Source organism: Tachysurus vachellii, chromosome 2 (assembly GCF_030014155.1).
Source record: "Tachysurus vachellii isolate PV-2020 chromosome 2, HZAU_Pvac_v1, whole genome shotgun sequence".
Classification (NCBI taxonomy): domain Eukaryota; kingdom Metazoa; phylum Chordata; class Actinopteri; order Siluriformes; family Bagridae; genus Tachysurus; species Tachysurus vachellii.
Genome location: NC_083461.1, coordinates 32897012 through 32969100, shown reverse-complemented (window position 1 = coordinate 32969100; position 72089 = coordinate 32897012). Strand labels below are relative to the sequence as shown.

General features: G+C 37.3%; 4 protein-coding genes across 5 annotated transcripts in view; all 4 read left to right on the top strand.

Annotated features, from left to right (window-relative positions):
• cutc (cutC copper transporter homolog (E. coli)) overlaps positions 1 to 3132 on the top strand; it is a 13849-nt gene extending 10717 nt beyond the window's left edge. For both annotated transcript variants that reach the window (XM_060864353.1, XM_060864354.1), the window contains exons 8-9: positions 2314 to 2419; positions 2507 to 3132. In XM_060864353.1, the coding sequence (XP_060720336.1) occupies positions 2314 to 2419; positions 2507 to 2618 (218 nt within the window). In that variant the 3' untranslated portion in view covers positions 2619 to 3132. The remainder of the gene's footprint in view (positions 1 to 2313; positions 2420 to 2506) is intronic.
• Positions 3133 to 15998: 12866 nt separating this feature from the next.
• abcc2 (ATP-binding cassette, sub-family C (CFTR/MRP), member 2) lies at positions 15999 to 63456 on the top strand. Its single transcript, XM_060864346.1, has 32 exons — positions 15999 to 16466; positions 19739 to 19912; positions 20363 to 20506; positions 23086 to 23226; positions 23324 to 23446; positions 23574 to 23629; positions 25980 to 26214; positions 27227 to 27411; positions 27530 to 27707; positions 29901 to 30155; positions 33059 to 33124; positions 33473 to 33610; positions 35188 to 35334; positions 35654 to 35738; positions 36506 to 36572; positions 37632 to 37758; positions 39793 to 39969; positions 43783 to 43950; positions 45868 to 46048; positions 46368 to 46515; positions 46951 to 47053; positions 47250 to 47472; positions 49327 to 49481; positions 51855 to 52010; positions 52272 to 52471; positions 52562 to 52688; positions 53164 to 53265; positions 53787 to 53930; positions 58236 to 58394; positions 59250 to 59416; positions 61882 to 62076; positions 62734 to 63456. The coding sequence occupies exons 1-32, from the start codon at positions 16425 to 16427 to the stop codon at positions 62861 to 62863; spliced, it is 4698 nt and encodes a 1565-aa protein (XP_060720329.1). The 5' UTR covers positions 15999 to 16424; the 3' UTR covers positions 62864 to 63456.
• Positions 63457 to 67816: 4360 nt separating this feature from the next.
• LOC132860715 (pyrokinin-1 receptor-like) lies at positions 67817 to 70088 on the top strand. The gene is made up of 2 exons (XM_060892010.1): positions 67817 to 68740; positions 69745 to 70088. The coding sequence occupies exons 1-2, from the start codon at positions 67891 to 67893 to the stop codon at positions 70059 to 70061; spliced, it is 1167 nt and encodes a 388-aa protein (XP_060747993.1). The 5' UTR covers positions 67817 to 67890; the 3' UTR covers positions 70062 to 70088.
• A 1526-nt stretch (positions 70089 to 71614) lies between these two features.
• The window catches only part of arhgap19 (Rho GTPase activating protein 19), a 7487-nt gene continuing 7012 nt past the window's right edge, over positions 71615 to 72089 (top strand). Inside the window, exon 1 of the mRNA XM_060864345.1 lies at positions 71615 to 71717. Within this exon, the coding sequence (XP_060720328.1) occupies positions 71674 to 71717 (44 nt within the window). The 5' untranslated portion in view covers positions 71615 to 71673. The remainder of the gene's footprint in view (positions 71718 to 72089) is intronic.

The window sequence follows — 72089 nt, the reverse complement described above, 5'->3', positions numbered from 1 at the left end:
TTAAACTTGAATGCTTATTGGATTTAATGCATATCAGGTGATGTGTATTTGTGTAATGAGGGAGGGTGTGGCCTAAGGAGATCAACATCTTATATCACGGTGTTGTATAATCAATTATTAGGCAGATTCTTCTCCTCAGGAAAAATGGGCCAAAAAAGAGATTTAACTGACTCTGAAAAGTCAATGCAGCACTCTTGAAATATGTACGTCGCTATGTACGACGCTATGTAAATATGTACTTATGTACGTCGCTCTGGATAAGGGCGTCTGCCATTAGCTGTAAATGTAAATATCTAAGATATTGGGGCATGATCACAGAACCATCAAACGTTTTGTTGTAAATAGTCAACAGGGTCGCAAGAAAAGATGCAAATTAACCGCCAAAGATTTGAGAAGAATCAAACATGACGCTACCAGGAACCCATTATCCTCCAGTGCTGCCGTATTCCACAACTGCAACCTACCTGGAGTGTTAAGAAGTACGAGGTGTTCAGTTCTCAGAGACATGGCCAAGGTAAGAAAGGCTGAAACCCGACCACCTCTGAATAAGACACATAAGTTGAAACGTCAAGAATGGGCCAAGAAATATCTCAAGACAGATTTTTCAAAGGTTTTGTAGACTGATGAGATGAGCGTGACTCTTGATGGACCAGATGGATGGGCCTGTGGTTGGATCACTAAGGGACACAGAGCTCCACTTGGACTCAGACGGCAGCAAGGTGGAGGTGGGGTACTGGTATGGGCAGGTATTATTAAAGATGAACTAGTTGGACCTTTTCGGGTTGAAAATGGACTCAAAATCAACTCTCAGACCTACTGCCATTTTTTAGAAGACACTTTCTTCAAGCAGTGGTACAGGAAAAAGTCTGCATCTTTCCAGAAGACTTTGATTTTTATGCAAGACAACGCTCCATCACATGCATCAAAGTACTCCACTGCCTGGCTGGCCAGTAAAGGCCTTAAAGATGAAAAACTAATGACACGGGCCCCTTCTTCTCCTGTCTTAAACCCTATTGAGAACTTTTGAGCCCTTCTTAAGCAGAAAATTTACAATGCAGGTAAACAGTACACCTCTCTGAACAGTGTCTGGGAGGCTGTGGTTGCGGCTGCACAAAAAAGTTGATCCTGACCAGATGAAGAAACTGACTGACTCCGTGAATGGAAGGCTTGTGACTGTTATCGAAAAGAAGAGTGGCTATATTGGTCATTGAGGGTTTTTTTTTTTAAATTTCAGAAATGTTTATTAGTAAATTTTGAGTTTGCTTATTATTCTCACATTAACAGGTGAAAATAAACAAGTGAGATGGGAAAATCTTTGTTTCTCATTTATTTGCATAATAATTCTGCACACTAATAGTTGCCTAATACTGGTGTACATATAGATATTCTCTTAAGAAAGCCAAAACTTCACTTTTACTACTTAAATGTTCAGGTTTGAGGGTTTGTTAACATTTTGGATTGGCCAAGAGCACTTTAGTTGTACAATAACAAAAGTACTTTAGTTGTACAATAACAAAAGTAATCCTCAAAAATACAACTTGCCTAATAATTGTGCACACAGTGTACATGATGTGTAAATGGTTAACAGTAGACAGCTACATGTTTCAGTATTATTTATTGTCAAGTCCACACAGGTCAGAGGTTCTGGCCAGTATTTGAACTAAAATTGAGGGGGGAAAAAAAAGACCACATTATTTTGTCCAAGAATTTTCCTTTCTTTAACGATCCACATTCATGGAACCTTAATAACCTCAGCAGCCTTTATTTCTTGTTACTTTTTCTTTAGACTGGATCTTGAAACCACAGGAGTCATCGTATTATGCAGTTTTAGATGCTATTCTGGTTATCACGGCTGTAACTAGTTGTTGTTCGAGTTACTGTAGCCACCTTGTCAGTCAGTTTTTGTTTTTGTTCCATTGTTTGTGAACTCTAGAGACTGGTGTGCGTGTGCGTGCGGTGTGTGTGTGTGTGTGTGTGTATGTGAGAAAATCCCAGAAGATCAAAAACCAACAACAATGACAGAGTTAAAGTTACTGAGTTCGCATTTCTTCCCTTTTCTGGTGTTTTGATATGCAGCTCTTGCGCTGATTGGATAATTGCATGAGCAGGAAGGTCAGTTGTTTTGTTAAAGTGGCCAGTAAGTGTAACAGTCACTACACAATACTGACTATTGTCTGTCTATTTGACTACTATTTTCTATGGTCACACAAAGTGATGAAATATTATACCTTAAACACAAGGACGCTGCAGCAGTTTTCTGTAACAAAAGTGTGTACATTTTGATCAACAAAACAAACCCTTTCATTGGCACAGGTGGAGGCATCACTGAGCGTAACCTGCAGAGGATACTCGAATTCTCCGGCGCCCAAGAGTTCCACTGCTCGGCACGCTCCACTAAAGACTCGGCTATGAAATTTAGGTAAGGTTTTTTTATCAAACTGAAGAATTCTTATTCATGTCATGTCTCATCATGCCTTCTCATGCCTCCTTACTTCTTCTCGAACAGGAACTCCAGCGTGAGTATGGGAGCCTCCCTCACAGCACCGGAGTATTCGCTCAAGGTGGCCGACGTGGGCAAAGTACGCACTCTCAATGCCATCGCCAAGAACACTCTTTAGGGCCACTCTGAAGGGACTGGGCTCTATTTAGGGAGCAGGTTCTCCTCGGTATGGAGTCTGTGTCTATAGTATTGTTTGGATTTCTTAAATAGAGCTGTTTTATATTTCATTAATTCATCAGTGAGCTGAGTTTTTCGTCTCGGTATGAAACAGCAGGCTTGAGTACTCGCAGTGGCATTTGTTATTCTTGCATCACTGAGGCTCATTGATCAAATTTGCTTGTTCAGTCACACTAATCAGCATGTGGCTGCTTGCTGCTGTTTATTAGAAGCTGTTATAATCCAAAATGAAACGATTTTTTAAATTCAATGTAGCCATCTCTGTAAATGTCATCTCCTTTGTTGACTTCTCACTTTATTTCATCTCACTGGTTCCTTTCCCAGATTAAAGAACTCAATTAGTGGGACAATTATGCAATATGTTTTGTGCTTGAGAAGAATTAACTACAGATTTCTCACACAGAGAAGATACCAGAATTTAATTTGGTGAATAAATAATTGTTTTCTACAGCCAACTTTGGTGTGAAGGTTATTTAAATTGATTTTATTCCTGTTTAAATATTTCTGGTACATCAGAGGCACATGACCTTCATAAGAAGAGACATGACACTAACACCTACATACGTGTTTATAGTAATCTTAATAGTAAAGACATTGTACTTAAGTTAAAGGTGGGGTGCACGTTGTTTGAAAGCCAATGTTGACATTTGAAATCACCAAAACAAACACGCCCCTAAACCAAATGGGTGTCACCCCTGTTTTGATAGCCTTTGTTTTGAAACCCCTGTTTTGATAGCTCCGTCCCACACATATATACGTAACCCAGGCATGTGTTTTTGTAGTACTGTGTGTTGTACCGTGAAAGGTTTAGCTCCGTTTCACGCGGAAGACGTTCAGTTCTCTCCAGCGCTGGAAAGCTGATCCTATATTAACACGGGTCCTACTTCTTGCCTTATCGTAAGCCGTTTTTCACTTTTCGTTTTTATCCGCCATGTTAATGTTTCAATCGTTTTCTGCTAATGTCAGACATGCGCACTGAACACTCTCTCCGCCGCATATTGACAAGACAGGCCCCTTTCTGCTCATTGGCTACACATTTGTTTTGTTTGTCGGCCCGACTCAGTTTTCTGAAGCATTTCTCAAACAACGTGCACCCCACCTTTAAGATGAAATATGTGTATTTTTTCACCAGCAACCTGTAGTGACTAGTTGTGGGCGTGTCCAGCCATGGTCGTGCCCATTGTTAGTCATTGTACTGTCATTCCATATATGCATAAAGTTTGACTTAGTACAATGACTACCAATGGGAGTGAAGAGAGTAGAGTCTTCATTTCATATGATGGAGATATATGTGTATAGGTTTGTGTCAATTGTCATCAATAGCTATATTGAATAGCTATTTTTTCGATTTAAAAAAATCAAATTCCAGTTTTATTTGTCGAATACACAATCGTACACAGTACGACGTTTCATACTTTTAAAGATTACAATAACTACTTGATCAGTGATCAGTAATTTTTCTTTAAGATGGATCTCTGTTGTGGTCAGGAAAGTGCTTCCACTTTCTGAAGGCTAAGTGCAGAGCTTGGACTTTTCTGGACATTATTTCCACAACACTGAATACCTCAGTCAGATTTTTGCACAGAATATACTGCATCTTTAGCATAATTGCACACACACGACTGTTTCTATACATATCTTTCCCTTTGCTTGAACAAATAAATCAATCTCTATTTTTCATAACTATTCTAGTTTTTATTATTTTAAATATTTTTATCGTCATGACCGTCAAATAGCATTTCACTACATCGTACAGTACCATGTATGGTTGTGTATGGGACAAATAAAATAAACATGCAATTCCTAAAGGTTAACTTTCTTAAATAGTTAAAACATGCTATGTGGTGCAGGTAAAGGGTTAATACACCCTATGTGGTACGGCTCTGCCTCTGTAGATGAGCTGCCAATGTCTATTATGGAATGTAACCTGTGAATATTTCTGTCCTGGTTATGTCAGTTCTGTCAATTATTTCCTATGTGACAAGCCAAGTAATTCAGTACTGTGTGAGAAGTCAAAATTCAGACAGCGGTAGGAGCTAACGTCCTCCTTTCTGAATGTTCCTAGGTCCGAGATCCTAAAGCTTATTAAGTGAAGGTATGAGGTTATTACTCATTTTATTTTATGTCAATATCATTTAATCAATAATCTATTCTTAGTGTCTGTTGAAATCTCGAGGTCCATTGTATTGTGTTTGGTTTCCACTGTGCTTTGCCTCCTCAGCTGGAAACTCATTATCTTCGTCACATGACTTAGCAGTAGCTTCCTGTGGCTTTGAACCTGGGTTTATTGATGTTATGTAAAAGTTCCTGTGATTCTTATGGAGGAAAAGAACGAGCAAAGAAATGTGCAAGAAACAGTTGCTTGTAAACTGCAAAGCTGTATAATCAATTCAATGAAAATCCAACATCCTTTAATGTTATAGAAGGAAGTTTTCTTCTGTAGACAAAGCATGAAAGTATTACAGGAGCAAAACCTGTCACATATCTGACAATGTTTTTCTTTCTTTCGATGTTTTTCATATAACCTATCCTAAAGTATCTATCAAAGAATTAAGATTCATGTGGACAGGCTTGATTCAGTTAATAATTATTTGTTTATTTTAATTATTAATAATACACAATACAATGACACAACAATCAGCCATAACATTTAACCCACTTGCTTACTATAAAGTATCCCATGTGCCACCCCTGACAAAAACCCCTGACCCTTCGAAACATGGACTCCACAAGACCTCTAAAGTCTGGCATCTGTGGCATCAAGATGAACAAGTCTTTGCTCCACATGCACAGCGATGAGCCTTGGGTGCCAATGATTGTCACCTTCTGTGGACCAGTCCAGCTGTTTTAGAGATGGATTGACCCACCTTTTTGGACCTTGTCAAATGTGCACAGATCCTTACGCTTGCCCAGATTATATTCCCACCCCTTAAAAGGTGCTACTGATCAAAGTTATTCACCTCACCGGTCAGTGATTTTTAACATTACAGCTGATCGGTGTATAATCCACAACAATAGAACACATCATGTTGCAAAACTAAACAGGTCAGATTTTTTTTTTATTTTATGTAATCGACAAACAAGCAATACAAAAAGCCCACATCAGAAAAAAATAGATGGATGGATGGATGAAAGAAAAAACCTATATGGTTGCTTTTACTCAGATGGCTATCCTGAAAAGCTCTTAAAATAATCAGTGAATTGCAGCCAATGCTGAAGCAAAAGATAAGCATACAGTCTGAAACTAAATTTTATTTTCTTACAAATAAGAAAAAAACAAAAGCTTTCAACAAAAGTGCATGAGATGGAGTGGACTTCCAGGAAATAAGAATCGATTGTGCCCTGTATCTGTATAAAAAATATAAAAAAATATCTAACAAGAACCATAACCAACTTTTTGTTCCAACTTGACCATAGAATGTGAAGACGAGTTGTGGTTTTGCACTACAGTGAGGAAATATAGGGCTGATGTTTAGATAAATATTCACTTTATTTAATTTAGCCCTGGATTGGTAAACTTTGATTGGATGAATTTAAAGTAAGCTTTTTTCAAAACATCCAGACGATCTTTATCCAGATGGTCTGTACTTGATTCAGGAGATATTAACGGTTTTTGTTTGAGTCTGACCTCTCAAAGTTTCTTCCTTATATCATCCTAAGGAGTTCTTCCTTGTCACTGTCACCTCTGGCTTACTTGTTAGGGATAAATTTAAATGTAAAATTTATAATTCATATACTGAATTTATTTATTCCTGTAAAGCAGCTTTGTGAATTAAAGGTCCTAAAAAATTAAAATGGAAATTAATTGATATGACTTGATTTTGTAAAAAAAATAAAAATGTCGGCGAGTCGCTGCAAGGTGGGACACAGAGACTAGGCACAGAGTCAGAAAGTGGTGGAAATATTGCATGCTCTTTTATTTAATAAGTGCAAAGCAAAGTTGAGGTAGTGCAGCTGGAGAGTGTTGAGTCGGTGTTGGAACAGCACATCAACCCAGAAGCGGCGGCGGCTGGCATGCTGGAGAGACGTAACGTCTTCTATCCTTCATGTCTGGGTAAACAGAAGGACGGAGAGAGAACCACCACTAGTTTGTCCCAACGCAACTCAAAGCTTACCTCTTACAGCACTGAGCCAGCTTTCTCTAGCTCGCCTACTTCCAGAGGGTGAAGTGTTAGACGTCGCTTCTGATTGGACTCACTGGCGCTGTCTGTGGAAAAGTTAGGAACAAATCAGCGGTAGTATCCTGCCAAGCCCAGAAATGTACGTACCTGTTTCTACATGGTGTGCTGGGGGCACTCCCTTACTGCCTTTATTTTCTTCTCCTGGGGATTGAGGAGGCCCCAGCCAATCTGATACCCCAGGTACTGTGCTTTGGTCAGCCCCATGTGGTACTTGCAAGGATTGGCAGTCAAACTGGCAGTGTTCCGGTGGGCTCCCAAGACGATGGGAGAGACGATGGACGATGTCCATCAGGTGTTGGAATGTGGCAGGTGCTCTATATAGGCCAAAAGGGAGAACTTGGGACTGTCAGTGTCCACTGGAGATAAAATTCATTTATCTCCACTAAATGAATTTTATCATTTTAGTAATTAATGTGGCAAAACTATCATTTGTATAAAAGATAAATAAAATAAATAATAAAATTGAAAAAATAAAATACATATATTTCCTATTCTGATCTAATATAATTTTAGCTTCTGATGTTAATCACTTTATCCATCATAATAAAAAAAAACTCTTGCTCTGGTATTATAATTGGATTGAACTTTTAACATTCCAAGAAATAGATTTTACCGAATGTCCCAGATAATGACCTTTCATCAATTTAGAAAATGAAAAAATAGAACAAAAATAACATGACAAAGGTCAGAGAACAAAAAGCTACTAAACCTCACTCATTTTCTACCGCTTATCCGAACTCGGGTCACGGGGAGCCTGCGTCTTTCTCAGGCGTCATTGGGCATCAAGGCAGGATACACCCTGGACAGAGTGCCAACCCATCGCAGGGCACACACACACTCTCATTCACTTATGCAATCACACACTACGGATAGTTTTTCCAGAGATGCCAATCAACCTACCATGCATGTCTTTGGACCAGGGGAGGAAACCGGAGTACCCGGAGGAAACCCCCAAAGCACAGGGAGAACATGCAAACTCCACACACACAAGGCGGAGGCGGGAATCGAACCCCCAACCCTGGAGGTGTGAGGCGAACGTGCTAACCACTAAGCCACCGTACCCCCTAGAAAAGGTAAGGAAAATAATGAAAAATGGTAAACTTTTTAAAAAAAAAAAAAAAAAAAGAGAGGCCTAAGTCATAAAACGTTAGCCATTAAAGTCAACGAGCCCACAAACAATTAAAGCCCACAAACAAGCAGAGAACAAAAAGAACAGAGAACAAATCTCTTCAGCACTGCAACTGAGAAATAAGACCATGACACCATGAGAGAGCAGATCCACGTATGTTTTCCCTAACACAAGTTCTTTATCTTGTTGATTATGAAAAACGATAAACGACAATAAAAGCATTTGGAATAATACTGGAACCCTCATTAGCAGTTGTTCAGGCTAGAACTTCTGTCATGAAGCCGGCTGAAAAAAGAGGGGCAGTCTGTGAGCACCATTTTTTCTAACAGTGACTTGCAAATTGGACCAACTGGAGCGATTTCTAGTCCATCCAACATCCTAAGTATTATACATTTTTCACACTCATTCTGCACAATATGAGTCAAAGGGACTTGTTCTTCATATTGACTTATTCCAAAAACAAAGACCATAGCAGATTGTCCAGAACCAATCGAAATTACAGCAGAGAAGTATCACTGCTGAGGGAAGAGCCAGACTCCTGTAGACTGGACGGATCAAGCGTCTTATGTGGCCTCCTGGAAAGGGCTGCTTAAATCAGCCATTCATTCCTCAGGGCTAGCATTGTACTGTGAAGTAACTTCAGTTGCTAAAGACCTTTCTGGGGCCACCTGAGAGCAAACACTAGAGTAAACAACCTCCAGTACAGTTTGCTGTCTCAAGCTGCATGACATTTTTGCTGTGAAAACAGAATCCAAACCAACCCGCAATTTACATTAACTAGCATTGGGGAAAGTTTCACTCTAGTTCAGTTTCACTCCAAGCAAAAATAAATAATGGTAAATTAATGGTAATTAGTCCATGCATAAACAACAGAAAAGTCTAAATATTTCTCAACATGTTCTGTTTTAATGATGGTATGTAATAATGGAATATGTTCTGCTTAATGACTTTTGATTGGTTATGTAATTTTACTCTGGTGTTAATGAACTATAAAGGACTGCTTCATGTTTTAATCCATGGCATATGCTAAATAGATTATTATGCACAAAGCTACAATAATTGCTATAAAAGTGTCAAGGTAGAAGCAGACTCTTCAGACTTTTCCCCAGCCTTAAATTTCATTCATTCATTCATTCATCTTCTACCGCTTATCCGAACTACCTCGGGTCACGGGGAGCCTGTGCCTATCTCAGGCGTCATCGGGCATCAAGGCAGGATACACCCTGGACGGAGTGCCAACCCATCGCAGGGCACACACACACACTCTCATTCACTCACGCACTCACACACTACGGACAATTTTCCAGAGCTGCCAATCAACCTACCATGCATGTCTTTGGACCGGGCAGGAAACCGGAGCACCCGGAGGAAATCCCAGAGGCACGGGGATAATCGAACCCCCAACCCTGGAGGTGTGAGGCGAACGTGCTAACCACTAAGCCACCGTGCCCCCTGCCTTAAATTTCAGTTTCTCCTAATAATGTTCCCTATGGAATTATAACATATAATATCTCCAGCAAGACCTGGATCTAACTTTGGGACTTACTGGGCTCCAACACAAACGGATCAGGAGCCATCCTTGTAAGGTGCGCAAACGATTTCAACAGATACCTCTTTTGAACTCTATACCAAAACGAAAGATCAGCTTCTGTGTTCCAAAGCTCTGTTGGATTGTCAAGCTTCTTACTTTGTCATGGTGAGTAAGCCCAGCCATCCTGTGGAGGAAAATCATTTCTTTTAGTAAATACAACCAACTAATGACCCTAGGTGAGAATGATGGATTGTAGATTAAGTACATGTTGGGTCTCTACTTTTTTCTAACATATTTTTACTGTTACACTGCTGCTGCTGATCTGATCCACTTGACATGCATCTCATGCTCCTTTTTCATCACTTGGGAATATCCTAAAGAGAGCATTTATCACCATCATCCTCAGTGCACCTTCTTATAGTCTTAAAGGCAGTTTGCTTGCACAGTTCCTGGAGGCCATTTTCCAAAGACATCAGGTTTCTCTGGAATCTGAGTGAACAATGTATATACACATCATGTATGTACAGATATGATTGTCTTGCTATTATTGCAACAAGACAAATGGTATTTTGGTGTAATTGTATTTCCCAGCATATCTTTTTTCCCAGTGATTAAATATTTGGCCATAAGTATGTGGACACATGACCGTCACACCCATATGAGGTTTATTCCCAAACTGTTGCCACAAAGCAGAAACTACACAATTGTCCCGAATGTCTTTGCATGCCATAGCTGATTTCCTTTCCGTGGAAATGAGTGTTTCAAACATGTTCCAGCATGACAAACTGAGGTCCATACAGACCTGAAAGCTTGGTGTGTCAAAGAACTTTCAGAGATCCCTGATCTCAACCCCACTAAACACCTTTGGGAGGTGTTGTTTTACTGTTTCCTTTTACTGTATACTGCACCAGCTGTATGTGTTTGATGTGAATGACAATAAAATATTCTTGACTTCTTCTTCTTCTTGAACCAGAATACTTTATGCCTCCTTACTAACAGCATGCAGCCTATGAGCTCCAGACTAAACTGTACGAAACTGCACTTCAGACACTAGATGCTTTGCAAAATCCCTTGAAGATATCTGCATTTAACAGTTACCGCATGGAAATGTACAGGTAAGCCATTAGCTAGCTGTTGATCAAACCACCAGATCTGCATGCTATTCTATCTCCCATAGCTAGCACTAAATTTAAGTCTTCTACACCATATAGGATAATGTCTAAGGAGTATCTTTGCTAGATATATAACTGTGAACTGTAGGTAGAACACAAATTAACATAGCTACAGTAGCTAGTTAGAAAGCTTCTGAAATTCGAGCAGGATTGGGCTAAGTTATGTAGCGAGCTATCTAACACTTCTTTTCTCTACATTCTGTTGATAATTGAAGTTTGTTTGCTTCAACAGTTAAAAAGTCTCAAAATCTTTATGATACTGTAACTTTGCTCAAGCAAGTGAGCGTTAATTATAGCCAATAATAAAATATCCTATAATTTAGCAATTTGGTGTAATGTTTTCAGGTACAGATAGACTATTTTAATATTTGAATAGTATTTCTTTATCCCAAAAACAACATAGCAGTGTTTTACACCTCTTCTTTTCATACATTATGCAAACTGAGTCATGCTGAGAAATACAATTACAGCCTACGAGATATAGTAAATGCAGTTGCCAAATCATTTTGCTATACAGGAAATGCATTGTCTTGAGTTATATCACAGCCCAATACTAAAGACAAAACTACAGAACTAAATACTAAATAATAATAAAGACTAAATAACAAATGAATTGCTATAGCAACAGGGAATTGAGAATACATAGAGCATGAAATAATATATTTTAAAATGTACATGACATTTTCTAAACGCTACTCAAAAGCACTGAGTTCATTCATTTTCTACCGCTTATCCGAACTACCTCGGGTCACGGGGCGCCTGTGCCTATCTCAGGCGTCATCGGGCATCAAGGCAGGATACACCCTGGACGGAGTGCCAACCCATCGCAGGGCACACACACACACTCTCATTCACTCACGCAATCACACACTACGGACAATTTTCCAGAGATGCCAATCAACCTACCAAGCATGTCTTTGGACCAGGGGAGGAAACCGGAGTACCTGGAGGTAACCCCCGAGGCACAGGGAGAACATGCAAACGCCACACACACAAGGCGGAGGCGGGAATCGACCCCCCAACCCTGGAGGTGTGAGGCGAACGTGCTAACCACTAAGCCACCATGCCCCCCCAGAGGATTGAATTATGCTTGATAAAAATGTATTTTTAAACATATTACAACAGCACTGGATTCCAATTTTATATACATCACAACCTAACTAATGTAATGCAGATATTAAACTAGAAAGACCCATCATAAAAACTACCCGCATAGTTTTTATACCCACATTACTGCATCTACACTTGTATACTAGTTAAAGCAGATTATAAAACCACTATGCAAAGGTATGTTTCATAAAATATTTTTTTGTTTATTATTATTTTTTCCCTCAACTTACTTCAATTAAAGGTTAGATTTCTTTCATGTTCTTAGTGTTAAATTAAGCTCAATGTAATGCTGAAAGAAATGGACAACCTCTCTTGCTCTCTCTGTGCCAAGGTAGTGAAGCAGAAAAATAAAAATAGCATGTAAGACTAAATTAGGTGGCTGTTAGATAATAGCTTTTATGTGAATAAAAAGGTCTCACTGAGTCACCATTTGCCCCCCAATTGACTGGCTTTTGAATTATTATGACCTGTTGCAGGTTTGTTTGTCTTTTTTTTTATTCTATATCATGTAATAAATAGTATATACCATATATTCTGTCTATATATGGAAAAAATAAGCGGTCAAAGATGCACTTACACATTATAAACAGAACCATTTGTTCAAAATTGGATTCTTGTCTTTCAGGGATCTGTCACATCTGTCGGTTTAAAGGGTAACATCTGTAAAAGAGACAAATCTGCATCTATAGCTGATGCAGTAGACAGTGAAGTGAAATATTTCTACCTACATAAGACAACACAGAATAAAAAGAAAAATGTACCTACTGTATTAACATAAAGTAAATGTGTGCAAACAGCACAAACAGAAGACAAGACAAGAGACAGTGCAACCAGACAAAACAATCCACTTTAAGACAGATAGAAGACAGACACATAAAGATAGCACAGACAAGTATACGGTCTATTTGGTGTGCAAAACAGTTGAAGCAGCATTATAAAAAATGTGTTACTGCAGACTGAGTGCATAGTTGAATAGTTGAGTATGTGTGGGTGTTTGTGCGTGTCAGTCCAGACCCTCTATCATGGGTTGTACAGATTGTCCAACAGGGAAAGGTTTGGGGGTTCAAGCTCTTGTACTACAGTATCAAGCTGCCACTGTTGAGTCCTTGAGCAAGGCCCTTAACCTTTTGCTATGGATGCTGTATCATAGTTAACCCTGTGCTCTCACCCCAAACTCCTAAGCTGGGATCTGCAAAGAAAAGTAATTTACATACGCATACTGTATATGACAACTACCCGCATCTTCTTGTTTTATCCCACATAATCTATGTGTGTCCTAAATCAGTCCCTTGTCAACACCAGGGTAAGGATCAAAGAAAAAGATCATCCTAACTGATGGGTAATGGTAATGTACAATACAAAACATTGTTGACAGGATGAACACAGGAAATTTGCCATCTCAAGCTCCTGAAATAGTCAAGAGAGGCAACCCTCTGACAATGGCAGTGTCATAACAAGACATGCTTAGACTGAAGTGCTCAAAAACACTTTATGAAGCGGTTGCATGAACCCTTTATTACGCAATTATAAGTAATGATTAAGCAAAAAAAAAATAAAAATTCACCTCTGGCACAAATACAGTATAATTGTTTTGATATATTTCAGTTTCTTGGATTGTACACAGATACACTTAAAGCACATTAATTCATTTCTCCCATTTTGTGGTAGGTGAGCATTAGGTGTACTAATTCCGTACTAGGATGAAGATACGCAACATTTAAACCTTTTACAGTCCTCTTCTTTTCTGCACTGAAGTTTTCTATTACTCATTAATAACCTGAATATTTCACAACACACAAACAAATATTTGATAACTCGTTAGCATTAAAATAAATTGTTGTAAGAGCAAAACTCGGCTCATTTGAGGTTCACATCATGTCTTTTCTTTTAGACTATTTTGTTAGACCATTTTATATTTTATTTCACTTTAATTGTATGCATATATTATGACAATGTTTAATAGTATGCGAGCAGAGAGGGTATACAGATTATAACACAAGGCTTTCAAACCTCAACTGATCAGTTGTATAAATGAGAGAAATATAAATAACTCTGAATAACTACTAAATACTATAAATTGAAAAGATATCAGATCGAGAAGTGAACAATAATGCAGGATGACTGAGGAAGAAAAACATTTTTTTTTTCATACAAAGGCACCTGTATATTCAGTATGAAATGGGTAATTTGTAGGAAACACCCTGGTTGAAAGGAGAAAAAATATTCAGTAGACCTTTTTGTATAAAAAAAGTCCAGAATAATAAAACTTATTTTTTTATAAAGTGGCTTTTATAAACTTTAAAATAAACGTATAAAGCTTATTTTTAAGTAATTTGAAGTGAAAAAAAATGTAATATAACATGACAGTATCACAATGTTTGCTGGAAAAGCTTTCAACCAGTATAGCTTACCAGATTCCAACCAGTAAAGCCAACCAGCATATCAAATGCTATTGTCCTTAAAGACTACTGACCACTTTTCCTAGGTTCAAGAAATGTGGATCCAGTTGTTAACCATTGATTGGAGCTATTATAGTGTCCCTGCCACCACAATGCTTGACTGATGAGCTTAGATATATTAAATCATGTGCAGATCCTAATTTTCTGCACACTTGGTCCTCACATTGGTAGAAGTTTCTTGGTTCTTGATTCCTGAATGTTTGTAGCTCATCTCCATACAGTTTTTCTTGAATCTAGCCTTCTGAGTTTTCATGTTTGCATCTTGTGGTATGGCTTCTATATTTTTTCTCTGAATATTTCTGGCTTGTGATCTCTTCACTGACTGTAATTTTGGGGTTTTTCTTCACACCTCTTACAGTATTTCTGTTATCAACAACTGTTATTTTCCTTGACTGACCTGTTCAGTGTCTGTTTATTAGTACCAATGGTTTCTTTCTTTTGTGAACATTCTAAATTGTGGAATTGGCTTTTCTCATTGCTTCCCTCTTTATCCAGCTTCAAAATGTCTTACTTTTCTCCCTTTTACAGCTTTATTCTCTTTAAATGCACAAGGTCTAAATGCACAAAGTCTTTACAGAACCAATAGTAGTCATTCAGAGCTATTAATTGTTTAAAAAAATAAATCTAATATGGCACACCCGGGCAAAAAGAAACATCTGTCTGTCATATGTTCCAATATTTTTGCACACTTGAAAAAAAATTGCCGGTTAAAACAAAAGTCTATTATATTCATTTAGAAAAATATACAAGAAATAAAAGCTAAAATTCTGATTTATCCTCTTATATGTATCTTTTGCTCTCAAACCAAAATGTCTTATAGCATAAACAAAAGAATTGGCTTTACCATTCTATTTTAGACTAATTTACCATTCTATTAGACTATTTTAAGTATTTTCTAATTTTTAGCTATTTTCTGTATTTTAGCTATTTTCAGTGTCAATTCATAATGAATTAGCAAAAGTTTATCATCACATGACCTTTTGTACCAGATAGCTGAGTCATTTTTAAAGATATGAAGCAAGATGTTTTGAGCACAGTTATTGACCATAAAATTTTATGAAATCATTTTATTTCCTAGAGAGAGCCGCTTTCATTCTCAACGGATCGGTTTCATTCTCAAAGATGTTATGTAAGTGAATTTGAACCGTAGAATAGTGTGAATTTATTATTTAATATCTATTCAGAGGTGTGTTTTGGAAAATGAAATATTTAATGCTTTTGAACGTGGACCTTCCAAAATCCCTGGTCATATCTGCAAATTGTATAGAAGCCAGTGTTTATAAAATATCTGAACTGCATATCAAGGTAACGAAGATTCATCTTAGAGAATTGATGATGACTGTCAAAAAGTAAACTATTTAGTTCAACAATTATTATATGATTGTAAAGGAGTTTTTCTTTTCTGCAGGAAAACCATGTTTTATTTGGTTAATAATGGAGGAAGCCCCAACCCAAAACATTGAAAATCTGAGCCTTGATGTTTAAAAGATATGAAGAGGGGAAGTGAATAACAAACATTCTCTCTCTCTCTCTCTCTCTCTCTCTCTCTCTCTCTCTCTCTCTCTCTCTCTCTCTCTGTCTCTCTCGCTCTCGCTCTCATTTACTCCCCCTTCCTCTCATGTTCTCATGCAAACATCCTTTTGAACTTTAAACCGTTCATCTGCCAAAAAAAAAAAAAACACATACCATGACTCATGAAATGTTCCTTTGGACAGTAATTTGCCTCCATAGTCATTTTTATCAGTAGCAGAGAAAAGGTTTTCTTCATAATGTCTCAGCCAGCAAACTGATTGTTTTATTGCACTTCAGGATTCAGCTATTACTTAAGATGAAGTTAAGGATTAACCGGATCGATGCCAATCAACTCCATAGTCTCATGAAGGTTCTTGTTTTCCTGAAGGTTTATGGCTGATAAGCTGTAGTAACTAGCTTACAAGTTAGCGATCGCTTTACAGCAGAGCGAAGTTAAGCATTAACGGGATCGACGCTTACAAACTCAAAACACTTTTCCTCCAGTACCTCTGGGAAGCTTTAAGAATCACGATCAGTGATTACCTCTATTTGGAGTCCACAGCGAGCATCACCTCTATTAACTCTGATTGTTAGAGGTGAAAGACATAATTCACCTATAAAGACTAGAGGTGAAAGACATAATTTCAGAAATTATGTCTGCTGCTCTGGACGAATATTGCGGGTCAACTTTTTGGGTGAGTTTTGAAACATTATTTCTTTTTTTTCTTTTTTTACGATTGCTTGACCTCTTGGTTCTACCTTTCTTTATAACTATGACTGTCTTAAACATCTGTGCTCTGTTTGGTAAAAAAAAAAAAAAAAAAAAAAAAAAAGATGTATTTATTTGTATTTAAACAAAAATGTGAACGATCTGCTCCTGTTTTGTTTTATTTTGTTTTATGAGCTCCAACAATAACTAGTCAGCAATCTTTGTCTCAGAGTAGAATGTGACATGACATAAAATAATGCTTCTTTCTATAAAGCTTTGTTACTGCGTAGCTGGTTACTTAACAATTAGGCATTTAACCACATAATACAATTAAGTGTTTAAGTTAATTTGGTGTATCCAGATACAGAGATCTACTTTAAATGAAGTTTTATGTTAATATTGCGTTTTAATGATGAATCATAGAGCAAAGTTTTTTAGACAAATTCACTAAAAATGGTATGTTTCTAAAAGGAAGTATTACGAATTTAATATATAAATGTTCAATATATACTTTACTTATACACAAATACTAAATATATATATATATATATATATATATATATATATATATATATATATAGATAGATAGATAGATAGATAGATAGATAGATAGATAGATAGATAGATAGATAGATAAATTCACAGCAGCTCTCTTTTTTCAAATTCAGTGTGATTTAACAATCAAAAAAATTCATATGAAATATGTTGTTGAAAAGGAAAAAGAAAAACAAACTTGGCTTAAAGTTTGGAGTTTTTCTATCCATTGTAACTTAAGACTCTTACCCACTTCACTTACTTATTTGAGAAATGGTTTATCCAGATAGTGTGAAAGATAAATGCTAATTGTTGTCAGAATAAGGGTGCTAGGATTTGACCTCACAACCACCTGATCATTAATACAGAGCCTAAACTATTAACCCTTTAAAGTCTGAGGTATTTTTGGGATTGTGGAGATGTTTTAACCTGCCCTGACATACCTTGATAAGCATGCCTTGATAGCCAAACTTCTTATTTCAGTTATTTACAGTAGACATATAAATTAAGCTTCACTACATTATATTCAATACAAATTGTGCATTAATAATCTGTAAGCAACATGCATGTACATCACGGAAATCAGCTTGGTTAGTAAAATTATTTTGAAATAGTACCATAACTGTTGTGGGTCCATCCATGACCTACAAATTCATTTGTAGATATGCAACTTTTGTGGGTTTTTCTTTTCTTTTCTTTTTTTTAACTGCTGAAAATAAAAGCATAACCAATTTAATGCGCAAAGTATGTACCAGTTGCTTATGAACTGTTTACTATCATGTAGAGAATTACCTTATGAAAAGAATGACCATGCTGTGGCCATGTGTTGATAATCGAGACTAAAACAACTACCTTTGGACTATGAGTTTGCAGTTTAGTATGCAATGCAAGCTTGGAAATCACAAAACACATTTCAAACCCTCTATTTTATACAGTAGTCCAGACAAGCTGTTTTAATACTCATATCACTTGTGAATACATTTTCTTGATTACTTACTTTATAAGTGACACTTGTGTCCTCTGGAAAGTGTATCTGGAATTATTGGCACCCTTCATGGAAATCTGTAACAGATACAATTAGGGAAATACATTGTTCTCAAACACACATAGATGTATTTATTATGTATAAAATGTGTTTAGAAGAGTATTTGTTTCTAGAAAAATGGTTTCAGAATAATAAGCACTCTTGCAGTTAATAATTGGTGGCACAATGCCTTGAGAGAATAACAACTGAGAGTCTCTTCCTGTAATCTAACAATGTCAGGGACTCTTAGGGATCGCTCCTCCATGCAAATAGCTCCAAAAGCTATTATCAGAGCATTATTAATATTTTTTGTTACCAGGAAGGAAAATTTACAATCAGTGTAAACAAATATTATATATTATTTTATCGCTATCGCAAGTAAGGACACTGTTGGTATTCGTTGTAAGACGATGATTCGTTGTTGTTTTTTTTTCAATATTGTCGCTTGTAGGCTTGTTAATAACAAAAATATTTGTAGAAAAACTACAAATTATTAAATTTCATATGAGGCACTAATCGTTACTGTGGAGTATGACATGACAGAGAAATTCAATGCTGAACATGAACCCCAAACCAGGAGAAAATTCGATTTTTTCATTTATTGATCTAGAAATCCATCAAATTTTCAAGAGCACAAGAATCAAAAACAGATAGTTGTGCTCCCAAGAATTGGTTGTACGTTGAACAAAAAAGAGTCGCAACAACAACAGACAAAACAATGCACAAGAGAAAAATGATGACACAGAGACGAGATATATAAGATGAGATATAAGACATGATGTCAGTGTCTGCAAGGCATCACTGATCCACTACCACAGTTTACAGGGTATCAGGTGCTTTTGCTTGTATGCAAAATAATGCAGCATGTTCATTCATAAAATAATGCAGCATGTTAATAATGCAGCATGTTAATTCATAAAAAGATAGCTATTAAGTGTAATGAATTGTCATGAATAATTATAATAATGTGTAAAATGCCATGTGATGCTTCTTCTTCTTCTTCTACTCTCGTCTTTTCCTGTTAGGGGTCGCCACTGCGGATCATCTGCTTCCACCTAATCTTCGGCATCCTCTACTCTCAAACCAATTACATTTACGTCCTCTTTTAACACATCTATGTATCTCCTCTTTGTCCTTCCTCTTGACCTCTTCAGCTCCATCTCCAACATCCTTCTACCAATATAACCATCTCCCTCCTCTGTACATGTCCAAACCATCTCAATCTATCCTCTCTGACCTTGTCCCCAAAACAGCCAACCTGAGCTGTCCCTCTGATATGCTCGTTCCTAATCCTGTCCATCCTCATCACTCCTAAAGAAAACCTCAACCTCCTCATCTCTATAATGTCATGTGATGCATTCGTGAATTTTTTATTTATTTATTTTCAGAATACCTCTCAGGCTATGTTTTAAGTTCCATTCCTTATATGCTGCTTTAATTAAGTAATTAATAGCTAATTACTTTTATTTTATACCAAACTTGCGATAGCTAGCAATAAACTAAAATATTTCATTTATTATTCCTGATTATTGAAAATGTCCGATAAAACAATTACGATTCTGTAACAGGTAGCAAGATCACAGATTTTGGTGATTTCCTTGATATTCTTTTACTGGCTGTGATCATAAATTTGTTTTATAGTAATATTAATTTATGGAATACATTTGTTCACGTGTATATACATTGTACTTCTACTTCAGAACGACTCGTTCCTCAATCGCACGGATCCGGACTTGCCGGTGTGTGTGGAGAGAACGGTGTTGGTTTGGGCGCCGCTGGGATTCCTGTGGCTTTGTGCTCCATTACACTTGGCCAGACTCTTCAAGAAAAAAGCACCCGAAACTCCATTCTCCAAAATCTACATCTGCAAACAGGTAAGAGTTATCGAGCCTGTCGTTCATACGGGGTGAGCGCCAGCATTGCTTCCACAGAGAATATACTGTAGTTTGCACAATTACACAGACCAGATGGGTCCTCAGTCTCCTGATGAATAATGTGACTTCTTCACAGTGAATTCAAATTATTTAGTCAACCAGAAAATGTAATGCAAATGTCTCGGCCCATTTAACCTATTCATATGATCATTGCTAAAAAGTCAAATAAATTGGGGAATCAACAATAAAACAAAAACAGCAAAACAACAAAAACAAAAATCAAGAAGTCGAGTCAAGAATCTTTTTTATTGTCATTCATGTCAAAAAAATCCAACCTGAGTCAGTGAGGAGATTTTCATTTCCTCAATTTCTTTACTGTGCAAATAATTTAGCTTGACACTTTCTTTTTTTTTTACTAAACAAACAGCTAAATATCTGTATTTCCTTCAGGTCGTGGCAGGACTATTGTTCCTGACAGCTATTGCTGGGCTTGCCGTCACACTTGCTGAAGATTATGGACCGCTGAATGACTCATCAGTTGAAACAAATCCTCTTGTGCTTTATGTTAATCCTGTACTGTTTGGAGTATCTTGGGTAAGCTGTCATGCCATCATAATTATAATCATTATTAATATTATAGGAGTTGTATATGAATAGAAAAGAAATGCATTATGCTTTGGTTATTTTATATTGCTGCAGAACTTTCCATGTTTTACTGTAGTGAAAAGAATTAAAGTCAACCTTTAAATTTACTGTACAGATGGATAGTGTAAACTTTGAATGAATTCTGTGGAATTATACATTTATTATATTATTTATATTAGTAATAAACAACCCTATGTGCAATGGCCTGGAAAAAAAACCCTTTATTGAAATTTAGAGTTTGGAAAACTAAAGTCTGAAAATGAAATATGTATCTCAACCACAAGTAATGTAGCATGTTATAGTCTGCTTAACATCCCAAGACGAGCCCTTCCCCTTACTCTGGGATGTGGTAGCTCAGTGGTTAAGGTATTGGGCTACTGATTGGAAGGTCATGGGTTTGAACCCCAGGTCCACCAGGTGTCTGCTAAATGCCGTAAATGTAAACTCTAAAAGTATTTACAAAGCTTTTTTTCCCCTTGAAATTTGGTATATATTCATCACAAGTTTTAGACAGTTTTATTCAAACTTACTGTTTTTCTTTCTTTCTTCTTTTTTTTTTTACCAACACTTTTGTTAATCTGCCTCCTTAGCAAACATGATCTATGAAGGTGCTGGCAAGGAAGCATCATTTAAATAGTGTATTTGCACTTTGATTGGCGAACACACACTTTCAACACAAACAAAGGCTTGATAGAATTGACTTGTTGCAAATAGAAAAAAAACAGCAGGGGAACAAAACCCACTGAGCTTCATCAAAACATCAAAACACTGAACAAATCAACATTACACTTTGTGATATTTTAACACCTACTAGCACAAAGACTGACTGCTTTGTTAGACTATCAATACATACTGAGTTTACAAAAAAACAGGATGCTAGATCGTTATTATAAGGAAGGAGTAAAGCAGCACAAAACCCATATGCTGCTTTAATGAACAATGGAGCAAACAAACCAAAACGTAGGCAAATGGCAAGGCAGGGTTAATATAACATGCACTAGGCGAGAACGCAAACACTTCGTCCGCGGAGCAAAATTATCACATACAATAACACGTAAGTAAATGAAACAGAGCATTGGTCAATACACTGGTAGGCAAAATGAGAAATCGGTGACAACTACGCTTGGTATGCACACTAGGACGTAATACTTCAAGTAGCAGCTAGCGTGAGCATGGCTTTTAACTTCATGAACTTCCTTTGACTCGGAAGCGGCATATACACTCACCGGCCACTTTATTAGGTACACCTGTCCAACTGCTCGTTAACGCTAATTTCTAATCAGCCAATCACATGGCAGCAACTCAATGCATTTAGGCATGTAGACATGGTCAAGACGATCTGCTGCAGTTCAAACCGAGCGTCAGAATGGGGAATAAAGGTGATTTAAGTGACTTTGAACGTGGCATGGTTGTTGGTGCCAGACGGGCTGGACTGAGTATTTCAGAAACTGCTGATCTACTGGGATTTTCACGCACAACCATCTCTAGGCTTTACAGAGAATGGTCCGAAAAAGAGAAAATATCCAGTGAGCGGCAGTTCTGTGGGCGCAAATGCCTTGTTGATGCCCGAGGTCAGAGGAGAATGGCCAGACTGGTTCGAGCTGATAGAAAGGCAACAGTAACTCAAATAACCACTCGTTACAACCGAGATATGAAGAAGGCATCTCTGAACGCACAACACGTCGAACCTTGAGGCAGATGGGCTACAGCAGCAGAAGACCACACCGGGACTAGTAAGGTGTACCTAATAAAGTGGCCGGTGAATGTATTCAGGCGATGGCTCCTTCTGGAAGGGAGAAGAGGGGATTGTTGGTGGGACTGTTACAATTATATTACTGAACAACCACAGGGACACAGAGGTATGGAAGCAAAGCAATGCTTAAACAAACTAGGAACGATTAAAAATACTGTCTGATATACTGATATAAGTATGTGAGCACTTGCACATCACACATGTTGTTCTTCCTCAAACTATGCCATAAAGTTCTAGTGGAAGCACTCAGTTTTAAGTCTTACATATTCGCTTTACTGGAACTAAAAGGCCCAAACCTGCACCAGCATGACAATGCCCCTGTTCACAAATTCAGCTCATTAAGGACAGGTTTGTAGTGGAAGAAATCAAGTGTACTGCACAGAGCCCTAACCTCAACCCTACTGAACACTTTTACGATGAACTGGAACACTAACCGCACCCCAGACCTCCTGGCATGTCTACCTCTGAGCACTATTTGGCCACGGTCCAAGTTCTGTTTCCACCAGAACAGATTCTGCATGACAAATGAAAAAACATTTTGCATCTGTGGTGTAAAGACCTTCTCAAATTTAGCAGTGTTGATTAAAGCTGGCTGCTCACCATCTGGTATACGCAAATATAGGTTTTTCTCCAGGTTTTGAACACACTACCTGCACTAAACATACACAAAGTACACAGTGTAAGAAATTAATCTTTGATTAAAGAAACCAGGCCTTAGAACATTATTGAATTTTGAAGTGTATGTGCTCATCATGCACGAATCTTCGATTTGTAGGTTTTGGTGATGCTCATGCAGGAAGCTGTTCGGCGTAAGGAAAGAGCCGTTGATTCTGCAAGCCTCTTCCTTTTCTGGTTGCTGTTGGTCATCTGTGATATCTTTCCTTTTCAAACCATTCTAAGAGACACATTGAAGGAGGTACTGGTGAAGATCGTTGATGCTTGTTAAAGGCTAGGAACAATTTGGTGGTGTTTCTTTGTAATTACATGTCATTTTTTTGTGTCTATCCTTTTAGGAAAAAGTAGCAGATCTTCCCAGGTTTTGTCTTTTCTACATAGCTTATTTACTTGAGTTGGTTGCTTTAGTGTTATCAGCCTGTGCTGATGTTTCACCTGAACTTAAGGAGCTGGCCAAAAAGGTAAATATTGGTTTTTATATCATATAATTTTTGTATACAGTATATAGAAACAAAAATGTGAGAGATTTCTAAATATACACTAGCCAAAGTTTGCATTACATTTACATTTTGCCTCTCACACCTGCAGAACCCTGAACTTAGTGCTGCATTTCTTAACAGAATCACTTTCAACTGGTTTAACTGGTAGGTTTTTTCTTTTTTTAATCCACAGACTTGCAGTGGGTGTTTTTACACATTTACTTTTACTACCTTATACATTTAGCTCTTACAGCAGAATGAGAAACCTTTCTCAGAAGCAGTAATAAGGTTGTTTTCAGGTTCATTAGTAGGGCTGTAGACTGGACTTCAGACATTTTCTGGATTGACTTGGACTTGACCTGGGTTTATTGACATTGTGCTTGGATTGTCTTTCTCTTAGACACATAGTCTTGGCTTTGTCTGAAAGTGTATAAAATACTATAGATGTTATTGGCACAATGCAGGAATGGAACAGTATTTGAAGTAAAGGCCAGAGGTGGGTAGAGTATCCAAAATCTGTACTCAAGTAAAAGTACCAGTACTTATGGAAAATTTACTCAAGTAAGAGTAAAAGTAACAATCTTAATAGTTACTTGAGTAAGAGTAAAAAAGTATCCGATGAAAAAAACTACTCAAGTAGTTAGTTACTAGTTACTTCTCATCTGATTGATATGAATCAAAAACCCTGATTTTCAAACAACTTGGAGAGCTTTCACACACCTCTCCTTAAAAGTCTCTTTATTCTGCTAATATAAAACACAGGTTGAAGTATATATATATATATATATATATATATATATATATATATATATATATATATATATATATATATATATATATATATATATATAATGTGATTAATGGTTTAATGATGTAAATGAATGATGTGCTGGACTAACCTGCTCTTCCTTTTAAGATGAATTTACTTTATTCTTACATTTGTTACATCTTATAAGTAAGTACATGTACTCTTTAGGTAGGGATAAAACAAAATATAATCCCGTTTTTATTTTGTATATGTTCTACACTTTAGTGAAAAAAAAAAACTTGTGAGATGTCAGGATTTACGTATAAATGCAAAACGTCTTACAGCATGCAATTCAATTTATTTTGTGGAACATGGATATGAAAATGCAGACGCTTATAATGAACGTTTGTTCATGAACGTGTTGTTTGTAGGGTTCACAGGATTGCACAAGAGCGTATATGAGGGAAAACATTCAGACAGTGTGTGAAATGTAGTATTACGTTAAGGTCAAAGTGCCCATAGTTACCAAATTACCATCAAATAGGCATAATTTTGACACTTACCGCTACGTGTTTTTTTCGGTTGGAGCTGGAATTCTTGTAAGCTGCGATGTCTGTTTGTTTTGGTGAACACAGAATGCATCGCATTATAAAGCTATTATTTTTTACATCTTGGAGTGAAAATATAGAATTAACTTGAGGCCACGGGTGATCTGCCTTTGATAAAGCGCAAACGTCTTCCTCTGCTTCAGCCATCATCTTCCAACTAAAGGCGGCGGCCTTTAGAAGCAGCCTATCCAACGTCTCACGAGACTTTGCATATAAACTAATTATTCATTATTAAATCTCATATTTATTAACATTTGAGAAACGGAGGAACGCCACCGATTGTAGCGAAGTAAAAGTAAAGTTTTTCCACTAAAAATCTACTTGAGTAAAAGTACGCATCTTTAATTATACTCAAAAAGTACAAGTTACCCAAAAAATTTACTCAAGTAAATGTAACGAAGTAAATGTGATTCGTTACTACCCACCTCTGGTAAAGGCTTGACCTCGCCAATATGTCTGCCAGCCCATTTTTGAACAATTAATCGAACAATTAATTGAACATTTAATCTGCCTTTGTACTCCCCCAGTACTGACCTCGCTCTTCATACCTTGCTACTGTACTTGAGTTTAAACAATTTGCACATTTGCATATGCCTTTTTGCCCTATTTATAACATTTTATATTATTTATGATGTTAATGTTTTGTGTCTTTTCCATAACCTTCTATGTCTGAGCATACATGATTATGGTTTTGGAATGTACTTAGCACATAGGTTAACATGTTTGGCTCAAACCTTTGGGGTTGGCAGTTCAATTCATTCACCCTGTGTGTGTGTTTGTGTATGTATGTGTGTAGTTTTGTCCTTTGGGAATGCTTGCCATTGATAGATTGGCAGCTCTAAATTGTCCTTTTTGTGTGAATGTGCCCTTTGTTGTGTTGCCACCCCGTCCAGGTTATCATTGTGTATCTACCCCCCTGGGACAGACTTCAGGTTCCCTGTGACCTTATAAGCCTTACAGAAAATGGCTCGATGGATGGTTTCTTGTCTCAGTCTTAAGTCTCATTCAATTACATTTGAAATTGATCTTGACTTAAGACTTTGTCTTAGCTAGTCCTTGTCTTATACTTTATATGTTTATATATCTTTTGCATCTATAGTGCATATCATGCTGAAACATATAGATTGTGACAGAATACATATTATTGTCTTTTTTCAAGGATGGTCTTCAATGGCTACAAAAGACCGCTGGTGCAGGAGGACTTGTGTGATTTGAACGAGAAGGACAGCACAAGCTCCATAAGCCAGAGGTTTGAAGAAATCATGAAAGAAGAGCTAAAGAAAGCTCGGCAAAGGCTACAGACGAAACAGAGCAAGAAGAAAAAATCTACATCAAAGCTTGATCGTGAGCAAAATGGCCTGGCCAAGGGAGTCAGTCAGGATATCCTGGTCATGGTATTAATAATAATAATAATAATAATAATAATAATAATAATAATAATAATAATAATAATAATAATAATGTGTATTTAGATCACAGATTATTTACTCCATACACATTTATTAACCAGAAAGCAAGTCTTCACATCCTGTGTCATTCTGCTTGACCAAATTCATTAGATGGATGCATAACATAAAATTCATTCAGTGTTAGGATTCAAACACAATCGTACACAAACATTACAAATGAAAGTCGTAAGATTTAAATGTCTATTTTTTTGTTCCCTAATTGACTAAATGGTTAATTGTCTTTGAATTTAATGACAAATAAATCGAAAACATATCGGAACAGGTAAACGAAAACAAATTTAAAAAAAAGAATAATGCAGAATCACAATAAAGGGCTTAGTATCATTACCGGCCAAAAGAACAGAGCATGTAGCTGGCAACAAGGAACTGAAACCAAAGGGTGAAAAACAAACATACTTAATAGGATTAAAAAGATAGTTTATAGTTTGTTGTGGTAAAACCGAACCCAAGACATTACGCTACCTGCCAGTTATCCACCTCATTCAACTGAATAGAATTTTCTATTTTGTGCCACTGCTTCCTGAATTTTTGTGGATAAATAATGGTCTTTATTCTTCTTTCTGTCATATTCTTGAGGTACACAGTGAATAACTTGTCAATCTAAAATGAGGAGTAAATGAGGTATTATTCTCTAGTGCATTATTCTCTGGTGTAGTCCAATAAATCTATTATCTAAACACACAAAATAACTTCATAACAGAACAGGTGTTGGCATATGATTATACAACAGGCCCATTGAGAGACATTCAAAATTCAGTAGAATGTTTAATACAATGACTAATTCTGTCATATTTGTTAACAATAAAAGGGAAAAGACTTGTTATGGCTAATCTACGGACACAAGGAGCTTGTTTTTATTGCAGTGTTTCTTGAAAACCTAACGCTTTAATAGGCTTCACCTTCTTTATTTGACCCATGTTTTTATTTTTGCAATTAGGAGGAGAGAGGAGAAGAGGCCAAAAAGGAAAAGAAAAAGAAGAAAAAAAATGACAGAGACTCAAATTATCCCGACTCTTGGTTGGTGCCCACCATCATGAAAACCTTTAAATGGATTCTTCTAGAGTCTGCCATCTTCAAGCTGTTACAAGACCTGCTTTCATTTGTGAGTCCACAGCTGCTCAAGTGAGTCACTTGATTTTCTCGATGGTTTAAACGCAATTTTTATGAAGACTGCAGATTGCTGATGTTTTTCGCATGCTTTTGATATTCTAGTGACTTCCTGTTATATTTTTTGGCACAGGGTCATGATATCCTTCACTCAGGACAAATCCATTTTCACGTGGTGGGGTTACTTTTATGCTGTACTGCTCCTGATTGTGGCAATGCTTCAGTCCCTGTTCCTCCAACAGTATTTCCAGCGCTGTTTTGCTCTGGGTATGAAAGTACGCACAGCTATCATGGCAGTAGTGTATAAGAAGGTATGAAAATCTTTTATCATGCCATTTTTATATGTCATTTGATATTTTTCTTCATGAATGTGCTTCATTTTAACTTCACACTGTGCGTTTCGGTACTTTGGGTTAAACAAACTAAACAAAAGAGTATTATCTAACTAGAACGTACATTTCCTGAAGAAAATGTGAATGGTGCTTGCATGTGGCAAATCCCGGGGGCTAGTCGAGACGAGCATGTGACGTCATCTGAATACTCTTGAGGAAGTTTTCCTCATTGTGCTGAGTGTTTTGATATGTCACATGTCCATGTTGTGCAAATTTTTTATTTTCACGTGACATCATGTGACATCACGTGACATCATCAAAATGCACGTGATGAAGTTCCCCTCATTGTTGTGAGTGTTTTGATATGTCACATGTCCATATTGTAAAAAGTTTTTTGACTTTGCATATATTGGGGCGGGGCTGCGGCACAACCGGAAGGCCAGTCGGTACACCAATTTAAAAGTTTGTTCAGAGTATCACCCTAAAGGAGCTGGCCGAGTTTGGTGTAGAGAGTTCAAAAGCTTGCCGAGTTATAAACCTCCAAAGTTTATAATGGGAGTCTATGGGAAAAAAGGCCATTTTGAGACCCGGTAACGGAAGTACCGGTAGTCGGATTGCTTATAAAAGTCAGAGCACACCTCTCCTCAACGAGCCGGTCAATTTGACACCTCATTCATGGGTCTAGGACAAAAGCTGCGGGACAAGTTATGCACCGAAGTTTTGTCCGGCACAATAGTAATAATGTTGCTTTGCAAGCACCATTAATTAAACCATAAATTTATAAATTTACACCATAAATTAATGTGTACTTTAATAAACACAGCAGTACCAAAAATTAGCCACAAACATATTTACAATTTTTTTTAAGTTTAAAGTTTAGATTTAAGTTTAAGTTTAAGATTAAGTTCAAGTTAAGTACTTTAAGTTAAATTCCATTATGATAAAAGTAAAACATTATACAAGAAAATACATTCAAATTACATTTAACATGTTCTGTTTATGTAAATTTTTGTTTATATATATATATATATATATATATATATATATATATATATATATATATATATATATATATATATATATTTTTTTTTTTTTTTTTTTAATTATATTGGTTGCATGTTCAGAGCTTGGTCTCCATTTTTTATCCCAGCCCAAAGATATGTGTTGTAGGCCAATTGACATCTCTAAATTGCCTGTAGTGTGTAAAAGGGTGTGTTTGTGTGATTGCGTCACTTGCCTTGAATCCCCTGGGATAAACTCCAGGTTCCTTTGTGCCTCTGTGTACAAAATATGTGTGCTACAAAATATAGATGGATATAATCCCAATAATATACAGTATATTTTAAGATTAAGAATAATCGATTAATCTAACTAATTAATTAATCATGTTTTAAATCAGAGGTTACACAAGAGTTACACACACACACACGGTATACAATACACAATGAAATATATATATTTTCTACTGTAAATACACTTTGAAATGAAACTTGTGAACTATCATTTGACGCTGATATTATTCACAAAAATCCTGTATAACATTATTTATTATTTTGTATATCGACCTTTTGAAACTTCACTTTTTCTCACCACATGGATAACATCGTAGGAGACAGCATCTTGCTTATAAAGACCAAAAGTTTTATGGCTAAAATGAATAAAATCATTTCAATTTAGTATCTAGTTGCTTGATTAAGTTGAGAGCAGCAACCTTTGAAGCATGATATTAAAAATGCTGATTAATTGGATGTCCTGGTTTGAGTGCAATTTTATAAGCTGACAAATAATGAACAAGGAATTAAGCTCCATTTACCATGATTAAACGGGATACACGAAGCCATTATTCATGCCATAATAATATTTTATTTTACAATAAACCATGTTTTATCACATGGCTTAAAGGCACGAAGCTATTAAAAAACGTTTCAAACACCGGCGGTGTAAAACACCATGCAGGTCATTTGCATATCCTGAATATGTAACCCAGAAAAAATAAAAATATTATTCTGAATTATTTTCTTTGTTATTCACTCATTAGATTTTATTTAATTAATTCTATTTTAATTTTATTTATTTATTTACCTTTAACTTATATGTAATATGGAATGCATCACTGTGATATTGTGGCATTGTTTACATGGTTGTATGACTCTGGGTTGTTTCCCCTTTTAGGCACTGGTCATGTCTAACAGTGCGAGGAAGGAGTCCACTGTAGGGGAAACAGTCAATCTGATGTCAGCCGATGCTCAGCGCTTCAACGACGTCACAAACTTTATCCACCTTTTGTGGTCGTGTCCTCTGCAGATTTGTATTTCCATAGCATTTCTGTGGATTGAGCTGGGGCCTTCTGTTCTTGCTGGTCTCTTGGTGATGTTACTAATGGTTCCTATTAATGGGTTACTGGCCACCAAATCCAGGACTTTCCAGGTATTTTATTTTACTATTAGTGTGAATTGGTGTGAAATTGCTGAAATAGCTAACTTGCGTAATACCTGGCTAAGTATACGCATAAAGACATTATAATGTTCGACAACAAAAAGACACTATAATATCTGTTCATAAGAAAAGTATCTGTGTGACAGGTAATAATGCCTTATAGTGCATTATTATATTCAAATTATTTTATAAACAGATATTATAAGGTGTTATGTATCCTTATCAACTTAGAACATTTTCTATCTAAGGTCAAAGTTATAATGAACTTCATGTAAGCATTCATACACACAGTTATACGTTTCTTTAAATGATACAACTTTCTGTATTATTATGAACTGTTAGCTTTATATAATATAAGCAGCGTCCATGACACATTATTCTCTTAATGTAGCTGTCTATTTTCACACTAGTCAGTGTGTGTACACAACAATAAACTAATAAACTGGAAGCAGATTTTTTGGTACTGGTGAGATGGTGCGTTATAAACACTGTCTCTTAAAATTATCTTATTAACAGATTTTATAACCTGTTACACATCCTGATATGATCAAATTGGATAACACTTTTTCTGGAGGTCATATTTATAATGAACTATTATCTTATTCATATAAGGTTATAAAGCATTCATAAGGTATTCTATTATATATATATACTTTATAACCATTATAACCGTTATAACCATTTGTCTTATGCATTATGAATTGTTAGCCTTATATATCATAAGTAGTGCTCATGATGTTATAACACACTTATTATAACTAATTATTTATAACCACTGCTTATAGTGCAATCGGTTACCAGGTTTTAAAAGCATAGGTCATTATGCACATTATATCCTTCATAGAAAGTGTTAGCATGAAATGTTTGTTGGCTTAAGCCATGCATTATGTGTACTTTCTAACATATTATAATGTATTGTAAATGCTGGTTTCATACTGCTTTCTCCAGGCAAGAAAATTCAGACCTTAGTGTCTTTAAATTGCTAAGAAGTGGCACCCTTCTTTTACTGCTTATATCAACACACTGGAATTAAGTGGACCGTTACTTTTATATTAAGTGAAACAGAACTAATTAAATTAGTTTCTTGCCCAGTTAGTGGGTGATGTTGCAAAATTAAATCATGCACAAGCGAACATCCAAAATGTCTAGAGTTTATTCTAATTGTGTTATCCACAGCTGGTGTGCTGGTAAATAAGGACAAAATATTCATGTATACAGTATGAAGTGTTCCGTTTTGCACATACAGTGTGTTGGAGTAAAAAGCTAACAGAGTTACTGATGTTGTGAATTCATCCAAGCCAAATCATATGGGTTTTATATTGTCACTCCTTTGATATATAGCTCATATTGATGCTTACACTGTGGTACGACCAACCCAACCACTGGTCCCAAACCTGGATAAATGTGAAGGTTGCGTCAGGAAGGTGATCCGGCATAAAAAAAAACCTGTGCTGAAATCAAAAATATAGATTGATTGATCCACTGAGGCGTCCCTGAACAGGGAGCAGCTAAAGTATAACAACAACATACTGTAATAGCTTGCACTTTGGTGTCATCCATATGATGATGGGTTCCCTTTTGATTCTGGTTCCTCTCAAGGTTTCTTCCTCATGTCGTCTCATGGAATTTTTTCTCACCACCATCACCTCTGGCTTGCTCATTAGCGATAAATATAAATTGGAATATTATGATTTTTTTTTTCCATCAGCTTCTCCCTACCACAGCGGATCACAGATATTTGGCACAGGTTTTACAACGAATTTTGCTTCCTGACACAACCCTCCCATTTTTATCCTGGCTCCGGACCGGCACTAAGGGTTAAGTCTTCAGTGGCTGGGTTAGCGCCCTAATTGGGAATCGAACACGGGCCATGGCAATGAGAGTGCGGGATCCTGCCGCTGGACCACCTGGTCCACACACAAACACACACACAAATACTATCATTTCTATGTCTGTAAATCTGCGAATTTCATTCATTCATTCATTCCTTCATTCATTCCTTCATCTTCTACCGCTTATCCAAACTATCTCGGGTCACGGGGAGCCATCGGGCATCAAGGCAGGATACACCCTGGACGGAGTGCCAACCCATCACAGGGCACATACACACACTCTCATTCACTCACGCAATCACACACTATGGACAATTTTCCAGAGATGCCAATCAACCTACCATGCATGTCTTTGGACCGGGGGAGGAAACCGGAGTACCTGGAGGAAACCCCCGAGGCATGGGGAGTTCATGCAAACTCCACACACACAAGGCGGGAATCGAACCCCCAACCCTGGAGGTGTGAGGCGAACATGCTAACCACTAAGCCACCGTGCCTCCCTATCTGCGAATTTAATATATTGAAATAAAAGGTCACAACAATGTGAGATAAATGAAAAATATACACTATGTACACAGGACAGAAAGGGGCTGAAACAGTCCAAACAATTATACTGTATATAATCAATTGTCTGTGCCTTGGCTATTGGGAAAAGTTCGATTGGTGCAGCTGTGTTTTGAGAAATCACTTCCAATTGAGAAAAAGCTGTTTATTCAGATTCTAGTGTAGGTGTCTTTGCTATAGCAACTTTTCCCAGATGGCAGAAGGGTAAAGTTTCCACGAGAGGCATCGGGTCATAAACAATACTAGTTTACTTGAGGATGCAACATTTTTTGTGAAAGGCATTGATGGTGTATAGAAAGACCGCGATGATCTTCTTAGTCTTCTTTTAGTGTGCTGGAGGGTCTGTTCAGTTCTCATACCAGACAATGAGCCAGCTGGTCAGGATGCACTCTTTTGTCCTCTTCTTCCTAAAAATGTTAGTCTCCTACTTCACCAAAGATTTGTTGACTCCATTTTTTTCCACTCCCAATTTTATTTTTTGATTTTTTTCATTTTCAGATGGAAAACATGAAGTTTAAAGACAAGCGCATGAAACTAATGACTGAAATCTTGAGCGGAATTAAGGTACTTTTACACCACGATGAATAAGCTGCTAATTATAGTCCTCAAGAGGAAGCTTGATGTTTACTGCTAATCACACAAGGACAAATCCCTGAACATGATCTTACATGTTTTCAGTTCAGAAAACTGCTTCTATTTGGTTGTTTACAAGATGACTGCATTATGAATGTAATAAAGAGAAATGTTGAGAAGCTAGAACAACTTATTCCTGGTGGCAGCAATGTCAAACTGAGAGCTGCTTTTCTGTTGGACCCACACGCAGCGGTGCCAGTGCATTGACAATTCCATTTTCTTTGTGCTTGTCTTTACCTTTATTTATATTTGCTCTTTCTTTTTCATCCTGTTTTGCAGATTCTTAAGCTTTATGCTTGGGAGCCTTCTTTCCAGGCTCAAGTTCAAGATGTTAGAGAGAAGGAGTTGAAGGTGATGAAGAAGTTTGCCTACCTGTCATCCATCTCCATTTTTATCTTCTCCTGTGCTCCAGCTCTGGTGGGTGCGATGGGTATCAAACACAATTCACACTTGACATGTTTATAGATAAATTAAGAACATTAAGAAAGACTCTTAATTAATGATATGGCCAGAAAGAAAAAAAGTCATTAGTATTTTAAGTATAGGTTTTTATTTTAGAATTTATTTATTTAAAAAAATAATAATAATAATAATAAATAATAAATAATAATAATAATAATAATAATAATAAATAAATATTATTCTGTGATTGGTGTTGAGTACAAATTTAATAAATAAATAAACAAATAAATACAAAAATAAAAGTAGTTGTTAGTTTATGCTACATTCACTACACCAAAGTATGTCTTTAATCTCTGAAGTTTGTAAATTGAAATATAATATATATTTTATTCAAATGTTGTTGAGTTTTCCCAAATATGTGTCTATTTTTCCCCTTTAACTGTCATAAATCAGAAATATTGATACAAGTACAATGTGGCTAACAAACCAAAAGGCTAGGCAAAAACGTGAGGCAGGCAAATGGTCAGATAATTAATCACCATACAAACTAGACAAGGATAAATGCAGACACATGATGCAGTCAATTTGAGTCATGTGATTGCAAATCATGTGACTTTGACCGAGGTTAGGAACTTGACTAGATGTCATGAACAAATCGTCGCTGTCGGGCGGAAAACTCCTATGTCCAAAGTTTGTCAATTTCATATTTTTTCACATATCGATGCTATTGGTCAGTCCCCACGTGGGTCTGTTATTTTTACAAGTTATTAACCAATCTAAAGTCTTGAAAATAGCTTGAGCGCAAATCTCTTAACTCCATTGGACACTTCAACTGTCTGAGAAATCTCGTAACTCCACCTCTTCTTCACTCCGCGGGAGAGCTTCGCGGCATATTTCTCATCAAGATTAAGATTCGCAACGAATCAACACGTCTTCTGAGGTAAATGTGTTCAAAACACTATTGAAGCCTTGTCTCTTGTCAAAAGGCTCAACGTGACCGCAGACTTTATTGAACACTGCTGGCAGCAGCGACATCTGTGTCCGTACCATTCTGATCAATGACAGCATAATCTCGTATCTCCCTGCTCACAAGTCATAAAGCTTGTATCTCCGATAAAACGTGACTTTGGGAAAATGTTATGTTAATGTTGGTACACAACAGTACAGTATATGATAGCAATATAAGGTATAATAACAACTTTAATGATACAATGTTTAATAACTCAAAGAAATACGGCGTTTTTTTAAATTTCCTGAAAAATAATGGTTTTGGAGATACGAGGATTCCGCCCGACAGCGACGAAATTATGGACTGGTGAATGTTCTAAAGTTGCAGACATTAAAAAAAGACGATTTTTTAAGACAGTTTTTTATTTTACTTTTTTAAGTGATATACAACTTTGAGTGTGTTATACAGCATCTATAACAGTGTTAGAGCTCATAATACTGTAATAGTCAATATATCACTTTCCACTGTGTAATGTTTGCAGATTCTGTAAGTGCAGTTTATTTATATGCACAGTCTAGGAAGAGTGACCTTGTGTAAAGTATGTGCACGTGACTCGAGTTGCTGTGAACTGTGTGTTTTGCAGGTATCACTGGCGACCTTTGCTGTTTTCGTTTCTGTCAGTCCAGATAACATCTTAGATGCACAGAAAGCATTTACATCCATTTCTCTCTTCAACATACTGCGTTTCCCTTTGGCCATGCTCCCCATGCTGATTTCCTCCATTGTACAGGTACGCACACATTCTGGTGTCTGTGGAATTCATATCCTTTTCTTATTGTTGTGTTTTGTCTGATATGTTAATCCTAAACATATCAGATATAATATTTGTAAAATTAAATAAATGGGGGATGTGGAATGCCTAGTGGCTAAGGTGGTGGACTAGCAATCAGAAGGTTCCAGGTCCACCAAACTGCCACTGTTGGGCCCCTGAGCAAGGCCCTTACCCCTCAATTGCTCAGTTGTATAAAATGAGATAATAAAAAAAAACAAGATAAGATAAGTTCATGTAAATACATTAATTGTCGTAATCCTTTGTTCTTTTTTCATAGACAGTTGTATCCAGAAAAAGGCTGGAGAAGTTTCTAGGTGGAGAAGATCTGGACACAATGGCACTGCAGCACACTGGCAACAAGGGTACACATAATTATTACCCATAATGTCTACATCCAGACAAAGTTACTCATATTTATTGCATAAAAATTTATTAACCACCCAGTAGTTGTTGGTTTCCAGCCTTTTTTTTTTTTTCAGAATGTTTTCGTTCTTTTTGAAGGCCTCTTTGCTTTTCAGCACATTTCTTTCCATGTGCTTACGATCTTCTGAGTTCCAAATACATGTGTGCACAAATTTGCTGACTATGTAAAACGCTGTGAATGTACTGTAAATGTAGGTGTTTAAATGAAATATGCAAAAACATATTCAATAACTAGCTGATAATTTATATAATAATTATCTGTAATTATTTAAATAAATATTAAAACTAATGGTGTTTCTTTTATATATATATATATATATATATATATATATATATATATATATATATATATATATATATATATATATATAGTCGCTGTCAGACGGAATCCTCGTATCTCCAAAATCATTATTTTTCAGGAAATTAAAAAAACGCTGTACCTTATCTGCAGTGCACAGGGTTTAGTCCGCGTTGCAGTGGATTGTCTTGCGCTAAATTACTGTCCTCAGACGAGCACCAGAACTAGCGGGGGTCAAGATTTTTTTTTTCATTTACCTCAGAAGACAGAAGTGTTGATTCGTTGCGACTGCGAAGTGTTGATTCGTTGATTCGTTTATATATATAAATAGAACTCAAGGTTAAGCCTGTCATGTATTTATATAATTATATATGATTTCTCTTCTCTGATTCATTTTTTATTGACCAGATTCAGCAGTAAGCATCAACAATGGCACTTTTACTTGGGGGATCGATTCCGAATCAGTTCTGAAGAAGTGGGTACTTTTTCCTTAGTCAGTCTGTGAATCCTAGCCATATGTCATTGATTCCAAAAAACCTTGATTTCTGCTTGAAGCTTTCAATCTTCAGCTGTATTTTTTTGATCTGCATAGATAAAATCTGATAAAATCCGAAGCACAATGAAAGGGTTAATCTGTGCTGAGATGACACACGAAATGACTAACACTAACATGCCTCCTAGCAAAGACATCTCGTGACTAAATGTCTGCAGGAATACTGAACAGATAAATGCAAAGCCTCTGCTTTTTTTTTCTTTCCTTATTCAGAAAATGTTTCAAGCCTTCTATGTATCGCATTAAATAATATCCACATATTATAGAATAATGCATTTGCATGAAATTACAGCAATTTAAAATAATCAATTGTTGGCTTAATTACAGTCCTGCAATTATTTTTTTCTCAGTTAGTTGACGTGTTGTGTGCATGTTATCGTTAGTGTGCGCTTTATCCGCTCAGATGAGTCATACTAGAGAACCTGTAGTGTTATAAAGATTCAATCAGGCCAGTCTTTTGTGCTCAATATACATCCGTTTCATAGCCTTATAAAGATTCATTCATTCATTTTCTACCGCTTATCCGAACTACCTCGGGTCACGGGGAGCCTGTGCCTATCTCAGGCGTCATCGGGCATCAAGTCAGGATACACCCTGGACGGAGTGCCAACCCATCGCAGGGCACACACACACTCATTCACTCACGCAATCACACACTAGGGACAATTTTCCAGAGATGCCAATCAACCTACCATGCATGTCTTTGGACCGGGGGAGGAAACCGGAGTACCCGGAGGAAACCCCCGAGGCACGGGGAGAACATGCAAACTCCACACACACAAGGTGGAGGCGGGAATCGAACCCCGATCCTGGAGGTGTGAGGCGAACGTGCTAACCACTAAGCCACCGTGCCCCCACCTTATAAAGATGATTCACCAAATATTTCAACAAATGATCGTTCATTTGTAAATATAAATGAGCATAGATAGCTTTTGCATTAAAAAAAACCTTAAAATAAAACATATTTCTGTGTTTCTTCAGCGTATCTCTGGATGTTAAACCAGGTCGTCTTGTGGCTGTGGTGGGAGCAGTGGGTTCGGGCAAATCCTCTCTGATCTCAGCTCTGCTCGGGGAAATGCACAACCTCTCTGGCTCAGTCCACATCAAGGTAGTGAGGCAGATAAATGACTTTTATTTGTGCACTACCATTACAACTTCCAACTAGAATAGAGATCTGTAGGCAGAACGAGAACCTTAATCTTTTGCACACTTGACTCAATACATGTTAGAAACCAATAAGCCATAGATATGACTAGAGATTCTTTCTTAAGATGATGAAGTACCTAATTAGGTTTCAGCTCAGTTTCAGTGCAGTTTCTGGATTCACTGGTCCTGGAATATTACTTGTCAAGTGCTTTCCTTTCTCTAGCTCTGCTACTTCAATCTAATTTAGCTGCGAAATCAATACATACAGTATAAGGCAGTGGTACTGCAAGTCCAGTATTGAGAAACACTGATATAGATTGAGCTTGAGTCTATTTTTCTTCAAGTTCCTGTGTCAATATACTGTATAAGCCAAATGAGTCAAACTTTCTAGTCAAACACGCTACTTAATAGCAACCGTTATAGGGCTACGTGACATATACACAATTAAAGGGTTAGTCCACAAGGTTTTGATCAACATGAGTCACATCATGCTTTGTTATTTTGTAAACGTACAAAAATTGTATAGGTCAGAATCACGTAACGTTGCGATCTCAATCACCGAAAGCAAAAAGTAGCTAAGATTAGCTAATTTAGTCAGTATGTTTCTGCTTGTAAGATTTTTATAATTTCAAATTTTTTATAAAAATGTCAGTCCAAGTCATTGTAGCAAACACAAAAGTGTACTTTATCCTGTGCTTTAAAGTGAAAGTGACGTGACATACAGCTAAGTACGGTGACCCATACTCAGAATTCGTTCTCTGCATTTAACCCATCCAAAGTGCGCACACACACAGCAGTGAACGCACACACACCGTGAGCACACACCCGGAGCAGTGGGCAGCCATTTATGCTGCGGCACCCAGGGAGAAGTTGGGGGGTCGGTGCCTTGCTCAAGGGCACCTCAGTCGTGGTATTGCCGGCCCGAGACTCAAACCCACAACCTTAGGGTTAGGAGTCAATCTCTCTAGTTAAGTGTCAAACACAAACTCAAAGTCTGCGGAATTCTTTTTTTTTAAATTTCACTTTTTTTTTTAAAGTTCATGCATGTTACATCTTTCATTTTACACCACATCAGTATACGCAATGCATCTGTGCCTCCAGGCGAACTCATTTCTGAGACTTAATTTTTTATTTTTAAATACGTTTGTAGAAAACACAGATGTACATGAGCATCACATCAGCTTTTTTCTTACTTCTATTAAAACACTAACTCAAATTAAGTCTCAAAAAATCTCAGTAGCTCATTACATGTAATGAATGCAAAGTATTTTAATATATATGACATGTAATTCACAGAATACAGTATCAGAAGTAAGAAAATAGCGATCTACTGATATTATTCATTTCACATGCCAGCATGAGCCTATGATTTCATCAAAAGTCCAAAGTTGCAAGTCTACAATGTTCAGGTGTGATTATCTACTGAGATATGAATGAAACCTACAGAGTAAATTCTGGCCTTCGTATCATAAAATGAAAGTTTAATCATGTGGGAGCAGTGAGAGAAGTAACTGAGTGAGTCTTGCAGCAGATATAGGATTTATAGTATATGATTAGCAACAGAATCAATGATGCACTGAAGAAATTCACTTGAAAAAAATATTTTAAAAAAGGGGAAAAGAGAGAGTTGAGGTGTCTTATCAGGATTCACAATGAGTCTGCGCCTTGAGGGGAAAAAAGCAGAAACACTTCTGCACCATGAGGTTTCACGCTAATTAACACCACCACAGAAACCAGAGTAATACCCTACTACAAGCTATGTACTTAAATTCATTCATGGAAAATCGCACAAATAATTAAATAGTAAAATTAATTTTAAAATAAACCTATATATTTTTTTTGGCTATGTAATGATAGCGATTTTTATTTCTGATGTAGTTGGTGGTTTGCCACATCATTGTCAGTAATTATCATGACTTTATAAGACATTCCTTAAATAAAATGCTACCCTGTTTTCTCTTCTCTCCTTTTCACTTCTTTCCTTTCCTCCACTCAGGGATCTGTAGCGTATGTGCCGCAGCAGGCCTGGATTCAGAACGCTACTCTTAAGGATAACATCTTGTTTGGCTCGGATGAGGATGACCAGAAGTTGGAGACTGTAGTGAAAGCCTGTGCATTACAGACAGACCTGGATTTACTTCCTGCTGGAGCTGAGACTGAAATCGGCGAGAAAGTAATGAAAAATCTTCTGTTAGTATATGATGATCTGTAGATCCCAAGGCATTGATTGAGTTTCTAAGGTTTACACCGGTTATTAGTCATTAATGTAATATAATAGCCACGGCTGAGCTATTTTCTGCTTTATTATATCGTAATATAGTGTACTGTATGTAAATATTTGAATTGAATTGAAGTCTTACCAGCTGAGGTTAAATATGTACATATAGAGAACTCAACTGTCTGTTACTGTCTGATACTGAAAATCAGTTCACACAGCATGAAATAGTAGGAAGTCTATAATGTAAGTCTGAAAGGGTTAAACCATTTATACCAAACATGTAGGCTGTTTTGACACATGCGTCTCAAAGAATTGGATCATTGGTACAGCAATATGTTTCACATGTAAAACCAAGGTGCATTTTGACCTATTGACCCAAGATGGATGAGTGGTCAGGAATAAATATGGCCACATATGGCCTCATTTGTAGTGAAGTCTAGTGATGTGTTATTCATGAACCAGTAAACTTTGTGAAAGCAGGGAGTCTGACTAAAATCTTGCAGAAAAGATGTCGGTATACTGCATTCATGACTACTGCTACCACTTTTACCCCATACAGTGCAGTCACTTAATAGCAGCTCTAGCATCTTTATCTCACTAAGACCTTGAATTTTTTTTTTTCTTTATATTTAAATTTCAGTTGCTTTCACATCCTTATATTTACCCTTCATGTGGTCACATGTTCACTCTGATGTTTACCACAAATCCTGTCAGTCACATTAGCCTCTGGAATTCATGTAGAGCCAGGACTTTGTTGGTTGCATATATAGAAAGACATCAGCCTGAAGCCTTTCTGTTCTGGAAACACAAAAAAAAATTTGGCGAGCTATAGTACAGTCAAAATGAATAAAATGTGTTAATTGGAATATGTCTGTAACAAAAATTTAAGGTGTTGGTCTTCTGATCTGAACAAGGCCGTTAATCCTCAACAGCAGAGTTGTATCTCCTTCTTCTTCTTCTACTTTCGGCTTTTCTAGTTAGGGGTTGCCACAGCGGATCATCTGTTTCTAACTAACTCTATCCTCTGCAACTTCTACTCTCGCACCAATTACCTTCATGTCCTCTTTTAACACATCCATATATCTCCTCTTTGTCCTTCCTCTTGACCTCTTACCTGGCAGCTCCATCTCCAACATCCTTCTACCAATATAACCATCTCCCTCCTCTGTACATGTCCAAACCATCTCAATCTATCCTCTCTGACCTTGTCCCCAAAACAGCCAACCTGAGCTGTCCCTCTGATGAGCTCATTCCTAATCCTGTCCATCCTCATCACTCCTAAAGAAAACCTCAACATCCTCATCTCTGCTACCTCCATCTCTGCCTCATGTCTTTTCCTCACTGCTACAGTCTCTAACCCATACAGCAGAGCTGGTCTCACTACTGTCTTGTACACCTTTCCTTTGATTCTTTCTGACACCCTTCTGTCACACACAACACTCCTGACACTTTTCTCCACCATCCCCAACCCGCCTGCACTCGCCCCTTCACCTCTTTTTCACACTGCCCGACACACTGGAGAGTTACTTTCATTCCTCTTCTTTCCAAAGCAGACCTCTATCTTTCTAGGTGTTCCTCCAACTGCTCTCTACTCTCACTACAGTTTACAATGTCATCCGCAAACATCATTGTCCATGAAGATTCCTGTCTGACTGAGGCAAATCAAAGGCGATCCTTGATGCAGCCCCACATCCAGCTTGAACTTCTCTGTCTGACCTACAGCTCATCCCACTGCTATGCCACTCCTGGCATACTTATACAGTACCATAGCTCCTCTCTCGGCACCTTTCTCAAAGTCTACAAAGACTCAATGCTGCTCCTCCTGACCATCTTTGTACTTCTCCATTAACATTCTCAGAGCCAAAGTTGCATAAATAGTGCTCTTTCTGGGCATGTTGCTTAACTGCTGCTCACAAATATCCACTTCTTTTCTTTCCCATAGCTTCACTGTTTGGCTCATCAACTTTATGCCTCTGTCGTTGCTACCACTCTGCACATCACCCTTGTACTTAAAGATTGGCACCAGAACATTCCTCATTCCTCAGGCATCTTCTTGACCTGCTGTCTCTCCTAGACACTTCCACAACTCCACAGGAATGTCATCTGGACCAACAGACTTTCCAATATTCATTCGCCTCGGAGCCTTCTTCAACTCATCCTTTATCATCTTTGCTATTTCTCGTTCTACAATATTCACCTCCTGCACTCTTCTTTCCCTCTTATTTTCCTCATTCATCAGCTCCTCAGAATTCTCTGAACACTCTCCTTCTCTCTTTCCCTCTTGTCTAACTTGGCATACAACTCATCATACAGTATGCTTTCTGTTTAACCTTTGCCACGTCTCTCTTCACTCTGCACTTTATTCAGTCATTTCTACATCCCACTTCTTTTTAGCTAGCCTGTTCCTCTGGATGCTGTCCTGTACTTCTTCAGTCCACCACCATGTTTACTTATCTTCTTTTCTCCTTCCAAATGACACACCTAGCACTCTCCTACCTGTCTCCCTGATCACTTCTGCTATAGTTTCCCAGTCATCTGGAAGCTCTTCCTGACCACCCAAAGCTTGTGTCAGCTTCTGTCTGATTGCCTCACATTCTTCTTTTTTCAACTTCAACTTGGTCTTCTTTTCTAGCTTTCCTCTCATCTTTTTTTTGACTGCCAGAGACACCCTACACATCACCAATCCAATGCTGGCTACACTCTCTCCTACCACCACTTTGCAGTCACTAATCTCTCTCAGATATACTCATCTACGCTGAATGTAGTCTACCTGCGTACAGTACTTCTACCTCCACTCTTATATGTAACTCTACGTTCCTCTCTCTTCTGGATATAAGTGTTAACTACAACCATTTCCATCCGCTTAACAAATTCCACCAGGATCTGTCCTTCTAGGTTCCTTTCCTTAACACCACACCTGCCCATCACTTCCTCATCATCTCTGCTCCATTTACCAACATGCCAGTTGAAGTCTGCTCCAATCACTACTCTCTCCCATCTGGGAATACTCTCCATCACCCCATCTAACTCACTCCAGAATCTCTCCTTCTCTTCTACCTCACAGCCTATTTGTGGAGCATAATCACTGACATTGAACATCACCCCTTCAATTTCTTACTCCAAACTGTTTACCCTGTCTGACACTGTTTTGACCTCTAAAACATTCCTCCCACTCCTACCCCATTTCTCTTCCTATCCCTACCATAGTAAAACAGTTTGTATCCCCCTCCAATACTATGTAGATTGTTCCCTTTGAACCTGTATATAACACACACAGTAAACAGTATCTACCTTCCATCTCACTATCATGTCTCTGGATATGGCTGGCTATCAAATTCTGTAAATGTATGCTGAGCAGTGACAGCACTTCCCCTCAGGAAAAGACATTTTGTCTACAACTAAAGATACAGAATTTTCTTTATTTTTTTACTTCCTTCAGCTGAGAAAAATGCCATGCAGTCTGGAACATAAAAATTGTTCACTGACCATCACTTGACATTTTAACCATGAAATGGCATCTAAAGCACTAAATATCACTTTTTGACTATTATATTATGCCAGAAATGTTCAGGTTGTGTATTGTGACAACGTGTTACTTGTGGCAAAATTGACAACTCTATGTCACTCAAGACTGACGTTAATATGATTATTAAATATTAGTGCAAATTTATCGGATTTTCCACAGTTCATTTGTGCCAAATGTGACACAAACTTATTTTGTGCTCTAACTGCTTTTTGAGCATCAATTACCATAGTGTATATCCACAGGGCATCAATCTGAGTGGAGGGCAGAAGCAGCGAGTGAGTCTGGCTCGAGCAGCCTACAGCACTGCGGATGTGTTCCTGTTGGATGACCCGCTCTCTGCTGTTGATGCTCATGTGGGGAAACATCTGTTTGAGAAAGTGATCGGACCCAATGGCCTGCTTAAAAATAAGGTATGCGAATTACCTCAGTCAGAGGAGCTAAAAAGGATAAATGACCATTGCTGTCAAACGAAACCTGCTAGTTCAGAATGGTTTAATTCAGTTTAGTTTTATTAAAGGTGCCCTTCCACACAAAACCGTTTTTACTTGTATTTTTTGATATGTGTTAGGTCCATATGTGTTTGTGTTGTGTCGTGAATTTGAAAACGAACTGTTACCTCCCCGGTCAGTTCTAGCCACTTAAAAGAAATAAGGGGAGAAATCAGGTCAGTTGGAAAAGCTGGTCAGTGTGACGTCAGAGTGACTGCGCTCATTACTATTCATGAGCTCTCCCACTTGAGACCGCGCCCCCAGAATTCGTGTAGCTTAGTGAGTTTCCTATACAGCAAGGATGGCTGAACGTCAACGGGCCTGTGAAGAAGCCAATCTGCCGCAATTCCAGGTGATTGTAAACAAATTTCCTCTAGTCTAGGCTACTTATTGCGCTGGGTGAATGAATAGTCATGCTCTCATATACCAGTGGTTAGCCAATCGGAGCCAAGCAGCATAGCTCATTGAATATTAATGAGAACTGGCGCAAATCGAGCTGAGTCTTCCTGCAGGCTTTCTATACCACACTATGGCTTGAAACAAGGTAACCAAGGCATTATTTTCACAAAAAAATGTTACAGAGTCCATGGTAAACTTCAGACATTACCACAAAAGTAATGAAATACGTGTGGCAGTGCATCTTTAAATTCAATTCATTTGTATATTCATCTTTTATTTGTATAGTGAATTTTACCAATAAACCTTGTCTCAAAGCAGCTTTACAGAACATAATAAATATAGTACAAAATGATTAATATTATGCAAAATTTCAAAAATAAATATTAGACATATTTAAATGTGTTTGTATTTATCCCCAGTGAGCAAGCCTGAGGTGAGTGAGGCAACTGTGACTGTGGTTTAGTCTTTCATTATAAAAGCTTGTGGCATTCACCTATGAATCAGCAACATATCTTACTGGGTTGAATAAATAAGTGAAAATATAGATGAGTCATGCAAATTCAGACAATACTGATCAGAAGGCTGTGTGTTCAAATCCCAGAACCACCAAGATACCACTACTGGGCCTTTGCGCAAAGCCCTTAACAATCAACTGCTCAGTTGTATAAATAAAATAAATTTAAGTCACTCTGGATAAGGACATCTGCCAAATAGCATAAATGTAAATATTTCTTAATATTCATTTACTCTATTACTCTATATAACTAGAATTATGTGGACAACCGAGCTAAAACACACATGTGCTTGTTAAACATCCCATTTAAAATTCAGCTCTGCTTGGCTGTTGTAATAATTTTCATTCTCCTGGCTTTTAGTTAGATTTTGGAGCATGGTTAAGAGGATTTGTGTTCATTCACACACTGATGTTGTGTGAGAAGGTCTGGTGGGTAGTCACCTTTCCAGTTCATTCCAAAGCTGTTCAGTGGGTTTCAGCTCAGGGCACAGTGCAGGACACACTCTCAAGTTCTTCCACAGTTTGCTGGAATGGCTTTCGGCTTAGTTCTAGTAAAGGAAAATAATCCTACAGCATTTATTGACATTGTAGACAATTATGTTCTTCCATCTTTGTGGGAACAGTTTGGGGAAGAACCTCACATGGGCGTGATGGTATGATGATATACTTATGGCTATATAGTGCACGTATATAGACTGTATATAATAAATGTCATATAAATGCTAGTAGCTTTTATTTCATTTGAAATATAAGCCTTATTATATATCTTAGATCTGGTAAGAGTTACAGAATAACAAGCAGAAACTGTGCAGTATGAGTGATTTGAAGATTTCTACATATCAATATTCCAAGTATTGATTCTATCCTGGAGACTATTTATTCTATACATTTGTTATTGTAAAACTTTTCTTCACTTTGTTTTTCAGACTCGTATCTTGATAACTCATGGCATCAGCTTCCTACCACATGTTGATGAAATAGTTGTCTTAGTGGATGGCGTTGTGTCAGAAATTGGATCGTATAAAAGTTTACGTACCAGCAAGGGTGCATTCTCTGAGTTCCTGGACACATATGCTAAAGAGGAGAACAAGTCTAATGCACAAAAAGGTAAGCTTTATGCATTCTATACACATTTCATTATATATAGAATGAAAGGTTATAGAAGGTATATATACCTGCCAAATATCGGTTTGCTATATAATATAAAAGAAATATAATTTTTTTATATATCCTTATGAAGCCTCCTGGTCATCCAATGGCAGGACCTCATATATCTCTACTCTTTTATTTCTACTATAACCCATTAAAGGAAAAAACAGTTGAATTGTGTCTTGCCCTATTTAAAGAAATTCCAAGAATGTCCTTCAATTTAGTTCAGCTTGGTTCCACTTGATGAAACATTCGTTTATTTAATTGATTTTCTCAGACTCTGTTTCGGATATTGAGGAGGTTGACATTATTCCCGAGAGTCACGATCCCCAGCTCGACAGTCCTGCTGAGGATGTAGTGTCTGTCGTGTTGAAGAGAGAAAACAGCTTACGTCACAGCCAGCGCCATGCAATGCGCAACGGCAGGTGTGTTTACACTCTAACATGTCCCCAATAATTTATGTCAGAGTTTAGACTTTTCTGAGCAGTCTCTAGTTCCTATCTGAGTGAATAGTCTACAGGATTAAAGCCACCTTCTATTTGCTGAACAAAAACAGATGATAAATGCTTAGTGTTGGTTACCAAGCAACGAGTTGTAGATCTATTATCTTCAGGGAACATCACTCACCTGCCATGCGCTTTGGCATTTACAGTCCTCATGCTCATAACACGCCATATTCAAAAGCATCATTCAATAATGCTTTTCTTCAAATACACTTATTTCAACATACTGTTAATTCCTCAGACTTCAAATGAACTTCAGCATGTGTCTGTTTCCAAGGGGAAAATCCTATGACTAATCTGTTCAGTGCAGAACATATTTTCGAACATAACGTAAGAAATTGTTTCTCCTTCAATCAGCATAAAGGTAAGAAGGAACAGCTCGGCTCGAACTAAAAAAACGTCAGAAGAGTCCAAGAAAGGGCAGCGGCTGATTGAAAAGGAAACAGTGGAGACTGGAAAGGTATGTTAGAAATGTTTAGGAATACTTTCCTTATTTTTTCATGTTTTATTTATTAAATATAACAATAAGTTATAAATAGTGTGCTGGAGTGCAGAGATAAAACACTCAAAATATCACGTCTGCTCGTTTTACTAAGGGCTTTGTCAAAACTATTTTTGCGATAACTAAGAAACCTCCAACGTCTTTGTTCCACCAGGTCAAATTCTCTATGTATCTGCAGTACCTGAGATCTGTTGGCTGGGGCTTCACCACCATGTTCATTGTAGTTTACTTCATCCAAAATGTGGCCTTCTTAGGTCAGAACCTATGGCTGAGTGACTGGACCAATGATGCTCTAAATTATCCCAATGGAAGCAGTTACCCCGCCCATATTCGAGATATGAGAATTGGGGTATTTGGAGCACTTGGAGTGGCACAGGGTATCTACAAATTCATCATACACACAAATAATACTTGTGATTTAATTTGAAAAGATTTTATTTCACACCTTAGCAAGTTCGAACGTACCATTTTTAAGTAAAACCCAAATAAATGATTTTTTTTATAAATGATGTTTAGTAATACAATTGATAGACCAATACTGGAAAAAAATGTTCTATAGAATATTTATTTGTGCAAGCCTAATTTACTAGTTAACTCTGTTGTTACACTGTTGTAATGGTCATAAAATAATGAATGCTGTGCATCCTCAGGTGGAACAAAGCCATATGGTTTGACATTTAAAATCCATAGACACTTTTGGGGGTTTTTTAATCATTTTGCTTCAAAATTGCATTTGTTACTGTCTCTGGAGACTTCCTCCTAACGCATAAGGGATTAGCTGATATTTCACAGACTTTAAGTGCTGCCTTATTCATCTTGCACTAATCTCTTGCAGCCCAGCATTGTTGGTATTTTTTGTTTATATCAGCACACTTTAACATAAGTAGACTTCTTCACCCAAATACTAAAAACAACAGATTAAATTATTTATTATTTTATTGGTAATAAAAAAAGAATAGAGGATGCAGCAATTGCTAGGACAATTTCCACTGAAGGATTTTATGAAGTGTCCTTATTTTATGAAGGCATGCACATAATTCACCATCTGTGCAATTTAATTGGAAATGTCTAAATTAGGCTTTCAGAAATGCCAGGAGAACAAAAAGAATAATGGTACAGTACAAATGTTCAGCCAGATGTTCAGAGATACGTAAAGGTGGTTATACTGAATGTACTGGAGGGCACCCGAAATTCATATAACACTAAAATATTAAAATGCCAAGACCCAAGTTTTCCCAAAAGTACAATTCCCAGAGTATCACACATCATCCACTGGTTTGCATTCTTCCCATAGTGCATCCAACTCATCCCCAAATATATGATTGTCCTTCCATGGACAAATTTTGTTAGATATCAACCTCCTACTTTTCAGGAACACCCCACAAGACCTGCTATTTTGGAGATTGATGTCTGACACAGACATCTTTCTAGCACAAGCTGGCCTTTGTAAAAGTTGCTCAGATCTGTACACTCTCCCCGTTTCTCAGTTTGTCCTGTTTCCAGTTTCTAGAACTGACTGTTCCCTTGCCTAATTTATCCCTCCACTTGACACGTGCCATTGCAGCGAGATGATCAATGTTATTTACATCTCCTGTCAGTGGTTTTAGTGTTATGGCTGATCGGTTTATATTTGCTTTCAGTACTAAAACAAATCATTTAAAATTGATATGTAATAAATAAAAAATGCTTGTTTTTGAAGAGGAGTAGGAGAACCACTGGTGAATTTCAATATCATATAGCAGCACATTTAAGGGAAAGCTTGACCTTGAAACAAATAAAAAAAAATTGTTTATTTGTGATTTTTGTGCTACTCTGTTAATTGCTTATCTCCGATTAAAAACTAGTTAATAGGAAAAAAAATTCTCAGCAATGTTCAAACGATTAAAGATCACAGTGTTAATTATAAAGATTTGCATGCAAATGTGGATTAAATGTATGCAGTATTTGCAATCCTGATCTGCACCGTTTGTCAGTGATTCCTTGACCATGACTGAGATTCACTTCTCTCTCTTTCACCAGATTTTTTTTGTCTTTTGGACTGCAGCGTTATTTTAAGAAAATATTTTGCTACTCTACTGACTGTTAGTTCTTTCTGGAGTGTTACATTTTTATAGAGTACCAAGAAATGGCATTTATTAATATGAATAGAAATTACAAGAAGATAAATATTGTTTTATGTAAATTGTGAAATCTATCTCTGTAAATAAAATTTGTTTTTCTGTCTGCATCAGGTTTATTGGTGTTTATCGGCGCTTTGATCCAGGCCAATGGAGCGATTCGTGCTTCCAGAATTTTGCACAGTCGATTACTGTCCAACATCCTCAGAGCACCCATGATGTTCTTCGACACCACACCATCAGGAAGGGTAGTCAACCGCTTTGCAAAAGTGAGTCTGAAACTACAATAAGTCCCTTATCAAGAACTATTTTTATTTAATTTATCTGAAAAATCTTTTTTTATAAAGTGTGTACTGAAATATACGAAAGTCCTCACAGGCCATGCGTTATAATATTTTTTCTTTCTTGATTTCTCATTATCACAATTTCATTTTCTTGTGATCTCTTCAAAACAAGAGCTGTTTTCTCATTAACACGACTTACTTTTCTCATGACCTCGACATAACAAAAACCAGTTTTCTCATGACGTAATTGTACCATGAGAAAAATCTCAGTATGTTTATAGTGTAGTCAAGACAACAAGCTTTTATTGTCATTTCAACCATATATAGCTGATGCAGTACACAGTGAAATCAAACAAGGTATCTTCAGGTGCTACATAAAATGACATAAAGCTACATAGAACAACACATAGCTAAGGACTTAAGTCCTAGCCACGTAACAGTAAAGTGCAACGTGTGCGACACAAAGTACACAAATTAGGTCAATCACTCTTGTTCTTTCTTACTGATGGATCTGGTGTTCATTGACTTGATGAAGTTTTTCGAAGGAATTTGGTTTCTCTTGACGATCTCCACAGAAGATCTGTCAATGTTCAGCGGAGAGTTGTCTGAATTCAACAAATATTATTCATCTTTAGTTTTGACAACGTTCATATACAGGGTGTTGTCTCTACACCAGGCAGTTAGATGTTTCACCTCCTCTCCGTATGCTGACTTGTCGTTCTTACTAATGAGAACCACCACGGTTGTGTCATTAGCGAACTTGACTTTGTGAACTTGACTTTTACACAGTCAGCAAATTAAACAGCAGTGGACTGAGCACACAGCCCTGAGGGTCCCCAGTGTTCAGTGTGGTTGTGTTGGAGATGCTGTTCCCAATTTGGACTGACTGAGGTCTCTCAGTCAGGAAGTCCAGGATCCAGATACAGAGGGAGGTGTTCAGGCCCAGCAGGCTCAAATTCTCAGTCAGGTGCTGAGGGATGATTGTGCTGAATGCTGAACTGAAGTCTATGAACAGCATTCTTACCTACATATTTTTATTGTCCAGGTGGGTGAGGGCCAGATGGCCATCCGTGGGCCATACATGGAGTAGTTTGGGTGATAAACAAACTGCAGAGGGTCCAGTGAAGGTGGTAGCTAAGTCTTGATGTGCCTCATGACAAGCTCTTTAAGCACTTCATCACGATTGGTGTGAGTGCGATGGGACAATAGTCATTGAGTCAGGACACTGTAGAATTCTTTGGCACGGGAATGATTTTGGTTGTCTTGAGGCATGTAGGAACAACGGCACTACTCAGGGAAATGTTGAAGATGTCAGAGATGTCAGCTGTTCTGCACATTCCCTGAGCAGGAATTAAGTCTGGTCCAGCACCCTTGTCAGGATCAAGACGTTTATGTTTCGTGTTCACTTATCTGCCCTGCCCTTGTCTATTCCTTCCCATCTCAGCACATCTGTCCCTTATGGGTCTAATTGTCTTTAGTATTTAGCCATAATTTAGGAATCCTTGTCTTTTGATGTCTTTTGTTGTCATCTTTTGTTTTGTCTTTGTTCCAGTTTTGTGTGTTTTATTTAATACACGAGTTTCAGTTAGCTATCCTGCATTTGGGTCTGTTTTCATCCCCGCATTGTGACAACCCTTCCGTGGGTTAATTCTGCATAGAGTTCTTCTCACATCAGCCATGGTTATATATAGTGCCTGGTTGTTGGGGGGAGAAATTGTGCCTCAATGCATCTGGCCCTTGCTGTTCTTAATACTGTCTTGTCCCATGCTCTGAAGGCAGTTGAATAGGTGCACGCTAGCATGTAAAAACTCTACAACTAAATTTACCACACCTGACAGCCTCCTTCTTAAATGTCAGATAAGTAAGTGGAAGTTGTCAATCATTGAGAGATAGAGTTGTTTTAAGTTTGAGTACCTGATCAAAGTAAAAGCAATGCTTTTGGTGAATGATTAATGATTAATTAATTAAGTCATGATCACGATAAAACAAGTAAGACAAAAATTGTAATAATGCATGGCCTCTTAGGACTTCCATATGTTCTTATGTTGAGATCACAAGAAAATTAAGTCGTGATAACGAGAAAACAAGAAAGATAAAAAGTGTTATAATGCATGGCCTCTTAGGACTTCTGTAGAACAATTTAAACATTTTATAATTATATTAAAAAAAATTAAATAAAGGTAGTATCTGAATTCTTTGATTACAGCGATGTAGTATGAATACAGAATATTATTTCTATTGTGATATATGATTGTGTATTGACATAAAAAGTGAAATGGAATTTATTCTGTACCTCTAAGGTGATACGCATTTATATGAAGTGCAAGGAGTATAAAAGCATGTCTTGCTCCCATTTAGGATGTGCTTACCGTGGATGAAATGATCCCCATGTCTTTCCGTTCTTGGGTCCTCTGTCTGTTTGGTGTCCTTGGCACCTTATTTGTCATCTGTCTTGCCACACCACTTTTCACAGCAATCATTGTGCCTCTTGCTGTGGTCTATTACTTTGTGCAGGTAATATTGTGAACAAAATGTCCAAATTTGACAAATGTATTCCAGATAGACTTGAAATTTAAGAAGGTTGATTTGTGTAACACTGGGCAAAATTTAACATTCATGACTTCTTTACAAACTTTTAAATGCTTTTAAGATTGTGCCCAAACTATGTGAAATATATAGCAATTTCTCTTTTCATTGAAACTAATAACTGTTCTGTAAATATTCCTGATTGAGGCAGAATGTCTCTACATTCCTCTATGTTTTTCTTTGTTGTAGAGGTTCTATGTGGCCACATCAAGGCAGCTGAGGCGTTTAGACTCTGTTTCCCGTTCTCCCATCTACTCCCATTTTGCAGAAACGGTATCTGGACTTTCTGTCATTCGAGCTTACGGACATCAAGAACGCTTTCTAGAATACAACAAAGTCACTATTGATAACAACCTCAAAAGCGTCTACCCTTGGATTGTTTCTAATCGGTTTGTGTCTTGGAAATTTGCGTTATATCATATTGCGTTATATTATACAATATTCTTGTAAAGATTTTCTTGTTTATTTTTAAATTGCAGATGGTTAGCCATCCGGCTGGAATCCTTGGGTAATCTGGTGGTATTTTTCTCAGCATTGTTTGCAGTGATATCTCGAGATTCCCTGGATAGTGGGTTGGTCGGATTATCTATCTCGTATGCCCTAAATGTGAGGCCACAACTTTGTCAGCAGTTTTCATTGTGCCCTTATAAAGTTATACTAAACTAAGCTTAATTACACTAAGCTACACACATAACTATATTGTTGATGACACAAACTTGATATTATATGCTGAAGAGCAGACCATAAATAAAAAAAAATGTAATTAATTTATAAAGATTTATACTGTATTTTTGTCAAATGTTTCACATATTTCCTATCTGTAAAATAAATTCTTGAATTCAGTCTCTTTGTATTCAAAATTATATATGTGTAAATTATATAAGATGTATTATTTTTTATTTATATTTCACAGATTTTATATCCTATTTAATAAATTATCCAACTATTCTAATGCGTGGATTTTAGTCACTAGATTTTCTTTATATATAAAGAATATATACTGTATATATAATTTTTATTGTGGACATTCAACACAAAAAAGATGACTTACTTTGAATCTTCTCTGTTTAAAACCCATTAGGTGACTCAGACACTGAACTGGCTTGTGAGAATGACATCAGAACTGGAGACAAACATTGTCGCAGTGGAAAGGGTCAATGAATACACCAAGATTGAAAACGAGGTACGGCTTAAGCTCCTAAAGTGAACCGTTAAACGTAGACTTTTATTTGTATTAAATTGACACATTCATTCAGTTAAATGATCCATTCATTCATTTATCTTTTAGCAACTGTTTTATCCTGGCACTAGTATTTGTAGATAAAAACAAATTAAACATGTTTCTACCCTTATCCAGCGGTTTGCTGATTATTTATGTGTGTTAAAGCATGGTTATTGGCTGTGCTGTGATATTAACACCTGGGGTAGAACATCACCTATTCTGTGCATGGTTTATTGCTGTATTTCATACCCTGTATTTACTCTATGTGTAATTAGAAAAGAGAAGAAGGACAGCAGTAAGACGAAGTTTATTATTAGAACGTACTGTATGTAAATATAACGATGAATTGTGTTGTGTTATATTCTTTACTGTTGTCTACTGACTCCGTGGGAAAAGGTTGGAAAGTGTCTTTATATACACTTACAAAGAGATATAGGATTTAGATTTAAGTTTTTTTTTTTTTTTTTTTTATCTGTGTCCAGGCTCCATGGATCACAGATAAATGTCCCCCAAAAGATTGGCCCACTTTAGGAAAGATCCAATTTGAGGACTATAAGGTCCGATACCGACCTGAGCTGGACCTGGTTCTTCATGGCATCACCTGCAACATTGAAGACACTGAAAAGGTAAAGCATCCATTGAGACTCATACAGTCACAAACACTGTGCCTGAGAAAAAGTGTGTGACTCCCAATTGGTGAAAAAAAGAAAGTACAGTGACAAGTGACCGGATAATCTGTTAGTAACTGATATGATAGCTTAATCTGATTAAAAAGCATTCATCTAAACCTCACACACAGCCATATAAGTAAGCATGAACGTGCTTGGATCTGGCTGTTTTTACCATCAGATTCCAAAATGTCCTGCATACAGTACGTGCAATGCAGATGTTCTGCGTTTGCCCAGATGTATTGTTCAGGTGTATATCTATAAGATTGTAATGGAACTTGAAACTGCACTGTGATTTAATTCATTCAGAAAGATGGGCACATGTCATACATACTGTATTGTTAACTTGTGTCGCATGAACAAATTCAGTTTTTTTAGCATTTTCCCATTCAGATGTATTTTGAGCAATGCTACACAGTATGAAAGAAATTTACACTGAATTTTATTAAACCAAAGGAAGAACATCTCACCAAATTGATTCCAAGTACACAACCAAGCACATGCCAAACAATCAGTGTGTAATTAGCTTGTGGGAGTACTGGCACCTGTCTCTGCATACCACATTTCTCCATAATCCATCTCTCTGTATTGTGACATAAACACACAAGTGCACGTTAATATAGAAATATAAACCAGGATTGACACCAGCTCATGACATGACCCCCTTTCTGCCTGGACTCCATGGAATATAAATACCACAAGATTGATCATTCTTTAAAGAGTCTTGCCAAACAGTGTAATTGTATACATTTCACCTTATTATCCTGCTACTGGTCTAATCTAAGTCTATGTCAGTGTCTCTTGGTTTAACCTTGTGGAAAAGAATCTACTTATGCTCTGACCGCTACATGGTTTCCAGCAGTGATTCTCATTTGCTGCTAGGATTTTTAGGTTATTATAATGTGCCACTGTATTTCAGTATGTGGACTCTCTCTCTCTCTCTCTCTCTCTCTCTCTCTCTCTCTCTCTCTCTCTCTCTTTCTCTCGCTCTCTTTCTCTCTCTCTCTCTCTCTCTCTCTCTCTCTTTTCTCTCTTTTTGTCTCACTCTCTTTCTCTCTTTGCACTCTCTCTCTCTCTCTCTCTCTCTCTCTCTCTCTCTCTCTCTCTCTCTCTCTATCTCTCACTCCCCCTCTCTCTTTCTCTCTTTTCTCTCTCTTTTTCTCTCTCTCTCTCTCTCTCTCTCTCTCTCTCTCTCTCTCTCTCTCTCACTCCCCCTCTCTCTTTCTCTCTTTTCTCTCTCTCTCTCTCTCTCTCTCTCTCTCTCTCTCTCTCTCTCTCTCTCTCTCTCTCTATCTCTCACTCCCCCTCTCTCTTTCTCTCTTTTCTCTCTCTTTTTGTCTCACTCTCTTTCTCTCTTTGCACTCTCGCTCTCTCTCTCTCTCTCTCTCTCTCTCTCTCTCTCTCTCTCTCTCTCTCTCTCTGAGTCTAATTTGCTCCATGATGAATAGTGATAACATGCTGCCTAGTATAATAACTGAGCAAAGAGATTGATAATTAATAAATACGTATACAAATAAAAATTAATAAATAAATTATAAGGTGCCCGAAAAGTATTGCATAATAAGATTATATCCAGTTTTGCTTTGCTGTCTGAGGCAGGCAAAATACAGAAATGTATTCCTTCCTTAAGGTTTTGGATCTGTTACAGGGCTCCTGATGGTTTGGTGGCGAAAGTTGCAGCTTAAAAAAATGTCACAGCACTGCACAAACAACTGTGTCATATGCGAAGGAGAACGGTCGGATGTTATAAAGGAGCAGGTTAAGGATACGTTCATAGGGGCTGTATGTGTGTACACTATGTATGAGCTCAGTAATAATTTGTGATTATAATTTCCTGGGCTATGTTGTCTGACTAGACAGACAGATCTAATGACTCTGAGGGAATCAGAATGTGTTCCATCGCACACTAGGATGAGGAGATTACTAGCATTCTGAGTATTTCAGAAGGACTACTGTCTGGACAGGGGAGACAGGAAACTGTTATGACAGGAACCTGATGCCAATGTCCATCACTGGACACACAGCGGTCTCCATGCATTTTGAAAATGCCTTTGTTTCTGGGGAAAGGCAAAAGTCAGAATAATAAATTAGAACGTCTGTCCCTGTTCACCAAACCCAGATGCCTCTGTGTCCTGGCAACAGGAACATGAAAAATGTAATGCCCAGGTTCACTTGTTCTCGTGAGAAAGCTAAGAACTTGTGTCCCACCTGTCTAAAAGTTTGGGTAACAGTCTGTTTGGGTTGTAATGTCCTAAACCAGGGAGTAAATTAATTTAGACTCATCTGGCAGAATGGATTGCAGTAACCACACCAATGCTGGAAGAGCTTCACCTCATACCTTTGCACAAAATCCTCATGCTAGGACAGAGTTGTCAGTCAAATCCTGTGGGACTTGGTAGCTTAGTGTTTAAGGTGTTGGCCTACCAAACTGAAGGTTGTGAGTTTGAATCCCAGGTCCACCAAGCTGCAACTGTTGGGCCATTTGCTCAGTCGTATAAAATGAGCTAAAAATGTAGAGAGTCTGTCAAACTGGATTACAGGTCAACATCTTAAAATTAGAGCAACTGAACAGCTGACCTAATATCAGTGCCTGTCACATACAGTATGATACCATAAGCACATCTGGCTTCAGTGTTTCATCTGGCGAGACCAGCAATGTGACAAAAGCATCAGAATTCATCATATTTCATTCATCAAAGCAAAAGATACAGAGTCTGGCTGTGAGTGCTCAGGGACTGCACAAATCCCATATAAAAGTCTTTATGCATTGGCAAACCCTGCAGGCACCGGTACCATGCAAATGATGATGTGCTTTGTATTGCTTATTGTATCTTATTCGAGCCCAGGCATGTTATTGTGGTTGTTACAGCTTGCTTTGTGACTGCCATAGGTGTGATAGAAGCATGTATATACTTATAAATATATTGGATGGTTGGATGGATGGATGGATGGATGGATGGATGGATGGATAGATAGATAGATAGATAGATAGATAGATAGATAGATAGATAGATAGATAGATAGATAGATAGATAGATAGATAGATAGATCGATCTCGGGAAAGAGAACATGTACAAAGCATGTACTTCATCTGGATTATTGTTACTATTTTATGTCTTGGTTGCTGCATCAACAATAAAATGAAACCAATCAATTTGTCAGATATGTTTTGTAGCTGACACATAAAACAAAACAGAAACGCTTGCCATATTGGAGATGAGAAATGCAAGAGAACGAAGATTTTCACCTATTTCGCCACTAATAAGTCCATGGAAACATGATACACCTTGTAGAAAACAGAGCTCCACAGCTCAGGTGTTTAGATTAGCCTTGATAATTAGATCAGTGCTTTCTTCATCATGATTATACACGGTATGTAAAATCTGTGGTATATCTTGTATGTATCTGTTCCTGCTCTACAGATTCTAGCTCTAATTCAGAATAAATTTAAAAAGACCTCACGTGGAGCTTATTCGACTGTTTTCCTCCAGATTTAAAAGAACAAGGTTATTTTGTGATATAAGGTCATTACACACATCCACATACCCGTACCCCATACATAAAAAAAAGAAACAAACAAAAAACGATATCTGCAGAAATGTACAATGTAATGTTATAAATTTCTTAGTCTTTCCACTTGCTGTAGTAATTTGAACACATTCATTTTAAGTCATTAATATTTGTTCACAGCTGTGCAAACATCCTGGATGAAAGAATGAAACTCGAGGTGACATTGAACATTTATGACCAAAAGATTCATTTCTTTTTTTTTTTGTAAGCAAATCTCATATTCACTGAATAAAGTGGGGCTGATAAATATCACTGCTAATATGATTTCTGGAATTTATGGAATTTTAAAGAACACCGACCAATAACTGTATGGCATATATCTGTAAAATACATATGTAATAGACTTAAAAATATTCAGCAGCAACTGGTTACATGGTATGAGTCATTGCATGCTAGTGACTGATACTGTGAAAAAACCTGAATTGCTTGGAATTGAAATGTGCAGTGTGTTTCTATTGAACTAATCCAGGAATTAGCTTTAGGAGAAGCGGCACTCAAAATAACACAATGTAAAGTAAAATAAAAGCCGAAGACCAGGAGATTTACTGGAAGTGTTATGTCCTTACAGATAATGAGTCGTTCGGGATCATGGGGTCACAGACGCAACCTCACGCAGTCATTCCAGTTAAAATAATAATGATGGGATGTAAATCAGTGCAGAACTAGACACTGTGTTACATGACTGTTTTACAGATCGGCATTGTTGGCCGCACAGGAGCAGGCAAATCGAGCCTGACCAACTGTCTGTTCCGCATCATGGAGGCAGCTGAGGGAAGTATCTCAATAGATGGAATCAACATCTCCACTCTGGGCCTCCACACTCTCAGGAGCCGATTAACCATTATTCCACAGGTGAGCCGTCGGTTCCTTGTTTATTTACTGTGCAAAAAATGATGCAGGTACAAATATACAGTACATGAATAGCTTGAATGAAAGTCAGTATCTGATTTCTAAAATTAACATTTTTATTAAAATGAATAAAGTTGTCACATAAACAGCAGACACTAATATTTTATAATACAATAAGCAACTAAAGACACCTGGATTTTAGCACAACGATCACGATCTTCAGAGAATATTTCCTGTTTACAGAAATCTGAGACAGATGGTTACGTTTGCACAAATGCACAGAAACAGTCGATATCCGATAAAGTCCATAGCTGTAATCTAAAACTACATTTGCAAACCTTCCTAAATCAACACAAACCTCTAGGGAAGGCTTAGTAGTTAACACTCTAGTCCACGTTGCCAGTGAAGAAAATCATCAGAAAATAATGTTCGAAAGATCGACCGCTGGCCTACATGTTTGATCGATTTATCAGCAAGACGCAATGCTGTAGATGTGCTACGATCATGTGTATAAAAAATATTACTTAAAAATCCTTATTTAAATATTTATTTCCAGTGCACAGCTTCTTGCGTATCATTTGTATGAATTTATGCAAGTAATTAATGATTAAAAATGACTGCATTACTGTAGTGAATAATTGATAGCGGATCTTGAATTAAGTGCATAGACAAAAAGACATATATAAAAAAAAAGACTCCAAAAGCAGTGGACTGTAGAATAAAATGTATAAGAACATTATGTCAGTGTGCTGTTTCACTGCACGTATCTTAGGAATGTTGGTAAGATTTGACTATTTGTTTTTAACTAGTTAACCATCAATGTTAAGCCATCATTTTAACCATCATTTTTATTTGCAGGACCCAGTGCTGTTCGCTGGGACTCTCCGGATGAATCTAGACCCTTTTGAGGTGTTCGGTGATGAGGAGATCTGGAAAGTGTTAGAATTGTCTCACCTGAAGGAATTTGTGGTGACTCTGCCAGCAGGGTTGCAGCATGAAGTCTCAGAAGGAGGAGAAAATCTCAGGTAGGATTAAACCTGATTTTCTAAACTGATGTCCACAGTTTGTCCACAGTATGTCAGTTCTGCAATTATGTACAAATACTTAATGTATACTTTATTAGGAACATCTGTATATTGACTATATTCATGCCAATCACGTGACAGAAGTGCGGTGCCTAAAATCATTCAAATGCAGGCTAACGGCACTGGGTAATGTTCACATCAGCCACGAGAAGGAGGGAAAATTTGATTGAAGTCATTTTCATCGTTACACAATTGGCTGGTTTGAATATTTCTGTATCTGATGATGGTCTGGGATTTTCAAACAGCAGTCTCTAGCATTTGCATAGAATGATGTGAAAAACAAAAAACGTCAAGTGATTCACAGTTCTGTTGTTGATGAGATCAGAGGAAAATGGCCAGATTGCTTTAAGACTACAGTAGACAGTAAATAATCAAATAATCAGTCGGTAAAATTGTGGTGAGCACAAAGAATCTCAGAATAGAGAAAATTTTAAACCAAAAAACTGAACAGGCAGAGATTCAATAAAGCTGGACAAATGAAGGCTGGAGAAAATTTTTCCAATCCTTTTTCCAATCCTTATTATCATTAGATAATAACCATTTACTGTCAGTAATTGTTAGGGCTACAATGTCGGAGGCACGACGAAAAAATTCAGTTACTTTGTACCTAGAATTTGAAAAAAAAATCCAATAAGAACTTGTTATGGCTGTATACTTTCTTAAACAAAAGATAACACGAGCCAAGCAAGTGAATCATTTTGTCAGGCTGAGGCCAGATGGGTGTACTCTAATTTGAAAGCTGTAAAAAGACTGAAGCAATTACATTCTGTGCCCATGACCTGTGGCTGAAGATCCACTGTGCAAATCTTTGCAATGCAAATCTGTGTTGCTCAGTACTGTAACTTTCAAATCCCACCGTTTACACGCTTCAGCCGATTCATGATCTGCTTAACGCTGGAAGTCCAAAGCTAATTAATTAGCATTTGTTGGAGCAAAAAATTTGATTAGATCAGAGTTTATAGAAAATGCAAGTAGATTTTTATTCGGTCCTAATTAATTAATTATTTTTTTTATGGAGTAAGTAACTTAAATAATAATTCGAGAGCTATGATAATAATTTGTTAATGAAATTGACTGAGGTCATCTGCCAATTTTATCAAGTTGACAGGCTTCGGAAAATATAATGGCATTTCCTGTAAGGGAACATAGTGACTATCTATTCTGTTTTTTGGTGTACTGTAGAATATTTTTTTTTTTTTTTGGGTTATTTTTTCATTGACCCTTCTCTCTAAAGGCAGTCAATGCCAGAAAAATAACAGTACAGACTACTATATTTTTTATTTCTAATTCATTACCTGTATGTATGTATGTATGCACACTCGGCTGTATGGATAGCTAATGAAATGGCAAACTTCAAGGCTCTGGGCAAGACAAGTATATAATGAGTCTCAGGATCAGGGAGATTGTCATCACATTGTCTATAGCCATTTTTTTATTCTTCTGATCTCTCACTGATCTCTGAAATGCACTGAATGTGTTGTTAAAAACTCCAACACACACACACCGGATCACAGGTTGCAAACCAACGATATCTAGATCCTTCAGTGGACAACAAGCACAGGAAACTACTTGTAGAAAAGAGAGAGTCAGGTTAGTAGACACAGCATATGGTAGTAGCTAGCATTTACGAGACCGGACAATGTGTGTGTTAGAGAGCGTCTTTTATGTGGTGAGGGGTGCCAGGTGCCAGTTGATTAGAACTCAGGTGATAAGTATCTGGTTTGCTGTGTGAGGGGAGAACCTGGCAAATCCGTAACAATAATGACAACATCAGGTAAATGTTTAGATATTTACTTATTAATTTTGTGGACTTTTTAAAAATGTATACCCAGTCTTACTAGATGGGCTTTCTTTCAAGGACAGAACAATCTTGTGAAAACTTGTTTCTAAGAACAATTCTTCAGAGCCGGCAGAATTCTTCCCAGCATAAAGAGGTTTTACTCGGAAGAAATAGAAAGTGTTGTACACCAAAGAGAAACCTTTTCCCAAATGATAGCAATAAAACACTTTCAAGCACTGAGTCACTGAGTTCCTGTCTGGTATGTGTACATATATATTGTTGGATGTTGTAAACTAGTGGTTAAAGTGTTGGTCTAACACTCAGAAGGCTGTAATTTCTCATTCCAGTGCCACTAATCTACCAATGCTGGGCCCCTCAGCAAGGCCCTTAACCCTCAATTGCTCAGTTGTATAAAATGAGATACAAATGTTAGCCACTCTGGATAAGGTTGGCTAAAATGCTGTAGATTTACAACATAATTCTTGTATGCACACTTTTCTACACTATTTATTAGTTTGTTTTAAATACAATTATTAATTGACTTCTGTTAAAATTGACCCAAACGTGTGAGCATATCTCATTTATGTTTCTATTAAACAGCCGCTGTTTGTATTTTTTCCCCCAGCGTGGGACAGAGGCAGCTGCTGTGTCTGGCTAGGGCTTTGCTACGGAAGTCAAAGATCCTGATCCTCGATGAGGCCACGGCCGCCGTCGATTTAGAGACAGACGAATTGATTCAGAGCACCATCACGCGAGAGTTCTCCCAATGCACTGTGCTCACCATCGCGCATCGTATCAACACCATCCTCAACAGCACACGGTAAAATATCACAGAGGACGTGATTAAGTTATCACTTACTCACTTACAGGCATGTTTTCGGAGGAGAAAACCATTGACCCCAGAGGAAATCTATGCAAACATGGGGCCAAGCCAGGCTCTCTAAAGCATCTGCACCACCTTCCAGTCCCTGTGAAATAAATGCTAATTACTATTAGTAATTATCATGTTTTTAATAGGCATAAAAAAAAGCTTTTTAAATAAATGATAAAACTCCATGCTGAGTAGGATGACGTGAGTCACACAGAAGTGATATTCAGGCCAATATTTAAGATTCAGCACATGTCAAAACCTGCTAATTTGCATATGCACATGGGATTAATTATGCATACAAATAATGAGCATGTTGTGAGAGCTGTACAAAGAATAACTCTATTGATATGTAAATCAGGGGTTTGTGTAGACATAATGTAGCCCATGCGGTATGTCTGTACCTTAAAGAAGCAACAAAAAGATTCACTTGAACTTGAAAATATACAACAGACTAAAGGCATTTATCCCTGTGGTATCATCACACTGATTTTGCATTCTAACATTTTTTGTTCTGAAGGAACAAAACAAGCTGTAATCAAGATTCTAATCCTGGCTGCTAGGTTGTCAATATAAGCTTCTACTCATGTGCTGTTTTTTTTTTAACAGGGTGATGGTTCTAGATGCTGGGAAAATAGTGGAGTTTGATTCCCCGGGTGTACTGTTTGAGAAGAAGGGACACTTTTATGCTCTGGCTAAAGAAGCTGGGATTTCACCGATGCAGTACTCAGTGCTTTGAACTTGATAGCAGTGCCTGAATTGGCCAGTGAACTATTGGACTCTTAAATAAGAAGCTGCAGGTTTTATTGTGTTCAATAATGCTTTGTGACCATACGCAAGGAAGAAGAGTAACCATTAGTCTCTTTACAATATGATCCTCCACTAACATGTAGAAAAGCTATAACTTCTTTCTGGTTTCTGTACTGTATCTAATATTTAATCCAATTTGATTTTTTACAGTTATAGCACTAGACATTGTTACAGAGCAGCTTTACAGGAAACGGAATATACAAACGAGATGATCCATGTAGAAAGTACAGTGTGTCTGTGAATGTTTTGTTTACTTTCTTCAAGGCCATTAATATGCTTTTTAAGGTATTTGTCATTGTGTGGACAGTAAAATTCATTTTTGCATTGTGTGTGTGTGTGCTAGGCTGTATGTATGCAAGCAATGCTACTTGTTTGTACGTTTTACATGTTTAGCGTATGTGAACTGAAAAAAGTGTGTGCACTTACATGTATAAACTGTTTTTTTTTTCTTTTTTCAATATCTGCATTATTTATGAATTTTGCTTCTTTTCTGATCTAGTCAATTAAACAAAGTGTCCAAGATATTACTGGTCATCTACTTTTTTTTCAAGTGATCGAGATCGTTGTTCCTTTTTGAAATGTTCACAGTATTTTATTATAGAGGTAAAAATACAGCATTAAGGTTAGAATACAAATACTTTATTTAGAATGAACAGATAATGTTTCCTAAAAGATGCAACAATACAATACAAGTTTTTGCTTTTATGTGAAACTGGAGTACTCAGATGAAACCCCTGTAGCATGGGGGAAAATAATGGAGGTGGCAATTTAACACCTAAGACTAAAAGGTGTGAGGCAAACATGCTAACCTGGAACGCTAGATTTATACACTGTATAAAAAAAAGAATTGATGCTAAGCAAATTTCTATGCAATAATGACACAGAACACCTACAAAAAATTTTTTTTTAATTGTTTAATATCCATCATTTCTATTTATTTTATGTTCATTATGTTCTTTAAGTGACGTGACATACGACTAAGTATGGTGACCCATACTTTGTTCTCTGAATTGTGTCTGTGAATTTGTTCTCTGCGTTTAACCCATCCAAAGTGCACACACACAGCAGTGAACACACACACACCGTGAGCACACACCCGGAGCAGCCATTTATGCTGCGGCACCCGGGGAGCAGTTGGGGGGGTTTGGTGCCTTGCTCAAGAGCACCTCAGTCGTGGTATTGCCGGCCCGAGACTCAAACCCACAACCTTAGGGTTAGGAGTCAGACTCTCTAACCATTAGGCTACAACTTCCCCATGATGATTCTTATGATCTTATGTAGTCCATCTGCCTCAAAGATCAACATGTTCTGAATTGCAGGGTATTGAATAGTATTGAATTTATTTATTCACTGTATTTACTTCTAAATGTCATGACCAGGTGAGTTCAATTACGATAGGAACTTGCAAAAGGACGCTCAAAAACATCTTTTGGAACACTCGCTTCTTGCATTTAGGTTCCAGTCTATTCGTTTCATCACCTTGCTGGTCTAACCTCAAAGAACTCATTTCAGGTGTAATAAATTCCAAACAATTATTCTCCAGTGAGTAGATCTGATTATTAAGGGTTTTTTCTGTATAAGATGCAGCAATGGTCTTTGATCATAACTGTTCTTTGATGCTCTATTTATCAATACTCTGCATCCTAAGAGCCTTTTTGAGAAAACTGCACTCATGTCTAACCATTTCCACAGACGCGTTACTTTCTACGTCCTTCCTTCTGTCAATAATGCAGCACTCCGGGTTTATTCCAATTATTACAGAATTACCTCATTTTCATACACATTTAATCAGGATTTCTTCCTTACCATTTACCTTCCTTACTATTTTTTTTTTTTTGCTTAAAAAAAATCATTGTCCAGAAATGGCCCTGATATATTGTTTCTTCGATATATTGTTTCTTCGGCAAACAATACAGTCACTACACAATACAACGTGGGTTCTTTCTCGGGATGTACAGTACTGTGCAAAAGTTTTAGGTAGGTGTGAAAAAATGCTGTAAACAAAAAATGCTTTCAGAAATATAAATAATGAGTGTTTATTTCTGTCAATTTACAAAATGCAAAGTGAGCAAACAAAAGAAAAATCTAAATCAAATCAATATTTGGTGTTACTACATTTTGCCTTCAAACCAGCATGAAGTGATGGCACGACCCCCACAGAGCCCTGATCTCAACATCATCCAGTGTGTCTGGGATTACATGAAGAGACAGAAGGATGTGAGAAAGCCTACATCCACAGAAGATCTGTGGTTAGTTCTCCAAGATGTTTGGAACAACCTACCAGCCGAGTTCCTTCAAAAACTGTGTGCGAGTGTACCTAGAAGAATTGCTGCTGTTTTGAAGGCAAAGGGTGGTCACACCAAATATTGATTTGATTTAGATTTCTCTTTTGTTCATTCACTGCATTTTGTTCATTTATGAAAATAAATGTTTAACACTTCCATTTTTGAAAGCATTCTTTGTTTACAGTATTTTTTCACACCTGCCAAAAACTTTTGCACAGTACTGTACCTCTTCAGAAACACAGCTTGAAGCTCATTTTTCGAGAAATGATAATCAGGCTTGTGTTATCCTGGAAAGTTTTCTCTGGATTTTTTAATCAAAAGAAATCAGTTGCATATGTTGTATCTGACTGAGAGCATGTCCTCAATGAGTTCCATGGATTTAAACAACTAAATTAAATACACACTGTCATCTGAAGGAAGTTTCAATCAAGAAGATAAAGGGTGTCTCTATCCATCCAGCTCCCGAGTTAATAAAAATATATCGCTTGTTGTCTTAATTTAAACAGAAAGTCTTGTACATTTTGAGGAAAAAGAAGAAGACACCCATCTGCTGAAGCACATTTTGCCTGTAGATTTAACCCTCTGTCTATTGTAAGAGGTTGGCAAATTAACAGGTCTTTATTTCTTCCTTGCAGAAATGTTTTATATGAAGGGGATCTCCTTTGCACACTTCAACAGGATTTACATATAGGCTCTTTTTTCCAAAACCTTCTTCTTGACCTTCTTCTCCTTCTTCTTCTTCTGAAGATATTCATTTCATGTGTATTTTTGCATTCAAAAAAAATAAACGAATAAATAACAACATACCCACGCACAAAATTGATAAATTCATCCCTGACCAGGATAAAGCATAGTTGGATAATAGATCAATGAATACATTTGCCAGTTAGATAATATTCCATAAATCCATTTCCATACAGATATTCCTCCTGAAAACATGAAGTACTTCCAGTTGTAGTTAAAGTAAATATCTCCATGGAGACAGAAGAGCATTACTGGTTTAGAGGCTCCTTTGACATGGCATTGGCTTTGGGCTCAACTGAGGAAAACATGTCATGGGATTGATGTGTTGTTTGCTTGAAAAAGGAGTGCAGGAGACAGCGAGAGAGAGAGAGAGAGAGAGAGAGAGAGAGAGAGAGAGAGAGAGGTTGGGGGTGTGTTGGGGCAAAACAGAACTGCATGTACTTTCCACACCCCATTCTAAAAAATATATTAGATTGGATGGCTTGAAATCACATCCCAGTATGCTAGAGCAAATCATCACACAGTATTCAGTAACTTTCACTTGTGTACTTGCACTTTTTGCTGCGGTTCCACTGTTTCTTCTGCTAACAATAATTGCTATTTGTTCATTCATATTTTATTTATTTAGAGAGTTTCAGTGTTGACAAAAGATCCAGAACACCAAAATAATTTATACTGACATCTTATTTTTAGGTACTATGTATTTAAATGTGTATTTATGCTTTACGTGTTCAGTTTGTTCCAGACTGTTTAGCATGAGAAAAACATACGACTTGAACAAAACGGTAACTGATGTCATGTAACAAATTTCAATGCCCTTTTTAGCTATCCTCTGAGAGAGAGAGAGAATGAGAGAGAGAGAGAGAGAGAGAGAGAGAGAGAGAGAGAGAGAGAGAGAGAGAGAGAGAATGAGAATGAGAGAAGAGGGAGATGGAGAGAGGGAGAGAGAGAGAGAATGAGAGAAGGAGGGAGATGGAGAGAGAGAGAGAGAGAGAGAGAGAGAGAGAGAGAGAGAGAGAGAGAGAAGGAGGGAGATGGGGAGAGAGAGAGAGAGAGAGAGAAGGAGGGAGATGGGGAGAGAGAGAGAGAGAGAGAGAGAGAGAGAGAGAGAGAGAGAGAAGGATGCAGGGAGGGAAGGAGGGAGCGCCAAGTGAATGTTTCATTTATTGGTTGAATCAGAGTTGGATGCGCATCTCTGTCTCTCGTGTTCCACGCGTCCAAGTAAGTAATTATTTTCAGCAAATATTATAGGAATTGTGTATTGTAACAAAATCTTTAGAAGGGAAATTCTAGAAAGTATCTGTTGTTAGAATACATTTACATTTGTCCTTTTTAAAAAAAAAAAAAAAAACACCTGTTTGTTTTTAAAAACTGTCATCAGCATCCATCAGTGATTTTATTTAGAATTTATTTTATTTATTTGAAAAAAAAATACATTTTATATATATATATATATATATATATATATATATATATATATATATATATATATATATATATATATAACATGGCTTTTTTTCTTATTTATTTCAATAATAATTCATTTTTTTATTGTCTGAATGGTTTTTTGAGAGTGTGGGCTCAAGTATGCTGACCGGATTGAATGGGAATTCTGACTGTCTTGTACAAAATCTAAAATGCCTGAATAATATTAGGAATTGTTGTATGGTATTGTAGTTCCTAGGAATGCTTTTCTTTTGGGACATTCTGTTCTTAAACATGCACGATTAGAGAAAAAGCTGATAAGACAACAGTAAATTATGTATTCTATGTCATATGTCACATTAAGTGATGTATGATTTGGAATTTCTTCCTTTTATATTAATTCTTTTTTTCATTTCCTTTAGAAAGTTACCTGATCAACTCAGAGGCTTGTTTAGCAACAAGACATTGTCATTCTGGTTATTTGTCTCCACATTCTCCCAATATGAATGAATCTTTGATGAATTTCCAGTTCTCCTGCAACACAAGTCCAAGCTCAGCACCTGACCTTTACATCAGTGTCACCAAACAGGAACCATACCATGTTGCCATCCCCATGACAGCCTTCTATGGCATTCTATTTGTCTTTGGGGTCCTGTCCAATGGGGTTAGCATGCTTACTCTCCTCAGAGATGCCCGCATGAAGGTCAGTGCAATACAGCTCTACCTGCTTAGTCTGGTTCTATCTGACCTCCTCCAACTACTGACAATTCCCATCACTGTATACCGTTACTATTGGGAAAGCTACCCATGGAGACTTGGAGAACCCTTGTGCAAAGCTTACTTCATGGTGCGCCAGATGTACTGTGCTACAACCAGCTGGGTGATCCTTGCATTTACTATCGAGCGCTATGTTGCCATCTGCCACACCATGTGGTCCCTTGCTGGCCTAAGGAAGTCACGACTCCCCTGTCTTCTAGGCTGGATTTGGCTACTGGCATTATGTACTTCAGTGCCATTTGCCCTTGTCTACAGGCATGCCCGAGCCTGCATACTGGATTACGGGGCAACATCACCTGACACAGCCTTTGTGATGTCCACCATGTGTGAGATGACTGAAAAGGAACCTTCACCACTTTACAAGGGAGCACTGCTACTGAGAGGCATCCTATGCTTCCTGGTCCCACTTGTGTGCATCTTCGGCCTCTATTTACTCATCATTGCCCACTTTCACTACAATAGCCGCCAGCGCATGGCCATGGGCATCACTAGGGCTGTAAGTGAAGGAGGAAGTCCACAGTGCCCCCATAATGGGAAGCTGCTGGTTCAGGAGAAACGGGCCTTGCGGCTTATGGGTAAGATTTTATTCTCCAGATAACTCTACCATAACATCTTTTTGCGTTTAGATTTTCTGGCCCTGATGCCTTTATTGTGCTGTCTTTTGTGGTGCAAGTCTGGGCTCTTGAAAGCCTTGAAAGCCTGGTTTAAGCAGGAACTAGAAAACAGGACTTTAAGAAGGTCAAGCAAGGCCATATGACCAAAAACTTAATATTCTATTTGATTTTCCATTGTTTTTTCTTTATATCAACAAGTGTATCCCTGGCAAGCCAAAGCTTAACCCTAACCCTAACTCTGAAGTATTGGGTATAGAATTAGATGCAGATGACATTGCAGGTTTGCATCTTGAGTCCATAGTTCATATCTAAAGATATACTAGGAACCTTAGACACCAGAATGTTTATATATTTATGGCATTTGAGGGCATCCACATCCAGAGTAACTTACATTTTTATTGCACTTTATACAAATGAGCATTTAAGAGCTCATATCTATTTGGGTTATGCTAAGTAAAAGTGACTGGGATACCTGTATAAAGGCCAAAGAAAATTCCCATTACTGTATACCACTACTGTTGGGGAAAACTACCCAAAGAGACTTGCAGAACCCTTGCGTAATGCTTACTTTATGATATGCCACAAACAGCTGGGTGATCCTCACTTTCACTACAGAGCTTTATGTCACATTATGTGTCCCATACAAGACTTATGAGGTCACAGGTACCTTGCTTGAAGGCTGGAAATGGCTAATGGGTACTTCAGTGCTATTTGCTTTTAACATGCCTGAGCCTGCATCCTGACACAGCTTCTGTGGCATCACAATGTGTGAGATGCCAGAAAAGGAACCTTCCCTTTTTTACAGTAGAACTATGAAGATTAGAGTAACAGATCTGGGTCTTTGAGACTAGCTGAGCTACAGAAGGAGGACTGCAGATTCTTTACTCTGACAATTGGTTTCTTTCCTCCGTTATATGATAAAAATTGTCAACTGCACTTTTTCTTGTTTCTTTTTTTTTTTGCAGGGGCTGTGGTGGTGACTTTCTTTGTGTGCAACTTCCCTGACATTGCATCGTCACTCATGCAAGTTTATGTGGATTCGTGGTCAGGGACGGTGCTATCGGTTTACACTGTGCTCAAATCCTACCTGTCGCTGCCTCTGTGGTATGTAAACAGTGCACTGGACCCGATCCTCTTCTGCATCTCCTCTAAAATCTTTCGCAAAGCATGTTGGGAAACCATGGAGCCTCTCAGACCCAGATGTCTGTGTATGAACAGACAAAGAAACCCAACACCAGCGGTTAGCCAGAATTCCACAGGTGCAGTTAGCACATCAGCCTGATGACTCTTGCTCCCCATTTCAGCCATGTCAGTATTAATGTTAATGAAAAAAACTGTACCGTGCACTCTGTCTGGAATTAACACGTCGTTCCAGCTGCTACAGGTGAAAATATTTTGTGGGTTTTATTGAGTATATATCGGTCGTATGTTCTGTGTAGCAGCATGTTTTCTTATTTTGTATCGGCTGTATAAAGAATAATCTCAGGAACAATTGGACCGATTACTGAATACAGGGGTCGTTAAAGGGATTAAAAAATAATTAAATAATAATAAAAAACTGTTACTGTTAAAAGCACTGAAAAGGAAACAATTTGCTATCTTAACTATGAAGAACCATTAAGAATATCTCTAAAGGGATTTTGATTGTAAAAATGGAATACGTGTCTCTTGTATCATTTGTGATTGCTGTTGTTTCTGTTATTCTTATAGAATTGCAAAATTACTTCAGCCTCTCTTATGGTTTAATGTGAAATTGTAAAAAAAAAAATTTTATAATGATATTAATAATGATATTGTGGTTATATTGTGGCTTTATGGACCTTTGCTTTTGCTGGAATGTTACACTGAACAATTCAGCACTTGACCTGCACTATCTTCGAATCACAGTCATAAAATGTTATGTTATAAATGTAAAGATTTATACATGATATATAAATGCCACACTGGAAGAAGAAGATGAAGGAGAAGAAGATGGAGGAGAAGAAGAAGAAGAAAATGAAGGAGAAGGAGGAGAAGAAGAAGAAGAAGATGAAGGAGAAGAAGAAGAAGATGAAGGAGAAGAATATGAAGGAGAAGAAGAAGAATACGAAGAGGAGGGCATAATAATCTAGAATTTATGTCATTTTATTAGCTTGCATGTGATAAGTCTGACCAACAATAAACTGTTGAAGTTTTTTGTTGTTGTTGTTGCTGTGTTGAACTGTTCAAGGTGCATTTTTCAGTGAATTTGGTGAAAGCAGGAAACTAAACTCTGACCCCCAGTGGTGAAAACAGGTTACAGCAAGTAAAAAAGAACAATCTACTGTTCAACACACACTTACTTTACATTACATTGAACTAGACTAAGAAGTCAACAGTTGTATATTGACACTTGTTAAATGAATGTGGCAAAACGTTTCACTGCATTTTCTATTATATTAGACTAATATTTACCTAATATAACACCTCTGCACGACAAATCACAAATCAACGCAGATAAGGTCATGAATATTGATAAGGTAGAGCACAGAACCGCCATGTGATTGGCTGATTACTCCTTCCATTGTAATACAAATCTATAAATTTCCTTTGAATATTATATAACGAATTTAAATATGTATAAAATAATTGTTGGAGGTGTAATCATTATAGATTATTATTATTATTGTGTATTAATGAAGAACATTGAGGTCTATTATTTAAATTTAAATCAGAGAAAAACGAATATATAACTTTCTACTGCAGAAATAGAAAAGAGTGAAATATCTTTATTCAGCCAATCGCATGCTCGTCTGTTCAACTTCATTAATATTCATGAACTTACCGTCTGCGATTTGAAAAATCGTCAGTGATTCAAGCCAATTAGAATCAGGGGGCGGGTCTAAGAAGTTCTAAGTGGCAAATTCAAACTGAACATGGCGGCTGAGAAAGATAATGAAGAAAACAAACAGAGCAGAAGGTAAGTAATGTTTGTTTTTTATTGGCTTGTATAAAACGTGAGTTTGATAAAAAAAAAAAGTGCGTATTTGTTCACTTACATTTATATTACAGTTATTTCAGGGCGCATTTTCAACATATTTGTGTTAGTATCGCATAGCTAGCAAAAGTAGCTTTGATGTGTTTTCGTTGACAGCTAGCTTTAGCGGTTAGCATTAGCGGTTAGCGTTAGCAGTTAGCATTAGCATCGGTTGGTTTTTCACATAGCTTCGAATATTGTATTCTTCAAACCCAAAAATTAAATATGGAAATATATTGTAGTTTATGTAAAACATGCGTCAATCGATATTCATATTTTAAGGCAACGGAGTTAGCTTAGTGTTTTGTTTATATC

Coding starts and splice junctions, on each gene's coding strand:
- abcc2 (XM_060864346.1), top strand. CDS start 16,425: ATGTCTGCTGCTCTGGACGAATATTGCGGGTCAACTTTTTGG. Junction 30,156..33,058: donor CCAAATCCAGGACTTTCCAG/GTATTTTATTTT, acceptor TTTCATTTTCAG/ATGGAAAACATGAAGTTTAA. Junction 46,049..46,367: donor CAAGTCTAATGCACAAAAAG/GTAAGCTTTATG, acceptor TGATTTTCTCAG/ACTCTGTTTCGGATATTGAG.
- LOC132860715 (XM_060892010.1), top strand. CDS start 67,891: ATGAATGAATCTTTGATGAATTTCCAGTTCTCCTGCAACACAAGTCCA. Junction 68,741..69,744: donor ACGGGCCTTGCGGCTTATGG/GTAAGATTTTAT, acceptor TTTTTTTTGCAG/GGGCTGTGGTGGTGACTTTC.